This window comes from Vicia villosa, linkage group LG4, assembly GCF_029867415.1.
Source record: "Vicia villosa cultivar HV-30 ecotype Madison, WI linkage group LG4, Vvil1.0, whole genome shotgun sequence".
NCBI lineage: Eukaryota > Viridiplantae > Streptophyta > Magnoliopsida > Fabales > Fabaceae > Vicia > Vicia villosa.
The window spans coordinates 177,737,990-177,805,879 of record NC_081183.1 but is presented as its reverse complement, the minus strand read 5'-3'; the positions used below and the strand labels follow the sequence as shown (position 1 = coordinate 177,805,879).

Genomic DNA, 67,890 nt, shown 5'->3' with positions numbered 1-67,890 from the left:
TCCCATCTCTGAATAAATTCTTCCCTGCCTATTACAAGACTAGACCATTAGTTAGCAAAATTAAGATAGATGAAGATGGCTGTTCTCCCTCGGGAAAATCTGCTAACATGGAAGAAACTCCAACTGTAACTCCTTTAGCTTTAGCGAAAATTAGGGTAAACTATATGACCAACTCTGTAAAAGTGTTTAGGTAAATTCCCTTGGCTAAGGATCCTGATTTGTACTATGCCTGGTTAGAAAAAGTAGAGAAACAGAAAGAATCCTTCTGGAAATCGTTAGGAATATACGATTTGATTCAACTGTCAAAGACAGGCTTAGAATACAACCAACCCATGTTAGTAGCAGCGGTTCACTTTTGGGATGCTTCTCACAACACTTTCCATCTCCCCTGTGGAATGGTTACCCCTACTCTTTTTGATGTGGCTGCGATTACAGGACTTCGACCAACTGGAGAAACCTTCGATCCTAACAAAATGGATAATGATACTATTGGTTTTAATGACTCACAAGTCACTTATACTGCATTCATCCAGAAGCATCATATTACCACCGAAACGGCAGTATCTGATGAAGAACATATTGCTTTTCTAGCGCTATGGCTTTCACGATGTGCCTTCTGCTCAAGATCTATTCAAGTTGCAAAGAGATACCTTTGCATGGCTAATCAGTTGCATGCTGGAAAAAAGCTCAACCTCAGCCAACTGCTTTTAGGGTCTCTTTATGAAAACCTCAGCGAAGCTGCAACCCTCACCAAGAATTTCAAATCTGGTAGTTTACTTTATGCTGGCCCTTTCTGGCTATTACAACTGTGGCTTAATGCTACATTCGAAACTCATCTTCCCTTTCGAGGAAACGTCAATGAGGAGGATAGCAAAATCAAGAATCGAACTATAGAAGGGACCAGGTTAGCTTACCTAACTCCAAAAGAAGAAATTGGAAAGCTTCGTGAACACTTCTTGGCGTATTCAATGATGTTTGCCCAACGTAACCAGTTCGATCCTTCTATGGCCCCCTTTGTACACAGAACAATAGGTCCTGAATGGTTTACTCGAAAATTTCCATCAACATCTCAGGATCAACAAACTGAGTCTATGGAAATTTGGGAAGCCTTTCTGACTCCAAGGTTATTTTCCCATCGTCTTCGACCATCAAAAGGTCAATGCATTCTCATGTGCTACCAACCAAATTTGGTCTCGAGACAGTTTGGGTTGGTTCAAATAAAACCCAAGTGTTTATATGAGAAAAGAAACCATATGTGTTTCCATACCTTGTACTTGACTGAAGAAGAATGTAAAACAAAAATCAACAAATATGTTGGCACCACCAAACTTCCTCCTGTCTCTTTCGAACCTGCTTTTTATTCTACACCAGACTTCCATCAATGGTGGACGGATTATTATAGCTCCCAAATCTTTGATGCTGATAGCCTTGCTCAAGAACTAACTGCAGCTTTTACTGATGTGCAGGAGAATTTTCAAAAAGGTACTTCAACTCATATTAAAGAAATCCAAGCTTTTCAAAAATTCTTTGAAACTATCTACAGGCCTGAATATCTTAGTCGGACCGTTCGTGAGGCTGCAGTCATTTTGCGCGAAAAGTTTTCCGCAAAACTGGATAAGTTGAAGTTGCCCTCGTATGTTCGACCAGAACTACGTTATGAAGTGGCTTTCAAACTTAATCCTCCAAAATTCCCTCCACTACCAAGTGCTGATTTTGGTGTGGCTCTAAGTCCTCCTTTCCCAGACTGGTTCGTGTGTGGGAATGCTCTCAAAATTCTTCAAGAGAGTACCAAAAAACGCGCTGAACGAGTGGTTCCGACTAAGCATACCTTGGATACTTTCAAAGGACATCTTCATATAGATCTTAAACATGTTCGTGTCCTGACCCCAATACCTGAAGGTTTGGATTAAGACAATCTTCTCGACTGACTTTTCTTTTCTTTGCTGATATACTGATTTCAGTTTCAACTACAGCTGTTGCACGAAGGAGGAAGATCAAGGAAGCTTCTGCCCAAAAAGATTCTTCAAATATTTCCCGTTTACTCTTAAGATCCTACGATCTTCTGCTAATTCTTCAATTTCGTAAGCATTGTACGAGAATACTTTCAAGATTCGAAAGGGTCCTTCCCAATGTGGGGACCATTTACCAAGTGCCTAATTCTTTCGATCTATAGGTAAAATAACTTTCCAAACTAAGTCATTATTAACAAAAGTTTTACCTTTCACCTTTTTATTATATGCTCTGGACACTCTTTCCTTTTGCCTTTTTATCATTTCCAGTGCCCGAAGTCTATCTTCGTCCAAATCTACTAACTCATTCATCATTAACTCCCAGTACACGTTGGGAGGAATGTCTGCTTGTCTTTGTATTCTTACCGATTGCAAACATATCTCAATTGGGAGTACTGCATCATGTCCAAACGTCAACTGGAAAGGAGTTGTATTTGTGGCTTCTTTTGGAGATGTCCGACAAGCCCAGAGCGCTTGATCTAAAGTCTTATGCCAATTCTTAGGTTTCTTTCCCACATGTTTTTTAATAAGGCCAATTATTATTTTGTTTGCTGCTTCAACCTGTCCATTTGCTTGGGCGTAATAAGGTGTAGAAGTAAATAACTTGAAACCTATTTCTCTGGCAAAGTCTTGCATTTTTCGTCCAGTAAAGACTGATCCCTGATCAGTTGTTATACTTTCTGGGATTCCAAACCTATATATAATGTGTTTCTGAATAAACTCAATCACGGCCTCTTGGTCCACATTTGCCAGCGGTATTGCTTCGACCCATTTTGTGAAATAGTCTATTCCTACCAAAATGTACCTTTGACCTTTAGATGATTTGGGGTGAATTTCTCCAATCAAATCTAATGCCCATCCCCTGAAAGGCCATGGTTTTACTATCGTACTTAATTCGTTTGCTGGAGCGTGTTGGATACCTGCATGTTCTTGGCACTCTTGGCACCCTTTCGCAAACTCTATGCAATCCTTTAACATCGAAGGCCAATACATCCCATAACGAAACAAGAGCCATTTCATTTTGTGCCCTGCTTGATGTGCACCACATGCCCCACTATGTACGTTCGACAGAGCCAAATATGCTTCTGCTTCACCCAAGCATTTCAACAATACCCCTTCAGGAGTTTTCTTGAACAATTCATTTCCCATCAAAAAATATGACAATGCTCTATACTTGATTCTCCTGTCTGTATCCGTTGAAGGGTTTTTTAGGTAGCTAATAATTGGATTCCTCCAATCTGTGTCTGCCAACGAGTCTATATTTAGTACTTCGAATTGTTCTTTGTTGGCATAACCCAATTGTGAGTTCTCTAGATCACTTGGCAAAAGTTTAGTAAACATTGCTCTTCCTCTTACTTCAATCAATTCCTCCAACTTTTCTTTTGATACTTTATATCCTGAAGCTAATTATGCCAAGTCGTTTGCTTCCTGGTTATTCACCCTTGATACGTGTTTTAATTCCACATATTCGAATTTCTTGAGTAGCCTATTTGCGATGACAAAATACATGATCAAATTCTCTTTGATACACTTGTACTCCTTTGTCAATTGCTTGATGACCAATTCGGAGTCTCCTTTAATTTCGACTCTGGTTGCCCCCAATTCTAACAAAGCCTCAAGTCCAGCAATTAATGCTTCGTATTCAGCTTCATTGTTGGAGCATAATGGACCTTCGATTTTAAACTTGAGCTTTGTTGGAATTCCATCAGGAGAAATTATCAATATTCCAACCCCAGTACCCTCTCTATGCGTTGAACCATCGAAGTATAACTTCCAAGGTTTTAAGTCCACATAATGCTGATGATTCTCAACCACCGCATGGTCGACAATGAAGTCTGACACAATCTGACCTTTCATTGCCTTGAGAGGCTGAAATATTAATGAATATTCAGTAAGGGCCAAAGCCCATTTGCCAATTCGACTATGTAATATTGGCTTAGATAACATATGTTTAATAACATCACAATGAGATGAAACATAAACATCAACTGGCTTTATATAATACTTAAGTTTGATACAGGAGAAATACAAACAAAGGCAGAGTTTTTCTATATCAGTATATCTGGTCTCTGCAACATTGAGTACTCTACTTAAGTAATAAATGGCTCTCTCGATGCCATTCTCATCCTCCTGGGCAAGCATGCTGCCTATTGTTTTATCTGATGCTGAAATGTATAGGCGCATGTGCTTCTTCCCATTTGGGGGAGACAGAATTGGTGGACAAGTCAAGTATTGCTTTATCTGATCGAAAGCTTCTTGATGTTCAGCACGCCATTCGAATTTTCCTTGCTTGAGCCGGAGTAGAGGTGAGAAAACTTGCGTGCGTCCACTCAAGTTAGAGATAAATCTCCTTAAGAAATTTATCTTGCCCAATAATGATTGTAGTTCTTTCTTCGTGGATGGGGACTTGGTTTCCCTAATGGCTTTCGTCTTGTTCTGGTTAATTTCTATCCCTTTTTTGTGGACTACGAACCCCAAGAAATCACCTGCCTGCACAAAGAAAGCACATTTAAGGGGGTTCAGCTTCAAGCCATATTTCCTCATTCTTTCGAATGATTGGCTCAGATGATCGAGATGACTCATACCCGAGGTAGATTTTACCACAATGTCATCTATATACACTTGCATGAATGTTTCTATAAAGTCATGAAATATAGAATTCATTGCTCTTTGATAAGTTGCCCCAGCGTTTTTTAAGCCAAAAGGCATCACAACCCATTCGTAAGTGCCTATTGCCCCTGGGCAACGAAATGCTGTCTTGGATACATCATCTTCTGCTATAAAAATTTGATTGTATCCCGAATATCCATCCAACATGCTCAAATACTCAAAACCTGCGGCTGAGTCTACTAACATTTCTGCTATAGGCATGGGATACTCGTCCTTAGGAGTAGCTGCATTAAGGTCACGAAAGTCTATGCATACTCTTAATGAGCCATTCTTTTTAATTACAGGTACTATATTAGCAATCCACTCAACATACCTTGTAGTTCGGATAAATTTGCACCGTAAGAGTCTTTCGACCTCTGCTTTAATCTTCGAGTGAATCTCTGGCGCGAATCTTCTGGGAGTTTGCTTTATGGGCTTCTTTCCTTCTTTTATTGGTAATTTTAGTTCGACTAAATCCCTTCCTAGACCAGGCATCTCATCATAGTCCCAAGCAAAACAATCTCTGTTTTCTTTCAGCATTTTGATGACCGTTGCTTTCAATTCTGGTTCTAGTTTCGCGCTAATATATGTTATCCTTTTTTGATCATTGTTTCCAAGATTTACTTCTTCAAGTGGATCTTGGGCCAACATCTTTATATTAGACGCCATTGGGTCTTTTTCGAACCCCAAAGGTTCCTCGTCGTATATTGCATCCAACCTTTGGTTTGGTTCTTCTCTTATGAACTCTTCGTCTGGAGTCGTGTGTTCAGGGAGTTCGAAACTCGCACGTATCTCCGATTCTGTTATTCCTTCTTTGGTTAAAACTGCATCTATCTTTGTATCTGATAGTTCGGCTTCGAGAGCCGCCTTCCTTTTGTTCTCGGCCACATAGGCCGAAATCTTTTCGAAGAACGAAGACTCAGACATGATTAATGTCGTCGTCCCAGCCTGTTGGCCGTACTGTCGGATAATTCTCCAATGGTGCTGTATCTGGTGGACCATCCATGATCTCTCTATCCCATTGGAATCCATTTGGGTGTAAAGTTAAATAGTATAATGCATTTTTATTTGGGGTATACATTTCTTCTGCAGCATGACAAGGGCCTATGTTTGCCAGGTTCCTGTCGAAGTTGGTTTTGTTCACCTGGTTGACCTCAACCATGTAGTAACTCTGATCACCTTCGATATTCTCCACTATACCATCTTCTCTCCAAATTGTTACCCTCTGATGCATTGTTGAGGGCACAGCTGCTACCCCATGAATCCATTCCCTACCAAGCAAAAGATTGTAGTTTGCCTTTGCTGGTATAACCATGAACATGGTTGGCCTGGTAACTGAGCCTACTGTCAAATTGACTTGAACAACTCCCAGTGTTTGTCCTATTTTGCCTTCGTAGTTAGATAAAACCATATTATGTGGCCTTATATCCGTATCGAACATACCAATTCTTTTTAGCATGTATTGAGGCATTAGGTTCACTGCTGCTCCCCCATCAACTAGGACTTTATTAATGCCAACGTTCTCAATCTTGGCCCTGATATAGAGTGGCTTCAAATGATTTCGCATACCCTCATAAGGCCTTTCGAAGAAGGCATTCTGTTCTTCTACTGCACCATTATTCAGCACATAGTAACACACAGGTTTGTGTTTTGTCATTTCTTCGATATCAGCCTCTTCACAGTCTTCTACTTCAGTTTCCTGATTAAACTCGTGAGGGAGTACGGAAACAACATTGCAATTCAAGTTTATAGATGACACTCCATCAGAATCAAAATCATTTGTCATTCTATCCTCTTCTTTCCAAGAATTTGAGCGCATCTTGTCTTCTTCATCCAGGAGTTTTTCAGCTTCGAACAATCTGCGTTCTACCGGAGGTTTGTTTGACTTTGCCCCCTGATATGGGACTTGGTTGCTACTAGATTCTCCACCTTCTCTTGGCCTGTATTCCTTCTGAGCCTTTTTTATTCTCTGATGCCTTCTCCACTAGGACCGAGACATAGGATTTTTTCCTTTATAATTCTCCAATCGGTACGCCTCTCGATTTGGTCTTTGAAATTGTTTCCTATATGCCATTGCAGTTCTACCACCTTGGTCCCAACTTCGCCATTTGTTGGTTCTTGCATCAACTTGCACCCACCTATCTCTTGGCGCATCTGCAGGGATTCTGAAAGTTACCCTTCGAGTTCTGGGGTGTGCGCTATCAGGCCTCTTTGTTGGAGTCCATATGTCGAAACCGTACAGGTTAGGACGTAACCCCTGAGTTTCTTGATTCATGTAGCAATACACACGTTCGAACGATCGTGCTAGCATTTCGTCATAGACTGCCCCACATCTTAGGCAGAGAGCAACTTCAGTGTTTTCTTTGTGGCATCTGACCAAAAATCCTACCAAGCTTTCCTCCATCTTTGGGTACAGTTGTAGTAGGGGATTTGGCTCTCTTCCTGGGTGTTCTCACCTTTCGCGTCGAACCCTTTCGAAGTTGGCTTCGACCCTTCGATTCAGCATGATCGAACACCTTGGACACATCCATTGCTTACCACCATTTCTCTCGTGGCAATTCCAGAGATATTCTTTGAGGCTTTTGGTTCTTGGAGGAACCCATGATATTTACAAAAACCTCTTTTCTTCCGTTGTTCCAACGGAGGAATTTTTGAATTTGGAGGTAGTATCATTTGGACATCTTTTACCAATAAATCAAATATTTCATCACACTTGGTAATGTCGAATGTATAAGTTTTCTTAGGGAACCTATCATTCTTATCGTTTTCTACTGGGTTTTTTCCATTGGCAGGATTTAGCAATTTGCAGGCGTAAGGTGGCGCTTCTTTCAATTCAGCTAAGTCTATTTCGACCTCTTCAGGGCTATACGAGTCATTGAAAGACTCATCATCAGCGTCCTCGGCTTCGACGTACGCTACTCTCTCTTTCTTATAACTTTTATTCGCCCTGACTTTTTCTGCCTTCAGTCGTTCGACTTGTCGAACCCTGTCTGCTAATTGGGCCATGTCCCTAAGGTATTGGGTATCTAGTTTCTTTCTTATTGAATAATCTAGACCACCTGCAGCCATTTCCACAAGTTCATGCTCTGGGACTGTTGTAAAACACCTTGATTTCAACAAACGGAACCTATTTAAATAATCATCAATTGTTTCTGTGAATTTTCTTTTAACACTGGCCAATTCTTTCAAACTTATCTTCGTTTGACCCATGTAGAATTGCTCATGGAAAAGCCTTTCCAAGTATGCCCATGCATCTATCGAATTTGGTGGCAAAGTAGTAAACCAAATGAAGGCATTTTTTGTCAGCGAACTAGGGAAATATTTGATCCTTAAATCCTCGTTTCCCGCTAAGTCTCCTGCTTCTGTCAAATATCTAGCAATATGTTCCACCGTTGACTCATTAGTTTCGCCTGAAAATTTTGTAAATTTGGGTACCTTAGTGCCCCTAGGCAATTCTGTCTGCATGATATAATCTGATATAGGGGATGTATAGTTTGGACGTCTAAGTCCAGTACTAAGGCCATTATTAGCCATAACCCTTTCTATCATGGCAGTTAAGTTATTTTCTGTAGCCAGATTTTCTCTTCTGACTCTTTGAACAACCTCATCTGGGTGTTCGTTCCTACCCACAATCCTTAATCTGGGTTGCTCCTCCTCCGTTTCTTGTCGAACGGGGACGGTTCTTTGATTTGAAGCTTCTAAGTTAATTATTGGAGTTCCTTCGAACATCTCTGTTCTTCGTGAGGGGCCTACATCCCTAGTGGCTGTCCTAGATGACGGAACTATGTCTTGTACACGTTCTAAAATGGGCCTCTCTTCTTGATTCGAAGGTTGTTTGTCTTTCCTTTTAGGTGGTGTTATTCCCATGAATTCTGCCATTCGATTCATTTGAGATGATATCTTTTGGAAAGTCTCCATGTTTTCTCTATTTGTAGTAGTAACATTTGCCATTAGTGGGCTTAAAACTGAAGTCAATTCTCTGGCCAAAACCCCTACCATATCATGGTTGCTTGCATCCATTTCTTGTCGAAATGCTGCTTGGTTATTTGTGGTAAAGTGAGGCATCTGGGTAGAAAAACCAGTGTTATGTGCACTTCGACCCACTGAACTAACATTCGGTGAAAATGTTGCATTGTTAGTTGGGGCATATATAGGTCCTGCCCCTCGTACGCCTGTTCCATATGGGTATGGCATTCCATATGAACTATTTGGTCTCCATTCGAAAGCAGAATTCATGCCTTGACCATGCAAATTATTTGCAGCATTTGTCGAGGCAAACAATACGTCCTCTGCGCTTGTGGATGAGGGTGCGGTTGTCGACACTGAAACTGGAATAGTCCCTGAAGGCCCTGTATTATTTTCAGGCAAAGCCTGGGAATTATCTGCAGGTCTCGATCCATTTGGACCCGTTGCATCTTGTATTCCTTGAGTAGAAGTCGAATTTGCCGCTCCTGATCCTGAACCTTGTGGGGGATCTTGATTACCCCCTGCACTGGCCGTAACGACCATTTTCCTGTTGTACCTTCGTTTGGGAATCGGTTGTGCACTGTTCTTTAATTTACCGTTCCTAAGGTTCATACAAGATCTTGATATTGTCTAGACAAAAATAAAGCAATTGATTAAAACAATCTGCTTGACACAGTCCCACTGGGCGTGCCAATTTGTTTACGGTGATTTCCGGTAAACAACCGCTAGTCTTCCAAACTATAATAAATATGATTTGGTTACTCGCAGGATCGACTAGATTGATCCTAGGACACATAGTCAAGAAGATTGTCATCAACGTTCATTCGAACCATATTCATTATTTGTCTTCTTCAATAAGCGTTGTTCGATTAAAGAACAAATAGTCTTGACAATCACTTTGTTATATATAAATGTGACTTCAGCGAAAAGATAAGTAACATAACATAGAAAATTAAAAGGACTATTGAAACGTAAAGAATCTTAAACTGCAGAAATGTAAAAGACTTTGAAAGTAAATAACATGAAAGTAATTCGAAAGTAAATGACATTAAAGTAAAGATACAGAAATGTAAATAGCAAGAAGTAAACGAAATGCAGTAATTATGGAAAATATTTAAAAGCAAAGGGTAATACACATGTATTAAAATGGTGGTGTCATACGTACATTTTCTCAGCGAACTCTCTCTCTTAACGCTTGATACTTGAGTAAATATGTGAGTGATTTGTACAAAATGAACACACAGAATCCTAACACTAAGACTCCTATTTATACTAGTTTCGACCTTAACGGTCCTATACTAATCTGCTGCCACGTTTCTCATAAGGACTTCTAGCGATGCCATCTGTTATTTGGACAGTTACGAAACCGTCTTCGAATTTCAAATCTTCCCGCCTGAGTCTGTCTTCGACGCGTGGCAGTGTATTAAACAAACACTACGAAAAAACACGCTAAGTAGTAATACTTGAATATATTTACAAATTTGTCTAAGTCCCCGAAGACACATACTTTTCACTAGCTTTCAGTATTCATTATCTTCATAGCGAACTTAGAAATCTTTACTCTCGAAGCATGACCATCAGTAGCCATTCTTTTATTTTTAAGGGATGGCCATCAGTAACCATCTTTCCTTCGATTTTCTACTTCTTCGAAGGATAAATAATATAAAACGAAATCTTCAGCTAACAGAAGCGTAAAAAACCGGATAGCGTTTCAAATATCAAGCAAGTTTACAATGAACGACACAATCTCAAAGTTTTGAAAATGGGCCCTCGGTTGGAAATGCAACAAATTTTGAAACTATTAGGCGATAACAAATATGTGTCAAGCTTCCGAACGTCCGAGGACAAAGTTACGGTGCGTGATATTTTTTGGACTCATCCCGAAAGTATCAAATTATTCAACACATTTCCAACCGTTCTTGTCATGGATTCGACATACAAGACAAACAAATATAGGCTTCCTTTTCTATAGATAGTTGGTGTGACCTTGACGGACAAGACTTATTCGGTCGGGTTTGCTTTTTTGGAGTGTGAAAAAGAAGAAAACTTTACATGGGCTTTGAGAATATGCAAGTCTTTGTTAGTTGATCAAAAGGTTATGCCAGACGTCATTGTCACCGACCGGGACAATGCTTTGATGAATGCGGTTGATACCGTCTTCCCGACATCGACCGCGTTACTTTGTCGGTATCACATAACTTGCAACGTGAGAAGTAAGTTAAAACCCGCGGTTGGGACAAAAGATAGGCCGGATGAAAACGGTAAAGTTATCAAAGCCGGTGTTGTGGTAGATAGGATAATGGCGGCATGGAGGGAAATTTTAGATGCATACTCCGAAGAGGTGTATACCGAGAAATTTTAGATGCATACTCCGAAGAGGTGTATCCACCATTCTTGACAAAGTCAGAGAAAAAGTTGTGTGCGCTTGGATAAATCGAGTTAGACATCTTGGTTGCACCACGACTAACCGAGTTGAATCCGCACATGCGGTCTTCAAGAGGTGGTTGGGTGATAGCAAGGGAGATTTGTGTCGGGGATGGGACACCGTGAACCAAATGCTTGAAAATCAACACAATGAAATTCAAACATCATTCGGTCGGAGCAAGACGGTTATGGAACACCGGTATAAGGGCCAAATTTTAATCTCCCAATTGATTTACAACATATTCCGATCGGGTTTGAATTTTTTGTTTCATGAAGCGAAGCGGTCGGAGACCACGGGGCCGGATAGTTCTTTATGTGGGTGTACCATTAGAAAGACATACGGCCTTCCATGTGCTTGTATACTTTCAATAAAAAAGAAGTTGAATTCACCAATACGCATGGATGAGGTAGCCAACCATTGGAAGAAACTTCGTTTTGATGATTTTGACCCGCCGAAAGAAAATGACTCCAAAATAACCATCTCCGACGAGTTGGAAGTGATAATGGAGAAGTTTGCTAAAGCGGATGACACAATGAAAATGCACATAAAAGAACAATTGCGAAAAATTACATTTCCGAAGACCACCGATTTGAAACCGCCATCTCAACCGGTTAAAATGAAAGGTGCACCGAAAAAGTCCAAAATTACACAAGAAAACACGTCAACAAAATGATCTCCTTCCTACTTTGAACATGTTGATGCATCATTCCCGGATTCATCGACACCGAAGTCCAAGTGTAGTGGTAACAAAGGAGCCCGTATTTCGAAGTCACCCCGCACACCGCCGATCAAAAAATCACCCATTGTCTACATTGATGAGATGCCACTTTTTATGCACAAATATATCGATAACATCGTTGATGTTGGAGGCGACAGCAATTGTGGATATCGGGCTGTTGCGGGTTTGCTCGGTAAAGGGGAAAATAATCACACTTTAGTCCGACGGGAACTTATTGCGGAGTTGACTTCGTATCAGGACATCTACGGCCGACTATATGAAAATCAAGAAAAGTTTGCGAAAATTCATGATTCACTTGTTCCATCACTTACCGGTATCGCTCCGGTTTCGAAGTGGATGTCATTCCCCGATATGGTTCATCTAATAGCAAGTGCATATGATATGGTGTGTGTCAATTTGACGAGGTATGGACTAAGTGAGACTTTCTTTCCACTTCATAGTCGACCGCCATTGGACGCGTCAAGCCGCATCATATGCATCGGGTATCTACGATCGCGGCACTTCGTCCAAGTGTTTTTGAAACCGGGGTGTCCTATACCGGCTACTTCTTGTCAATGGACGACACATCGTTCAAATGAGGCGGAGACTTGGCCGGATCCTTTCGTTTTAAGAATGGCGGAGTTTGAAGAAATGATGAGCCAAGAGCGCGAGCAAAATAGAGAGCGGTTGAAGAACATACCTATTTTGGACTTAGGATCCACCGATTGATTCGGTGAATTTTAGTTTATTCCGGATTGTTTTTTGTTTGTAATGACCATTTTTGTATGTATTGTTATTTATCATGTAAAATCGGACCGATTCAATACATATATAATATGAGTATGTTTTATGTCATCATTGTCTAATTTATGTCTATTTTGAATTCCTTTTGTATTTTTTACACTAAACACTAAGCAATCAACAAAATGCAAAATTTACATCTGTTTCTGCATAATTCGGAAATGAACTTCCGAAATATACTAGTCTGCCTCCAATTTTCGGAAGTTCATTTCCGAAATGTCCACTGAGCAGGATAAGGTTTGTTAGGCCATCATTGCTCCAATAAGTATATAAATACAACACACTCTTCTTCATCCTATTCACACCAGAAAACACAAATGACACAAACCTACCCCCACCTAGCATTCGTCTACTTCACCACCGGCTACCCGATGTCGTTCCAATTTTGCTTCTCGCGCGACACGCCGTTTGCGGAGTTGATAACGTCGCTCAACACGCTATTGCAATATCCCGAAAATCGAAAGGTTGTCAAGCTCGAGTACCGCTCGCCATCGCTTAACGACGAGGGAGACATTGAGTTCACACCTTTTGAGATCAAGAACGACGAAGATTTAGCGGTTTTGTGGACAAAGTTTGACCGATTTTCTTCGAAGGGTCCGATCGAGTTGGAAGCGAAACTTCAAAGAACGGGGGCCGACGTTATCAAAATGTTGACTCATCCTCACCTACCCGTGTTTAACAATATGTAACTTTAATCTTATGTAATGTGATCGATGTAATCTTCATCCGATTAAATAAAGCGAATCGTTCTTGTTTGTTATTTTTCTTCTGTCCAGACCTTATTTCGGAAGTACATTTCCGAATTCCTCCAAGGGGGGTGAATTCGGAGATGAACTTCCGAATACATCAATTTTTTGAAAAACAACTTTATTTCGGAGATGCATCTCCGAAATCAATATTTTTCATTAAAATATTCACCTTTTCGGAGATACATTTCCGAAAACACCTTTTTTTCAATAAAAGTACGTTTTCGGAAATGAACTTCCGAAATAAGGGGTATTTAAGTAAATTCACCAGAGGTGACCAAGAAGGTTAGGAGGTGGGTAAAGAAATTTCCAAAAATTAAGGTATTGGAGGAAGACGAGGATTCACGATGAAAACTTTGTAATGTCCAACAATCTTCCCTTTCTGATTGACAACAGGGTATAAGAGTATTCAGTGAGTGAGAAACTTAACCGAATAATTGCTTTGAGGCAGCAGAAGGTGAAGAATATTAATTGGAAACCGCCTTTACATGGATGGACTTGCGTGAATGTGAGTTGTTAGTAAGTCTTCCAAGGCATCTTATGGAGGACTTATAAGAAATCACAACGGGGGAATGATACAGAGGCTTCTTCAAATATGTAGGCTTATGCAATATCAAAATAGCTAAAGCTTGGGAAATCCAGAAAGGTATTAAATTAGCTATAAACAAAGGGTTCACTAGAATAGAAATTCAATCTGATAGCAAGATGGTGATTCACAAAATTAATAGCTAGAAGGTCATTATTGGTGCAACAACAGGGCTAATAAATCAAATTCGACGGCTGACAACAGGTGACACTTGGGTCAAATTCGTTCACGTTTTTCGAGAAGTCAACCGATGTTCTGACGCGTTGGCCAAACGAAGCTTTCAACATGATCCTGACTCTCTAGTTTTAGAATAATGTCCAAAAGATTTAGTTTCTTTGCTTATTAGTGACTTGGCAGGGATTCCTACTCCGCATGTTATTTCTATGTATTTCCTCTGTGTTTTGGCTAAGACCCTCCATTTTATAAAAATAAAAATTAAGGTATATTATTCTTGTGTCTCTTTAACAGATGTTATTTTATATATTTTTTTAAATTGCTTTTTAGTGAACTTTTTTTTATTAATTTATCATTAATTAGCTATTCCTAACATCCTAACAAGTTACTTAAAATTTAATTAGCTTCCATAAAAAAAAACTGCTAAAATAAATAAGATAAAATCGACAAATTTATAGTGCACTGTTAAACAGATTTTTGAATCATGAATAATATTTTAAAAAATAATTCAACTATATGTCAAATTTTATTATATTTGTTTAAAAAAATCGAGGACTAAAAGTCAGAAATAAGTTGATAGCAAATATTTAATTATAAAAATAAATAATTAAAATATATAAATTTAAATGATACGTAATACATAACCATGGCCGGATCTATGTTGAGACTTTTCTTTTTGTAGTTTCTAAAATTGTCGCTTCCCTGTTTTTATCGATTTTGTTTGATTTTGATTGATTTTCACTAATTTAATAGTTTATCCAATCCAACAATCAAATTCAAATCAGACTAATGACTCTTCTGATTTCCAATTCGACTGATTGGTCTAGTTCAATTTTTAAAACATTATCACCGCCTCTCAAGTTTTTCTCTCACTTTTATATTTTTTTTAATCCTTCATATTTGATAGATGATTTTAATTATAAATAATATTACTTTAAATAATATTATTTTTTATTTTCAATATAATTTAATTTAAAATTTATTTCAAGTTTAGCCACACTCAACTATATATTAAAATTAATTTGACGTTTGAACTGAATCAATAAAGTTTGTAAAATATTTTTTATAAGTGATTAACATTGTGGCTTAGTAAGCTAAATGTTTCAAAATAGGTAACTAAAAAAGTTGATATGAAAGTGTGCAAATCCTTTCTTTTCAAAAATTGGTTCTTAAGTAATTTTTTTCATTAATTTATCATTAACTATCTATTCAATTCATATGAGTAACTGTAACATCAGGAACATAGCTAAAAAAAGAAGGTTCATATACCAACAACTCAAACACTTAATTAGTCTTTTAACAAAGAGTGCACTTTTTCATTATTTTTTAAGTAACTTGTTAGTATGTTATTATTGGTAACTTATTTGGAGTGACCTCTCAGTGTTGTTGTTGATGATTGTAATTTGATTTAATTTTAGTTTAACAGTGAATAATGTATCCGCAAACACTCTGACACGATCTTCTGGCTTTTGTTCTTAAAATTTAAGACATTATAACCTTTATTAAAAAACGCTTCTCTTGTAAAATAGTATCGACATATTATAAGATCTTATCATCACACATCCGTTGATAATTGGACGACTTTGGCCCAATATGTTTCTAGGATGAGTGTATCTTCGGAATTATATTCATAAAACTTTCTTAAATGATTCAAAATCATGTGGATCGGACATTGACCGAAACAAAAATAGTAACGATCAACTTGTTAAATAGAGAAATATTTAATGATTTTCAGACCAAATGATCAACCATCTCATACAATATAGAAATTAAAATAATTTTTTAACCATAAAATTGATTTTGATAGATATTTGAGTTACATATAAACAAAAAGCAATTTCAACCCCCAAACTTTATTTTAACGAAAATTTGAATTCAGACAATTTATAAAGAAAAAATTCCAATCTCTTATCTATTAGTATTAAATTAAAATATATAAAAGAAGCTATATTCAAACATTTTACCCGCTTTATTTAGTTTTATATCATGACTTTTATTTTTTTAAATAATTAAAATTAATTCTAATCACTTAGAATGAATAATTCTTTAGTTTCCAAAAGTAGAAACTTTTTTTGTATAGCTGCCATTCCTATGAGTCTGCTGCAACTAAAAGTCCTTTCTATTTTAAACATTTTGAAGCTGACTGTCAAATGTCAACAAACAGTGTCTTCTCAACCACTTTTAATAACACTATATATTCTTCACATATTCCTCTCATTAAGACCAACCTTATAACCAAAAATCTTCACATACCAAGTTTTTTTGTTCAAGTTTATTATTTCCCTTTGTAATGTTTCTTGCTCAAATGAGTATTCCAATCACAATTGCAGATCAATGTGTGATGCTTCTGGCTGAGATACTCATTTGAACAAGCAGTGTTACAAAGTGGGAAGTTGTTTTGTGGTCAAATTGCTTAGTGAAAGCTCTCAATCAAGTAAGGACACATTTTTTCTCTAGTGTTTTGATCTATTTCATCATAACTTTGTATTTTCGAAAACTCTAATTTTAACAAACGCATATACATTTGTCTCGTTGTGTATTTATACACTAGAGATGAATTACTGACACAGACATTAAATACGATACTTACACATTAATGCTAATAATATATAATTTGGTAAAAAAAATTGTTAAATACAATTACATGTATCAGTGTCAACACGGATTGTATAATAGACATATATAGATCTTTAATCAGAAGTAGCTCGTGGTCGGGTGTCATATACATCCTTTTAGCGGAATTCGAATGGGATCTAATGGCTTTAAATGCAATGCATGAGCATGACCCTCCCATTTTAATCAAATGACCCAATATTCTGGCTCATTCAACAATTACTCATGAATTTTGTTGCTTGCCTCAACTTCTTGGCCGATGAAATAATCGTTTGGATCCACGTCTGATTTTATGGAGTCATAGTGAAATTTTCACATAAACACTGAAGCTTCGATTAGTAGCTTCGTGAATTTCTCGGTGATCATGCATCAGGATGCGGAAATTGATTGGAAAAAGTGGATCCAAACAAGCTTCAATAAATCCAAATCATTAAATCAAACATTTGAATCTAAAGAATTTTATATTTGATCAGGGGGCCATTCAAATTGCATGATTATGGCCCATATGAGATTTTCTGGTTGTTGGAAGTTCAATTCCAACCGGTCAGGCTTTTTACAGGCTTGCTAGAAATGGACAACAGGGCAAGAAGATTTAAGCCCAAAAACCTATCAAGAAGTTCAAAGCTATCATTATTGACAATAAAGCTTTAGAATGATTGTTAGCAACATCTACATTGTTTCTCATTATAGGGACATCATAGACAAGACTCATATTAGGCCAAAAAATCCCGAAATTTCTTTCGCATAATGGACCGGGCTTTAGATTTTCATTAAACAAACCAAAAACATAGGTATCAAAAGTCCGGTTCGGCATGAGAGGTGTCCCTTCTCCAGAAGTAACGTGCCTTATAAGATTCCCATTGTAATCAGAAGCACTCTTCGTGTCAACACCAATTTGGTCCGAGTCGCCCATCGAAGGCCATCCCGTTTCGCCAATAACAATTTCCACATCCTCAAAGCCCAAAACTTTCATTGCTGAATAAACAGCATCAAGTTGTGCATCAAACATATTGGTGTATTTTAGGTTAGTGTATTCATCAAAAAACCCCGAATTCGCACGAAAAACCACAAAATCTAGGTTGCTTGAAGTACAAGCAAAAAAGGGGTAAGGGTTAACAATGAAAGGTGAATTTGAATCTTTAAGAAACCTAAGCATTGGTTTCAATACATGTATATCATAGCCTTGTCTAAACCTAGCACTAGATGGTGGACTTGAGTTAGACAAAATACCTAAAGAATGTGGTGTGGACACTTTTATAAAACTGTCTAATGAGGCACTTACAAGGGCAATGTGTAGGGTTTGCATGGCAGGGACAAGGCTAGTAATAAGAAGTTTGTTAGCCGTTGATAAGACTTCATTTCCTACTAGGACTCTTACAATGTTGGTTGAAGGGATAAAAGGTTGGACATTAGTTTTGATCCATTGTTGAGCTAAGGTTAAATTGGTTATATTTGGAATTTGGTCATTAGGTATTGTTATGGTTATCTCGATTCCGGTATCGGCAAAAGCATGTAAGATTTCATGGTTTGCATCAAAGATTCTCACCTTGTTAATTATGGTGGAATGTAAGAGAAACTTTGCAACTTGTGATGGTGGTGGAAGATTGTTTGCTATTGTGCCATAATTAACACCAATTCCATGCACTTCTGTAAAAAAATTGCAAAATGAAAAAAAGACTAATGTAATCAAATGATGAAAATTTAAGAAGGTAGATAAAGGTTACCTTGGAAAATAGTTAAAGCAAGGAGCAATAAAATTGCATTAGGTGTTGAAGTTAAAGATATAAGAGATGTTTTCTCCATGGTTTTAGAGTTGATAAAAAGGAGTGATGTGGATGGTGGTGAAATGAAGGAACCTGTGTGTATGAAGAAGTATCTTTGAGATATGCTTTGCTTTGTATTTGGGGGAGTTCTTGCTGGAATATGTCTCATGACTGAAACAAAAGTAAACAGGGAAAGTGTTACTTTTAGTTTAAGATTAAGATGTTGGAATAATATCTTTCCTTGCTATGATGGAGAAGGTCTGTCACATCTTAGAAAGGCACTTCCATCAAGCAATCTTTGTCTCTAGATCTAACAAATATATATCATCCAAAAATCGATATTGTTAGATTGAATACAGTGAAAGTTCACAGTTGTGTACCTGAATTTTTAATGGTTATTATATTTTGTCTATAGATAAATAAAGTGTCTCGAATTAACTTTGAAATAGCTTTTATTTATATTTATTTGATAAAAAGTAAGCTTATTAAATTTTTTTTAATCAAAAAATGTCATTGTTTGATGAGACGAGATATAATGAGACTTATTTATTAAATAGTTAAAAGCAAACTTATTTATTATTAACAATATTTTAGTTGTGGATCATAGAATTTGCCAACAATGATAGCTCAAGCTTTACCATTTTACTAACAATTCAAATCAAATGCTAGTTAGATCGGAAAAAAAAAATTCAGGTTAAAATTAGGATAGGTTTGACATGACAAAATTAATTTCTTATTAATACTCTCTCCGTCTAATTTTTTTTTTTTATTTGAGCAATATGCGGTTCAGAAGAAAATGATTAAATGTGTTAACTTTAATGATTAAACTAATATCATTTACTAAAATACTCTTATTAATTATAGTTAATAGAGTAGTTGAATAAAGTGAAAGTTAATAAATAGGAGTAAAATAGTAAAAATAATAATAATAAATATTACATTTGTATTGTAAAAGGACAATTATTTGAGACATAAAAAAATATAAATGAAACACTTTTTATGAAATGGTGAAGTAGCTTACAACTTATACATTTGTATAGTTTAAATAGAGTTGCTTGACAGCGTTTTTCTCACGAGTTTATAGTATTTTTTACATGTAAAATAATAGTTTATTGAATTTGAGTAATTGGATCTTTTATATTTATAAGTTAGTAATCTACTCTTTTTATATTTTATTATGTATATTTGTTGTAATTTTTATTTTAATAAATTGTCTTACTCACATTATCATGATGTTTAGAGTTTGTTTTATTTCTTTTAAAATTATTTTGGCTATTGAATTTCTAAAAATTTGAAAATGTGTTTGTTTTATTTTTTATGATTAGTGCTATGGAAGAAAAATTATCCCTTTGAATTGCAAAATTGTTTCTAACATATCGCCTATCACTTTGTATGTTTGAAGATTGAAATTGGATCATAAGCAAGGGGCATTGGCTTTCTTTATTTTGTTTTGGTGAGCTTGATTTGATGGCAAACTATCAAATTTAATTTGTTCACTGCGTTAATCCCTCCGTTTTTTATTATAAGTCGTTTTAGAAAAAAATTATATTTTATTATAAGTTGTTTTACAATTTCAATGAATCATTAATACTATTTTTTTTATTTTACCCTTAAATATTTATTATTCTCTTTCTTTAAATTATTTTAATTTATCTTTCCCATACAATTAATCAATAACAATTTAGTAAAATCTTTTAGAATTTCTCTATTTCTTACAATAATTATTATTTTTCTTAATATGTGTGAAAATGCTAAAACGACTTATAATAAAAAACTAAGGTAGTATTAGATCGGGTAAATTTGTGTCTCCGCGTTCCAAATATAAACATCGTATATGAAAGTATTTTATGTTTAATCATAAAGTCTCCAAGGATCACAAGATCCGAGGACTTGCCTTAGTTAATATTTCGGAAGCACCATATTAAGAGGAGTAATGCTTAGTGGAGCTTCATCATGGGATCTCTTAGTTGAGGGGGTCTATTCATAATATTTGACCGCATTTATGTTCTCACGAGAACGAAAACATCACTAATTAGATCATACATGGAAAGGGGACCATAATCAGCAACTTTCTTTAATTTCAGGTGCTTGAACTCCTTTGGCATGACGAGAGGAGGAATATTTCCGGACTTACCATCGACTTTCTCTCCAATCGTAATGCCTTTCATGCAAACATCATGGCGATAATAGATGCCACTGACTTTCTTAAGTGTAAGCTCTTGTCGGAATGTTTTAGAAGGCGATGTTAAGATGATATATGAACCTACCTAGGTTATCAGTAACCAACTACCAGGATCTCTCAAGGTAGATGATTCACCGGTTCTCTGCAAATAGTACTAGAGGGTCTCAACAACTAGTTTGTTCCATATTCTCCGAGAATAGTCCTAATCCTTGAAAGAATATCTGGACAGGTTCAATGAGGCGACCACCCAGGTGACCCACCCTAACTAACAAATGTTTGTGGGAGATTTTTAGAGTTTCCTAAAAGTAGGGCATTTCAATGAGTTTCTTTCCCAAAATTCTATTGACTCCTTGACAAAGATTATGGTGTATGTTAGGTGCTACATAAAGGGAGTAGAAAGAAACACAGGAAAGAAGGTTGGAGACGTACAAACATGTGGCGTTGGGGGATTTAATTTCTCCCAACAATAGTGCAAGAACCATTACACGTCATCTGTCAGCGACTTGGTGATATTTAAACACAATGAGAAGTCAATTGAGAAATACACACCACTCAATACCAGGAGAGAGAAATTTTGGCATGAAGTACTTCACACAAATTTTATTTGGCCTCCTTCTATGCAAAGTAAAGGGCCACCACACAAATGAACATTGTTAAAATTATATTTCTTATATTATTATGAGGTGAAAATACACACATATATAGGTCTAAGCCTCCTAATCAATCTCACTAATTAAGAAGAAGATATACTTAGGGAAGAAAGATTTGATACAATAATATCCTAATCGATACTACTAATAAAAGTAATATATACTGAATAATAATAAAACAATATATCAACATTCCTCTCAATGTGGTGTATACATCATAAGCATCCATCTTGTCACATATGTAAGTAATCTGAGGTCTTCGAAGAGATTTTGTAAAGAGGTCAGCAAATTGATCCTTGGAATTAACAAATGAGGCTCTTATGGTCCTTGTGGTAATCTTCTTTCTAAGAAAGTGACAGTTGACTTTGTCTTTTCATGAAAACTAGATTGGAGGAGAGATGCAAAGCTGATTGGTTGTCACATACAAGTTTCATAGGGCCGACTTCAAAAAAAATTAAGTTCTTGTCATAAATGATTTAGCCGCAAGAGCTTTCATGTGGTATGGGCCATGGCTCGATACTCAGCTTCTGTACTTAATCGAGCAACGACCATTTGCTTTTTGATTTTGCATGAGATTAAATTTTCACCAATAAAAACTCAATAACCCGATGTAGAACGTCCATCGCTTGCATCTTCTATGCAATCAACATCTGAGTATCCAATAATATCAGTGGTGCCTTTATCACAAAAAACAAGTCCTTTTCCAGGTGATCCTTTGAGATACTTAAGGATTTGAATAACTGCATCCTAATGGTTGTCACACTGAGAATTCAATAATTGGCTTACTACATTGACTGGAAAAGATATATCAAGCCTAGTTAAGGTAAGATAATCCGGCTTTCCTATAAGTCTTCGATATCTTCCCGGATCAGTATATGGCTCCCCCAAATTTACAATTTGTAAAACATGTTTCCTAAATATCAAAAGCATATTTCCTTTGATAGATAACAATACCTAACTTTATTTGAGCTACCTCAATTTCTAGAAAGTAACGAAGAGGACCCATATCCCCTGTCTGAAATTTTTGAAATAAGTGTTGTTTTAAAGCTTTGATACCCTTAAAATCATCACCTGTAATTACAATATCGTCAACATAAACAACTAGATAAATATATTAATTTAAGGAGCAATTGGTGAAAACAGAGTGATCTGATTCACATCTGTTCATTCAAAATTGTTACAACACTTTACTAAATCTTCCAAACCATGCTCGAGGTGATTGTTTCAAGCCATACAAAGACTTGTGTAATTTATATATGCGGTTACACTCCCCTGAGCAACAAACCCATGAGGTTGCTCCATGTAAATCTCCTCTTCCAAGTCACCATGCAAGAATGCATGATATCAAATTGAAATAGAGGCCATTGTTTCATGGCAGCCATGGCTAGAAAGAGTCAAACAGATGCAACCTTCGCAACAAGTGAGAAGGTATCATTGTAATCTTGACAGTGGACTTAAGTGTATCCTTTTGTCACTAAGTGAGCTTCAAATCGATCTACGTGTCCATTAGGATCCACCTTAACATTAGATATCCACCTAGAACCAACAATAGATTTTTCAGGTGGAAAAGGAACAAGTTCCAAGCATGATTAGATTCTAAAGCTGGCATTTCATCAAGTATCGTATGTCTCCATCCTGGATGGAATAAATTTTCCTGAATAGTTTTAGGAATAGAAACAGGTGCAACTGCAGTAACAAAAGCACAATACGTAGGAGATAACTGATGATAAGACACATAATTATAAATAGGATAAGGGTTACGGGTTGAACGCTTACCTTTACAAATGGCAATGGAGAAGTCAAGAGACCGAGCTGGAGCATGCATGGAGACGCTTGGAATATGAGTTGAATCATGTGGTCTTAACCTTCTTTCATAGGTAATGTCATATCGGTTCAACGGTGGTGGAGACTTATCTATCACAACAGATGGACTAGACAATAAAGGTCTTAGCTCACCTGACTCGAAATGAGGAATAGACAAAATTTGATCTAAATTAGTTTTAGGGACACCTGAGTTGGAAAAGTATGATACATCCTCGAAGAATGTTACATCTACATATGTGTAGAAACGATGTGTAGAAGGAGAGTAACATCGATATCTCTTTTAGACGTGGGAGTAGCTAAGAAAAACACATTTGATAGCACGGGGAGACATTTTATCTGAAAACAAATCATGAACAAAACAAATACTTCCAAAGACACGAGGGAGGACAACTATGGTATTGATGGTCAATTTTATGTAGGGGTGGCAAAACGGGCCCGACCCACGGAGAAAGCCCGTTTTGCCCGCACTTTTACGCGGGGCGGGGCAAAGTTTTAGCCCCACTCTCTTTAATGTGTCCGCTATGCCCCATCCCGTTTTTTTGCGGACATTAGTTTTTTTATACAATTTCACTATTTTTAGGCCTAAAATGTTCAATGGCCGCAGGCTTTCTCCGTCCCGGCCTCACTTTTTGCGAGGCAGGGCAAGGTTTTAGACCCGCATAATCAAATATGTCCACCCCACCCTGCACCATTTTTTTGCGGGTTTTTGTGGGGCGGGCCTAAACGGGGCGGACATGCATGTTTTCCGCCCCTAATTTTATGCGAGAATAAGACTTTACTACATATTATTAATTGTTAATAAATTTTTTTATTATACTATAGCAATGATTTTATATTGCATTTTTTAAATTAAGAACTATATGAACTATTTTAAGAATATAATTATTGTTTTTCTTATTTAAATTTGGTAAATTTGATAATTTATTTTAATTAATAAATTTAAGAAAACTATGTAATTAATTCTTTTTATATGCTTCAAATATTTTTGACAAAAATAACATTATTTATTCTATTTAATATAATATTTGATAAAAAAAATTCCCAAAATTGTTTGTTATCTTTTTAAACAACTACTATAAACTCAAACACACATTTTTTTTTTTAATATGTATTTGATATATCTAGAATAATATAATATTTAATGTATTTTATTGTAATATCTCTTATTTTAATAATTTTAGATATTTTCCTTTTGTACCCAAACAATTAGTCCACATGTCAGTTTTGGTATATTATACAAGCTACCTTGAATTGAATCACACTTTCCAATCCAACCAACCTTTATACTAAGAACGCGTTTCACGAAAATACATTTTATAAACGAACGAGTATCACGATGAATTGAATGTTTAAATACTCAACAAGCGTTGAAAGAATTCGCAACAAAAATGGCGAATTCAAGTAAGAGAGTGCTGATCACCTCAAACGGCGACGATATTTCCCACGGCATTGCTTTCCATTTAGCCAAACAAGGATGCAGGTCAATTTCACAACTCCTCAATCTCTCTCTCCTTCGTTTTTTGTTTACTGTTCAATTCAATTATTTGTTGATTGTTTTTTATGTTTAGGTTGGTTTTGATGGGAAACGCGATCAGATTAGAGAGTGTTGCACGGAAAATAACGGATTCTGTTGCTGTGCATGTGGTTGAATTGGATTTGGAAAATGATGATGAATCGGTTTTTCATCATGCTGTTGATAAGGCTTGTAAGATTTTGGGGAAATTGGATGCTTTTGTTAATTGTTACTCTTATGAAGGTAAAATCAGTTCAGTTGTTTCATTTGATTTTGCAAAATTCAGCATAAGTGGAGTAGTTTATAAGTGATTAGGTGTTTTTTTTAATTTTTAATCTATAGAAAGAAAATTTGAGTTTTGTTTATGGAAGTTGACTTTTGTCATTTTTAATTAAGTGTGTTTGGATTGGCCGTGCTGACAAATTGAGTTTGTGCGAAAGTGATCTTACTTGGGAAACTCAACTTTTAATTAAATTGAACTTTAAAGGCAAAAGTTATCTTACTTGGAAAACTCAACTTTTAATTAAATTGAAGTTTAAATGCAAAAGTGATTTTACTTGGGAAACTCAACTTATCAAGTTTGTCACAATATAACTTGTTTGGATTTGTGTAACCCTTCAAAATCATATTCACTCCACTATAACATGATTTTGACACTATTTTAGAGGTTGATATCGTCTTCAAATTTTGACTTTGAAATGATTTAAAAAAATAGTTTTTGAATTAGGTTGATTCTAAGTTTTTGATCAAACTTGCTTTTAACCAGATGGTAAGATCCAATTGATATAGAGTATCTGAGATTGAACCTTGGCTGAAACTGTTTTTGGTTGGTTTTTACTTACTTTTCGGTCCAACCCTGAATTATCAGGATTCATTTCTCCTGGGAACCGGATGGTAAAGACAAAAAAAAATAGAGCAACAACATCCGAACATAATCAGTCGCTTCAAATTCAATTTTAATCAAATCAATTTTGTTGAAAACCTTGTATAGCAAATGCTCCAAGTCCTGTCAACATGTTAGGCATTTTACTAGACCTAAATAAGATTTTATGAGGCTAGTATTACTAGTGTATGCGCATTCAAGACTGTTTAGATGAATCAAATATCAACTAGTGACTTTAGCATAATCCTCATTATAAAGAGGATGATACCAAAATATTAGACCATTTAGGGACTGGCATTTAGGGACTGTATATGTGGACTGTGATTTTTTTCTTTATTTTCTTTCATACTGCTTAGTGTTGACCTATAAGCTGAATGAATTGGGGATTTATTCGTTTGAAACAGGGAAGGTGCAAGATCATCTCGAGTTAGCTGAGAGCGAGTACAAAAAGATTGTTAAGATAAATTTTATGGCTCCGTGGTTTTTGTTAAAGGCTGTTGGCCAAAGGATGCGGAACTTCAACACTGGAGGGTCCATTGTATTTTTAACATCGATAATGGGTTCTGAGAGAGGGCTTTATCCAGGAGCTGCTGCATATGCCTCAGCCTTGGGTGGAGTTCAACAGTTAGTTCGGGTATGAGAACATCTATAAGAAAAAAACTTTTATTTTAACTTTATCCTTTTTTTTTTTGCAAATAAGATTGTTATTACGATATAGTCAAATCATTTATATGAAATCAGCCTGTCAAATTTGACATGTCCTTTTATTTTTATTATGCCATAAACATCTAAATAAGAAGGAAGATTTTCATGACTTGATGACTGTTGTATACGATGGCCTTGTGTAATTAAGTTTTGTGGTTTGCATTACAAATTTGTTTGACTGTCTTCGAAAGATCATCTTTTTGTCTGACTTCTCTGAAAATAGTTTTGTTTAGAATATATTTGAAATATTTGAAATGTTTTTGTCTGAGTGGATATTGCATGCTTTTGCTGCATGCTAGAAAATGAGCAATTAAAATAAGAATTATGCAAAGGATGATGACGGGTGACTGATAGTATTTAGGGTCAATGGGGAATTGGTAGATGGAATCAAGATTAAATCAAAATGAACTCTGAGGAGAACAGATGTAATAACAAACCTTTAGGTTGATAAGTCAGGTAGCTAATTACCTTCACAAGGGCTAACTCCTTTGCAACGCAACCATCTCAGTTACTATACAAAATGAACACCTATCTCCATTATGAACTCTTCTTTCTTTTCATACTCAAAATACTTTTTCTCTAACTCATAACCAACTACTGTTATTCACAACCAATCAATTAACCACCTAACTAAAAAACAATTCTTTTCATTGTTCCCTCCTCCTCCTCCTCCTCCTCCTCCTCCTCCTCCTCCTCCTCCTCCTAGAGTGCAATATTTATCCTCTCTCTGCGTAACCTATCCTGTAAGAGTTGCATCGCTGTCCCCAAGATTTTATGTTGGGAATTGGTTTTGAATTGTTGTCCCCAAGATTTCATGTTGGGAATTGGTTTTGAATAATTGTCCCCGAGATTTGCTGTTGGGAATTGGTTTTGAATAGTGGCGGTATCCTCCCAAGTGGCTTTCCTGCAGTGCAATAGAAGTTTATGCACCGGATAGCTACCCCTGATTTTGAGTAGTAATCCTCTTCTCTAATAATTGGAAATTGAGTTTTATTTATTTATCAGTATGCAGTGAGTTTCTTACCAAGGAGATAGGAATAGAAACCAACTGATTTATAAAAGAAAATATGGAAAATCCCTTGAACTACAAATCAATGTCGCAAAACTTTGAGAGTATGCACCTCCCTAATGCTAAAATTGTCTTTTTCCTGTCAAATTCCACGATAGTAAACTCTCCTATATCTTCCCCTCTTTATTCTAAAGATAACACACATAATTAATAAGATATAACTACCCCTAATAATATAGTAGTTGCCACTAAACTACTCTTTATAGTATAATATTAAAAGTTACAAAACTAAACAGTCAGTTTTCCTTAATTCCTTTATAAGAGTCTAACATTGCCACCTAAAGATTCACCTTGTCCTCAAGGTGAAAACATGTGTATTAGAAAATGTATCCTCTCAGATCCGATAACTTGAAGTAGAGTGAGAGAGAAAAGTGTGAAATATGAGAACTGAAGCCTGGATCATACACTCTGATTTGGGTGGTATTTTTTTACCCAAAAACAGAGTATGGCAATAGTATGGCTTGTCTCCACCAAAACTTACTTAGGTGCCCCTTTACAACTCCAAAATAAGGCAGACCTTAGTTGGTATAGTGGTGAATTGCATATCCTTGGATCCCACTGTTGAAAGCTTTTGAGTTTTCGTTTTGCTTCAAAATTTGCCTTCTTCATGATCGTTCTTTTGCTATACTTACATCCCTCTTTGCACATTGCATTCCTGACTCTGTTCGGCATTTCTTGGTTTCCTTTTTCCTCGTTCTATATTCAGATCTCTGCTTTCTATTTTCGTTGTGTTTACTCATCTGGGTCATTTCATCTTCATCTTCACTTATGATTTTCGTTTTATTTTGAGATGCTACTATTTCTTGCTTCTCTTTTTGAATTTCAGCGCTGCTGCCTCTGTTTTCTCGTTCTTTCTTTTTTTTTTCCTTCTGAATCCAGAAGAAAATAGGGAAAATCCTTTTGAACTACAAATTAATGTTGCAGATCTTTGAAGGTCTACACCTCCCTAATACCAAAATGGTCCCTTTTCTGTCAAATTCCACGATAGAACTCTCATATATCTTCCCCTATTTTTTCTAAGCATAATCCACGTAATTAATAAGACATAGCTACTCCTAATAATATAATAACAGTTACAAAACTGAATAGTAAGATTTCCTTAATTCCTTTACTAGAGTCTAACAACAGAGAATGTTGAAATGCTAGTAGCAAAGCTATTAACTTCTTATCGACTGGTTTGCTGAGTGAGCCTTCTCACAACTTTGCTGAAAATTCAATACGCCTCTTCCCTTTTGTCGTCACCAAACTTATGCCCTCCCAAATGCACCACACTCTATAGGAAGGATTTCTGAAGTCTATCATAGCATGAACTGGATTCTGGCATAAATGTCAGCCAAGCAACCCCCAAAATTGCATCTACTCTTCCAAGTTCAAACCAAGAAATCTCCTTTGAATTCATGGCTTGCCATCTGAAAAGTGAAAACTCAACTCCTTTTGGACCCATTGCCCAACTGTATAGAGGATTTGGGTTGACAACTGTATTCGCAAGGTATAGCTAACTATCTTTTCAAATGATAACTCACATACAACCAACTTGGTTACAATATAAAATGAACTCATACCTCTATTATGAAGTTTCCTGCCAAAGGGGGAGTACATTTTAGTACTCTTAAAGCTTTTAATCCCTTATTGTTTTCTCTGTCTTATTTATAAATATTCTTCTTCCTCCATTTTCAAAGTTATCTTTCTTTCACCACATCTGTTTTATGTGTCAAATGTGTGTATTATTCTTTCAATCGGTTTGTAAATTGGGAGCTGCTTTTATTCTAAAACTTTTATAATTTATGTACATCAGTAATTGGATTAGAAGGCAAGGTTGTGATCAAATTAAATCCTATAACATGTGATTGGGATTGTAAGAATCGGCTTTAATTTTGCTGAGGTAATATGCACAAAAGATGTGTTGCATGTTTAATAGAGGTGTCTAATTAGTCTTCCCTTAGCAAATGGAAAAAGACACTATTAAGTATTTGAGCAGTTGAGACGTTTTAAATCAAACTTAGATTGTTTACAGCTAATAAATAAAATTCTATGGCTGGTATAGATGTGCAATGTTATACAGCATTTTATAACTTATAAATTGGCTATCTATTGCACAACAATTCAAGAAAGATTTTACATGCATTTCATATATGGAAATATTAAAAAGTCTGATGATCTTTAATATTATCTTTTATTCAAACATTATTTATTATCTATATAAGTTGTGTCTCTATCAACTTGTTTTGTTCAGGCATCAGCTATGGAGATAGGGAAGTACCAGATCAGAGTTAACGCTATTGCACGAGGCCTTCACCTGGATGATGAATTCCCATTATCAGTGGGAAGGGAAAGGGCAGAGAAGTTAGTGAAGGAGGCAGCACCACTTGAGAGATGGCTTGATGCTAAGAACGATCTTGCCTCTACAGTCATCTATCTAATCAGTGATGGGTCACGTTACATGACAGGAACAACTATATTTGTTGATGGAGCACAGTCTATAACTAGGCCTAGGATGCGCTCCTTTATGTGATTATTTTCTCACAGCTGCCTCAGTAAGGAACTTTTTAAGGCATGTTTGTTCATGCATCTGATTTACTTATCCTTGTGCATAGGACATGATAAATTTATGGAAGTTATAATTGTTTAATAATGTAATGCTCAAAAAAATGAGCCATAGTGATAGGACCTTGAATGAGTGTGATTTTTTTTATGGATCAAATTGTAAGGTGGGAAATGAATTGTGCAAGGAAAATCATGTTATAAGGTTGTTGAGCACAGAACAGATTCCTTCAGTTTATTAGGGGCATAAAGTATTGGTTCTCCTAAGCTCTATGCCTTTGATTTTCAGATATACTAATACATTATTTGTTTTGCAATATTAGTCTTCTCTCTCTCTCTCCCATTTATTAATTCTGCAATTTGGGTTCGCATCGCATTCTTGTATGGTCAATCTATGTGAGCAGAAATGAGAGGTCCAAATACAGTTGAAATTTTTGGGAATATTTTATCCCACCTTATATCTCTGGAAAAACACCTTATGTAATTTTTAAAATGTCATTCAGTTTTCGATGTATCTCCGGACGTACTTTTATTTATCAAATATTAGATTGTTTCGGAGATGCATCTCCGTATTGCATTAAAAGGTATACTATGATGAATTCAACAATGCAAAAGATATACAGAAAATAACATATATAAAGTTATAAATCAAGATTACATAAATCCAATCTAAAAGTAATAACTAAGTCATAAATAAAATACATCCGAAAATAAATCCAAAGTACAAGTACTATAATCTACGGCGTATGACGGACTCGGACTTGGACCCGGCCTCGTGTCCCATGTTTCTATGTTTCCTTCTGTACAACATTGCCTCCTGAGCCTCTGTCATCATGCATCTACAACGTCCCTTGCCTCAGAGCCATCTAGAAAGAGTCCTTTGTTAATACTTTTCTGCTCAATCTCCATTATACGCTAACATCTAGGCAACACATCAACAACATGATCTGCCTTATCTTGCTCCTCCTTTAGTGTCTCCTGATGAACTGGCCTCGATGGATCTTCTAGAGCATCATGCACCATATAAGGATGTGACACCTAAAAGAATCACTGGATCTAACTGTTTACGTAGCTCCAGTAGCTCTCAGCTATGGTATTTTATGCCTTCTCCGGTACCAGATGATCATCAAACATAACATACATATCTCTGCTTTTCACAAGGGGATTGCAGACATAGAAGGATCTTTGAGAATGTACTCCATGTTATGCAGTCCCGTCGTCTCAATCAGGATTTTCTATCTGCCATAATTTCAGTAAATAGATCATATCACAAGCGTTACACAATGAGTTCTGTACACAAAGGAAAAAAATTGCAGACTGATGGATTACGGAGATGCATATCCAGTTAATGGGTAAACACTGAAATTTTTCGGAGATGCATCTCCGTAATGATATGTAACTCTCACCACCGTCAATGGCGAAATGCGGACCCCCAAATCAACAAAAATAATGCATTGATCGTAAAAATTACCTATCTAACTTGTTATAATTGCTTAACAATGTAAATGTTGAATATTGATGATGTTGTTATAATGGAATGGTTATAACAATGAATTGTTGAGTATGAATAATTGTGGTGATTGTTAAAGATGTTGCATATTTAATTATACATATGCTAAGTTATGTTGATTATGTTGTTGGTGGTATACACGATCAGAAGAGAGGCCAATGTGTATATGTTGTTGTTGCATGCTGAGAGTCCATACATTTATGTTGTCGGAACTTCAATTCTTTTTGGTGAGCCTCAATCCTATGGTGATGGACGGGTGCAAGTAACTAAATCCTATTATGGGGATTGGTGAAGCGTTACCTATGGTGATGGTGGTGATTCGGTGTGCTTCGGTTCCAAGAGGGAATCTGAACCTATGGTAGGGATCAGAGAGTGAGATGAACCTGAGTGTTCATATTTGGCAATGTGTGCATGTCGAGTCGGTGTTGAGTATAATGCAATAGTGTTGCATTTGTATTGATTGTCGTTCAAGTGTTGTTGGTTGAGAATACTTAAATAGTTGGTGTTGATTGAGTAATATGTATGTCGTTGTTATGTGATAATCTACTCCTGTTTGTTTTCAACGTTGATTATCGAAGTGTATTCTCACCCCCTTTACTTTAATATTGTCCATCATAGACAACTTGCTGATACTCGGGAGTAGTATTGCTGAAGTAAATGGAAGATAGAAGTAAATGGAAGATAGCTCTTAGAGTGACTTTTGCTAGTTTATCGTTTATTAGTTGGTGTTGAGAGTTGAATTATACAACTCCTTTTGCTTATATTATTGAGTTAAAGTTATGAGACTAAATGTCATGAGTTGAAATATTATGTTTATTTGTCTTAATAATGATTTGTATTGCGATGATACCCTAAGTGGAGGTGAGCATGCGATGACAGACTATAAATATTTTATTGCAACCTATGTTAGGAAGCAGGATATGTTTAATTGTGAATGACACGTGTTTAATTGTGAATGACACCCTAAACTAGTTAAGGGTAGTATAACTGAGGGATTTCTTGTTACAATAATGATTTTGCACCTTTGTAACAGCCCTCAGATGGTCACTCTGTGGCAGCCCGGATCCCTCGCAAGGAAATCCCGGCGGTGCCACCTCACGATCTTCTTTACTCCCCTATCTAGTAAAGTTTTTGCCTTTTGTGGGAATCGAACCATGTACCCTGGGGTTCAAGTACATGTTCAATTTATTCCCACTACCACTTGAGCTACTACTCGGGCTATTACACACTTTACAAACCATCTTAGTATATATTGAAATCCTGACCAATCTTGTGATAAAAATAGGATGCTTCAGTCATGAAGTGATTTTGTTGAAGAATTGACGTGTCCAAAGATTGGAATCCAAAATATTGAAAAATGTTATGATTTTCATATGACATGTGATCACTATACGGGTGTAGTGAACAACATCCGAAAATTTTGTCACCTCCAAATTAATTCTCGAAAACCAACTCTTTATAGGCAAGAGGTGTGTTGAGTAAGTTATGGACTTCTTTCATTTTTTGTTGAACCGATCCTATATAAGAATTAAAGGGAGTTTCTTGTCCCACTCTATGAGGTGGAAAAAAATCCTATAAAAATTCAAAAATGCTCCTCAGTTTCTGAAAATGCATCTCCGGACACACCATATGTACACACAATTCATTCATTTTTAAACTACACTCTAATTCTATGAAAAAATTAATTTCGAAAATATATTTCTGGAACCTACTAATGGTCATGTTCCTTGCTGTAATTTTGCGTGTCCAAGTAATTTTCAACAAACGAGCAAGTTCAGACAACATAGTAGTAGAAGGAGAAGCATTCCCACCCACGTCAATATCCTCAGCATAAACAGGGAAACTCTCAGTTGCATAAGGAGTATATCAAATCTCCTAAAAATACCCAATTTCAAACACCATTCAAAACCATTTTCATAAATATGCTCATTAAATCAAGAACAAGTTTCGTCCCTTTTGCAGCAGTGTCTTGGATAGCAGTGCGAGCGTGAGCAATGTTTCGGTCCTTATCCTCAGTCATTACAGTATGCCTGAGTAGATTCCAGAAATACATTTCCGAAGACTTTTTGAAAACGCATTTCCAAAATAAATTTAGTCGTAAAACTTAGACATAGCTTAAAAACGAATGAATTATAAGTGAATGAGATGTGTCTGAAAATGTATCTCCAAAATTTGAAAGTATTTTTGAAATTTCAGAAGATGCGCTAATAATTCATAAGGTGCATTAAGAAATCCCCAAATTAAAACTCAAAATTATGGTTGTAACAAACAAGTTTTCACATTCCTCATATTCCTTTCTTATGTTGTTGCTTTGTACACTATTTGGGTAATAAACTAACAATGATTCATTTTGATTATAATTGAATGATCTAACACTGAACTAGTAAGATTAGATAAGATGAGCTTGTTATTGGAATTGAGATAAGATTGAGATTGAGTGATTTGATAACTTCATTTCCCCCCCTTTTTTTTTCAATGTGTCTAATCATTTTTACAAAGGATAACAAAATCTAAGCAAATCAAATAAACAAAAGGATGTCTATCTCAAACCAAGACCATATACATAGAACATTTGTTAGCAATAATATTAATGTCAGTACTGTAGCAGTAGCCATTTGGCTGTTACAATCATCTACACTTGTTTGTATTTTTTTTAGAACAACAGAAAGCCAAAAATGCACAGATTTGACCATCCCAATCAATCATCACTTCCACCCTCAGGCATTTGAGGGACCTACCATGAGATGGATTGAAAGATTAGCAGACAATCAGATTCTAAATTGGTTAGCCCAATCAATAATTGTAATCACCCCACCACCATTTTATCTCAGCCACTGCCTCTTGATTCAATATCTTTTCCTCTTGGATCAATCTATCTTGTTTTAACCAAACAAGAGTTTTGCTAAAGGATATCTGATGGGGCCTTTTCCATGACTTTGCATCTCTTTTAAGGGCCAGCATATACTTAGTGTGAGGTAAAGGCTATTTAAACTGTTAGAGCCACGGTCGTGTCGCCACTTGTCGTGAATCGATAAGTCATCTAATCCCCTGAAATATATATGGAGGAGCTTCAAAAGTTCAATTTTCTGATATTACTTGTGTGTGTGTTTGGATCGACAAAATCACGATGACAGTGTGATTTTGTTGAAACTTCAGTGTAGCTTTTCGCAAAATCACTGGCTTGCTTTTCTCAAAATCACTGCCTCGCTTTTCTCAAAATCACTGCCTCACAGTGATTTTGTTCGTGTCACTGTGAATCCAAACCGACACTAAACTGCAATTCTCTTTGACCTCAACTGCTCCGTTTTTTTTAGGCTGCCAAACTCGAATGTCACTTTCAAGTCTCAAAGCATATTAGCAGCCTGCAACGCGACGAAGCAAATCATGGAATCATGCATGAGTCTATTACCTGATATAGGAAAGATCAATTTGTTTCAAACGAGTACGGGCAGTCCATAGTTGTGGAATGATTTTATTCGCCCGTCCAAACCAGCAGTCACGATGACTAGTCCCCACGCATGACAATTGGAAGTACTCTTGCAAGAGGATTTCAAGAACTTGTATGCAGATTTGTGCAGTGCGGATTTTTTAGACTTGAGGCTTCTTGAAGTAGGAAGTTTCTCTTCGGGCCAAGTTGCAGAACCTTTCGGGATAGAGTCCAAGAAAAAATCTTGGCTTAGAGAAAACGAAGACGGTGGATCGAGGCATAGAGCTTGAGATGACCTTTTATTTAGGACATCCAATGGTTTAGAATTTTCAATGTTGTCGGTTTTCAAACCACGCCAAGGTACTGCAACAACAGATGCGTTTGAATAAAACCGCTCGCAAGACTTAATCTTCTTAGCTTTCATGGTGTGATACTCGTCGTCACTAACATTCCACATATATACATTGGAGTCTTCAGACGCTGATAAAATGTGTTTTCCATCCGAAGTAAGAGATGCCGATATTAGGCTCCCTGCACTAAGGCCTGAAAACAAAAAACAAAGAAATTATTAGAATCAAAACATTTTACATAAAATAGAAAATGACATCCAATTTTTAAAAAATGTGACTTCAAACGGATACAAAATTCTTGAAAAACGTAGGAATGAATCAAAATACCTTTGAATTTGCCAACAACATTAAGCCCTTCAATGATTCTGACTTGTGAATCAGCACAGGTAACCATAACTTTGTTACTATCTTGTGGAAGAAACTGAAAATTATATAATCCCTTAATTAACTACAAAAAAAAATGAAGCTTATATGGAAAAGAAAACAGAATTCAATTGGCACAAAAGGCCGGAGAAGAGAAAAAAATACCTGAAAGCCAGTTATTCCTCTCCCGGGAGATTTCTTTTTACCTAGTAAGCATATTTGTGATTGCATCTGAAAGTGATTATCTGATTTAACCAAAAACAAAAGCAAGCACATTAAGTTATTATGAGTTATGACAAGTTATTATGCATTTTTAACGAAACAAAGTTGAAGCACTTGCACTTGAGCAAGATAATGAATGATCCACCAAATCACTCACGGACACTTGACACAACCCTGACACATTGATACCGATAATAATTTAAGAAAATGGAATAATTGAATTGTTAAGAAGTGTGGTTAGGCCTAACTCAACCCTACAAAACCGGCTTGTAGGGTGAGGATTGCCCCCACTTATAAGGACATGTTCAGGCCATATATTGTCCGATGTGGGACTCTTAACACACCCCCTCACGCCCAGGACTAGACAACTGGAGCGTGGAAATAAATGGTGGGTGGCCCGATAACGGAAACCATGGAAGGTGGCCCACCGGATCTTAAACGAGGCTCTTGATACCATGTTAAGAAGTGTGGTTAGGCCTAACTCAACCCTACAAAACCGGCTTGTAGGGTGAGGATTGCCCCCACTTATAAGGACATGTTCAGGCCATATATTGTCCGATGTGGGACTCTTAACAATCATATATGCCGGTGCCGTGTCTAACTGTCTGGCGGACACCACATACACTTTCAATCTGAAATGTTGGAATTACATATGTAGCTAAAGGAAAATATTGATATAAATGTTAAAAAACAGATACCTGTTACATTGTAAAACCGGCAATTGCCTGTCATGGAGCCAATAATCCCTCCCCGCCCATCAGGTTGATAGCACACTGCGGTGACAATGTCCTTGACATCAGTCCAATCAACAACATGACAATCAGGAATTCCCCATATGCGCACTTTTCCATCTATTGATCCGCTAATGAAATAATTATCATCCACAGGATTGAATTGTATGCATGTCACTGTAAAACATTATCATAAGAAGATACAATTTGTGAGGAAAATCCAAGTGGGACCAAAACAAGATGAAGCTGAAAACTTGAATACATAACAGGAACAGAAAAGGTGTGCCAAGGCATACCGTAATTACTGTGTGAGAAAACTTTCAAGCAGCAGTCATGTCCAACTTGCCATAGACGAACAGTTTTATCAACTGAAGATGACAGTAGATACTGCATAAAAAAGAGAGAACCGGATCAATTTCAAAACAGTTTCAAAAATACCATAATGTGTATTATTAGCTAAACAAATAACTGAAATTATTACATTCACTCACATTATGTTTTGACCAAGAGAGATCCAAAACATCACCTCCATGACCGCGGAACTCGTGCAGTGGTTTCTCCAACAACCGGAAGACCTTAGGAGGGAAAATGATGCAAGCCGAATCTGATGTCTTTTTCAGGCTTTTCGCATTTCTAATTTTATCCTTATCCATAAACAAGGGTGTCAATTCAGAGAGATCATTCACCGTAAAGTAAATGCAGGATGTATCAACTTCTGGAATGTCGACTTCATTATGTCTCTCTTCCTCAACAACTTGCCATAATCGTACAATTCCATCTTCGCCGGCACTAGCAAGATACTGCCCATCAGGACTAAATTTCATGGTAAAAATCGGACCTTCATGCGCTTGAATATCTTGTCCCGTATAAAGAGCTGAAAGTTCCTTTCTTTGCTTCCTGCAATGACGGACCTTAACACGTTGAATCCTACAACCCGAGAATGAAACACCGTTTTCGTCCTTCCTGTTATCAGACTCTCCTTGTTGTCCATCCATCATGCATGTCATTGAACGTAACTTTTTTAACAAACCCTTTTTAGCCCTCTTCTTCCACGACTCAAAAACACCCATCACTTCGATTTCCTTACATTGGTAAGCAGGAGAGAACCCTACGGTGTTCTCCGATTTATCAGAAACCACCAACTGGTCATTATTCTCCGAATGCTGCCCCACCTGATCCTCATTAGACCCTACTCCATTATCCAAATCCCTATCTTGGCATTCTGAATTCTCCACCAAACCGAACTCTGATGAAGAATTCATCGAAGAGAAACAAGAAAGCGTTGACCGGGTCGAAAAGAAATCCTCCGCACAACCATAGCTTTTTGTCATCCTATTAACTCCCTCTTTCATTCTATTCATCTCATCTTCCCCTCTTTCATGACTACTTCCATCTACCAAACTCTCAAGTTTTTTCGGATCCAAACTCGATTCCATCCATGTTTTAAACTTACTCCTCCGCTCCCAAACACTACCCGGACTCCGAGTCCATAATTCATATCCAAAATCTCTCAACAAACCCTCCACCACAGGAGAACCAGAATCAACAACTTCAGGGTTTTCAGTAGTCCCATTTGCATCTGAGACTAACACAATATCATCCTGAGCATCAAAAAACTGAACTTCTCCATTTAAACTACTCATGATTCTTCTCTTATTCAACCCATAAAACCACCCTCAAACAAGCAACATTTTAAGCCAGTGAGAGAATGTAGCAAAATCCTTGTTTACAACCCCAAACTATATATACACACAGAAACCAATGTTAGCCAATATGAACATGAATTTTTTATTCAAAATTATAAAAATAAGAATAAAACAGAAACCAAGAGATCCAACAGAGATCCCAATCCCTAACCATTGAACCAAGTCTTAGAACAAACAATGATTCATCTTTTTTTTTTATAAAAAATACAAAATCACTAGTAAGAAATAATAAAAATATAATTTTTAAAAGAAAATTAAAAATCGAAAATTTAATTTAACCCATGTTCTGAAACACAAAAAAGGGATCAAAAATTCAATACCCAACAGATTTTTTGAAGAAAAAATCAAAAAGGGTTGCGTTAGAAGTAAAAATTTATCAACAAAAAAGGAAAATTGAACAAGGGGAGTGTTTGTAAGAAGAATTAAACAAAAAAAAAATCTTTTTTTTTTTGGTTTATTGAAGGAAGATGAAGAAAAAAAATTGCATGCTTACAAAGATGAGCAATTTGGTATATTTTATGTGAAGAAGATTATGTCTTGAAAGTGAGGAAGACGCAGATCGAAGCAGCATCCATGAAAAATTGGAACATTCTCTCTCTCTCTCTCTATGTTTCTCTCTCTGGTGTGTGTCTCTCTCTATCTCACACACACATTAAGAAGAAAGACAATGGAACTAGGTGGAAGAGGAAAAACCAAAATTTAATTTATTTTTTATTATTAAATTGTTTGTTTCTATGATTATAAATAATAATTAAAATACTTTTTACAATTTATTAAAAAAGTGAAATAAACAAATATGGAAGTACGTATAATTTAATTCTAGTTAAAAAATTAAATATAAAGTAGAAAATGCCAACATGCACATTGAACTTGGTGAGAGAATGGACATGGAGTGCATCTCTATATATGTATATAATTTAATTTTTTGTATGAAAAATAATAATTTAAGAAAGTATAAAGAAAAATATAATAATAACAAAGTTATAATATTTTGAAATAAGTATGTATTAATAAAATTGGGTAAAAGGGAAAAATAATATCTACGATATTATATTATTTTTACTAAAAGTGTTCTTAATATTAAAAATGTTCTTAATATAAAATATAAGATAATATTATATTAAAAATGATGTAGTTAGTGTTTAAAAATTAAAGAAAAATTACCTAAAATATTTCATTAACACGAATGTTTTATAATGCAATATTAAAAAAAATTAACTTTGTTCAACTCAACACATCTCAAAAGTTAAACTAAAAACTTTATATAAAATATAAAAAATAAAAACATTAAGAATATCCATAACAATTTACATAAGTCAAGACAACTCAAAAGATTGTGACAATTCAAATGTTTTCGCTTGAAACCATCACTAAGGTTAAAGTTTAATTTTGTCTAAAATGTGTGTCTCGATAAACTCTTTTGACTCAAAATTTAACTATTTCTTTCTTTTGAAATGTTTCAATTACACACCAACTACAAAACATGCATATCAACTATCATGTTCTCGCTCCTAGAATATTACAAAAATGACAATTATGAGTTAGGACAAAATATATTTCCATCGATCAAGAGATTTCACTCGTACCTTCCCGAAAAATTCACAACTCAAAAATAAAATCATGAAAATTTGTTAGCTTTCCACACCCACCATAACACAACAAAGTATTTGAATTAAGGAGTACATTGGCATGCAAATAATATCAATTAGGCTAAATTAAAATTTTGGTCTTAAATTTAGTTTATTTACAAAATTAGTCTTCAGTTTTATTTTTAGTTGTTGATATGTCATTTTTTAAAGTTTAATACTCTTTTTATCTTATGTCTAGTATTCAGTATTCATTTTAGTTCCCTAACTTTAAAAAAAGACCATTTGAATTCATTAATTACATAAAATTAAAAAATTTCAAAATGCCTTGAATCCATAATCGCAGGGGCGGAGCCAAGGCCCAGCCAGCCCGGGCAAGCGCCCGGGCTCAACCCCTATTTTCTTTGTACTCCCCCAATTTAATAGTCGGTTTTTAGATAAAATCAAGGGTAAAATTATGGGCAAAATTAGTAAAAATAAGGTGTGAAAAATTAAAACAGATGAATAATAAATGGTGTAAAATTTTTGCCCAGGCTGTGTAAAATTTCTGGCTCCGCCACTGCATAATCGCATGTTGTTTTTTCATTGGAGGCTATCATTATAAGTCTTAAATCATCTCTCATAATTGGCCTAAACCAACTTAAAAAAGTTTTGAATATTCCATTGTCAGTAGATTTCGATTTCTCTTAAGTATTCAGGTATCATTTGACTGAATGTTAATTTTGTCTATCAAAATTGATTTAGCATGGACTATAATGTGTGCTTTGGAAATTAGTTGAAGGTTATTTGTATGTTTCAATTTTGTTGTCTTTAACTTGTTTTGAGTTTCTCATTAATCAATGGGGTATGTTAAAATCTCTTGTGTTCAATGATGTGTTATGAGAACTGGTCTTAAATGACTTTAACTTGTTTGTATTTGCACAATCACCATTGACCATGCTAACAACGTTTTCATTATTCCTAATATTATAAGGAACACGATCAACATTAACTACAATTGATATTTCCCGTTGTGCAACACTAGTTTTGCTCTGATCAAATACATCAGCAAAAGTTGGAGAGTTCTAATAACAACAACAACACATTTATTATGTTATTCAATGATCAGTGCATTTTGATGCACATTCCTCTACGTTTGTACTTATACATTTTCATGGTTTGCTTGTCTTATTTTTGTATTTTATAATGTTTTTATTTTTTAATTTATTTTTATTGTTATTTGATTTTCGTATTTAATTTTCAGCTTTAGCAGTCTGCACGGAAACGATCATAACTAGAGTTTCAGGAGTCCGATTGAGGCGTTCTAATAATCGCCGGAAAGCTAAGAGAAATAGCTACAATTCTTATGTTGGAGTCGAAGTCGGAATCGGACTGTAGTAGGGCCAGAAAAATCGTTGAAGTTGCAGCACTAGTTTTATTTAAGTTTCGGGTCATTAGTTTTGGGTCTGGGTCGTATGTTTGACCCTGTTGGATTGTAAAGCGGGTTGTATTCTTTTCCAATAGGGTACAGCCACGGTACTGTAGAGAACATACACTATTCACGAAATTTTCCAAGCTTTTGACGAATTCATGGAGAACTAAACACCTTCTTACGGATTCACTGTACTCAGGTTTCAAACTTTGAGATTGTTACAATATTTACAATTTGATTCGATTCCTTTCAATTATGTTATAAGATTCTTGTTTGCTTAATTCGATTGTCATATAACATTGTTGATTTAATTTGATTGATATGTGTTCCCAATTTTAATCGCTGTTAACTTTGCTTAATTGTTAATTTGCGCTATTCATAACCGTATGCTTAATCCTGCAATAGGAACATGTTTCTCATAGTGTCAATCACGCTTGTTGATTGATATTGTAATCAAATAGGATAGAAAATCCGCTTAGGGAATTGTGATATTAGCAATCGATGATAAGTAAGAACCGAGTCAGTGGAGATATTATAATCACTTATTTCAAAACAGCGTATTTTCAGAATCACTTATTTTAAGCACTTTTTCTAATTCGAACCCAAACCAACCCCCCCCCCCCCCAATTTCGACTTTGCTTTTGGTTAATAAGAATAGGAATCCTTGAGAGACGATACGCGAGTCACTTGTCGCTTTCTACGGTTTTGTTCAAAACAACTCGTTTTTGATCCGCGCGCGACAGCGAATCACTCAACATGTTAGACAAAAATATTATAAAACTAAGAACAATAAATTAAATTAAAACAAATATCATGTTATACCAATAATAAAATCCAAATATAAGATTATACCAACAAAAAAAATCCAAATATAAGATCTTTTCCAACTGGTATGTCATCAATTGTTTGAATTTTTTGAAGTGTGTTCTTCTTTTCTTTCAACAGTTGGAAATAGGGGTGTAGTAATAGTGTTTAGAATATGGAGTGTTGTATCTTGTCGCTAATGGTGATGGACATTAATGCATAAATTCAACTAACATAAAAGATACTTTTTAGTTATTGATTTTTGTGTCTCTAAACTGGTCACTAAAGTTCAATGACACGTCATTGAAAATTGACGATGTTATTGACATTTTAAAGGAAGGACTAGTGTGATACATTTTGAAAAGTTGAGGGACCAAAATGATATTTTTTTAAGACACAGGAACAAAATGAACCACGAGTAGAGATACAAATGTGGTCACTTCCAACCAAGTAATCGCATTTTACATGTCAAATTATATTTTTTTTTACCTAAATTTATTTTTAAAATAACAAATCAAGATAAATACAAAATAACAATGTCAACAAAAAAAATTTAGACAAATACTTCATATTCATACGCTTCTTCATCCTCAATCACTCATCACCTTTACCATCACTTTATCATTTACATCATCCTCCTATTTCTTACTCAATTCAACAAAATTTATCATCATCACTTTCTTATTTTAAATGCTCATATTTGGCTGGATTTGACTTTAATTTCGGGTTCTTTGTGTGTGAAAAAAGGGGTTTGGTTTATTTGATTTGGGGATGGGGATGGGGAGAGAATGAGCATGAAATTTTAAGTTTTTGACAATGAATAAAAATGTTTGGTAGATTTGATTTTGGGTGGAATGGGGTGAGTAGAAACACAAAATTTTGGGTTCTTGAAAAGGTTTGAATGATTTCATTTGGAGATAGGGTGAAGGGGAACACAAACTTTAGTACTTTATATTTACTTTTACAATGGTGGATTCGATTAACTAGTGTATGGAATTTAATTGTGTTGATTTGAGGGTGGTGTGAGGAAGAATAGTGTGTTGGGGCAAAATTTGTTCATACTCCTTGGGTTTTGATGATTACAAAGTACTTAAAGAATAATTGGATATACTACCACTTGTTTAAGTATGCAGGATCATTAAAGCCTAAATTAAATTGGTTTTAACCCACTTAAATATCTTATAAAAAGAAGCAAATAACTCAGATTGTGATGGATCAAAATTTAATGTCTTAGCACTTAGATTCTCAACTTCTGATGACAGCTCAGAATCTGATGACTACCCGGATTATGGAGAAATTTAACTAGGCTTTCTAGTGCAACGCTCAAGATAGTTTGACATGACTTCTCTAGTTTTTTCCAACATCCTTGTGGCTGTGTTGCTTGAGAAAGACACCATGGATAAAGCTTTTACTCAGAAAATGAAGATCTTTAAAGTACCAACTTTTAACGTGTCTTTCTTGGAAATTGTTTATCAGCAAAGACACAAGTGCGAGTTATCTCATCCAATATCTCTTTTATTTCCTCTATATAAGGAGCTGAAGATTCAATGGAAGATAACAACAAGAATTTGAAAAATAACACAACAAAAATTCAAAGCTCTTGTATATATATGTCTATTGTTTTGCACGTAGCCTTAAGATTTCTTATCCTTGTATATCTTAGAAATCATAAGCGTGAAGGTTTTTAATCATTTTATATTATTTGTGTACCTCTGATTGTATATCAAGTACATCTTGTTGTAAATCTTAAATATTTTATTTAGAATGTAAAATCTCATACCGAGTGTTTGAGCTAGGAAGTCTCTAACTATGTTACTTGAGCAAGGAAGTCTTGAAATAGTGTGTTTAGGTAAGGAAATCTCTTTCAGAATTGATTGAGCAAGGAATTCTTGGACCAGTGTGTTTAAGCAAGTTGTAATCAGGATTGATTGAGCAAAGAAGTCTTGGACTCACTAGTGTAGAAACGACTTTTTACACCGGGCGAAAAGTACATTTTACAGCAGGTCCGAGTCTGATGTAAAGTCAAGTGATGTAGTTAATAAAAAACATTTTACATTGGGTAGCAGCCCGATGTAAAAAATACACCTACCACATCGGGTGTCTGTTACGTCTGATGTAAAATAGTGGATTAATTCTATTTTTTAATACCTGCAATATTTAACATCAGTTGGCTTAATGGCCCGATTAAAATGTTAGTTTTAACATCGGTTGGCTTAATGGCCCGATGTAAAATACAGGTTTTTACATCAGTTCAAAGCGTATCCGTTGTAATATGTTTGCTATGAAAATTAGACTATTTGTTAGGTAAATCGAGGTGGATTCCCTGTAATTTTTTTTGGTACCTAATTTTTCATATTTTCCAACATCACACAGACCATATTTAGGTCGCTATTTTTCATATTTTTTCAACATCATACAGACTATATTTAGGTCGCTATTTTCATATTTTTATAACCATTGAATGGTAATTTCATTGAACCAAATAGCTAGGATGCACATATATTCTTCAAAATGAACAATTGATTTACAAAAGTACTAATTTAGGATACACACAAGTGTACAAAATTATAAGGAATTTACACACGGTGGACTACTACAACAACAAAACCAATGAAAATATACAAAAATATCCAATAATTTATAAGTGCTTTCCCACACTTGAACTACCAACATGCAATCCACAAGAAGATGAGTTGTAGCTTCAGTAGACAACACCAAAATCACATTTGTTGACAATAAATATCCACTCCAAGTTATCATATCCAGCTTTTAGAGAATCTCAAAATGCGGCGCTCAGTTTCAACCTGGCTTTTAGAAGATCTCAAATTGCTGCGGCGCTTTGGGATAGAAGCAGAACAATCGAAAGGATGTGAGTAAGTGTATTGCATAAAAAAATATCATACTGAACATTACACTCCCCTCCCCCATAAATACCACAAGTAATTCGTATCAGAATTTTAGTTAAGATACTCTATTAAATTATTTCACCAAGTAGAATAAAATTATTTCTTTAACAAATAAAAAGTGGACCTGCAATACCTGTGTTAACTTGATATCTCTATACGGTACATGACCTCCTTCATTTTGTTTTCTTTCATCCCCGTGCACTTATTACATTTCCAAAAGTCAACAGTCCCTTGTTGATATGAATTCCTTAATATGAAAAATCAAGTTATTGTAACTTTGGAAAACATAATATTAAACATTTATATAATGAAAATGATAGAAAGATTGTGCACAAAATCAATTTTTCATAATTCTATTGAAACGATTATGAAAAATTAATACTATAGAATAAATTACTCTAATAGTTATATGCAAATTATATAACTATGCAAATTACTTTAATGGTTAGTTACTACAAGCAAGTCAAATTATAATGGTTGTTTCCACAATTTTTTTGTTAAGCTCATATTCGTACCTGTAAAAGCTCATATTATATTGTTAACAACTTAAGTACTAGCAAAGATAAGCATTAGTTTATAATTATAAAAAATATTCAAAAAACTAGTTAAAAGTATACTATGTACCCGTATTTGAGGTGTCATCCTTTTTAAGTTTGTGACTTCAAATAAAGCTGATTGCCACATTTTCACCTTCTGTGAGTCCTTTCCATATTTATTTTCATGTTCACTTGTAGCTTTTTCATAACTGTTTTTCTGATGTCTTATGTCCGTTGGTTCAACTTTGTAAAAAAATAGGGTAAACAAGTAGTTGGTTGTTCTTCATGAAGTCAAGGATGGTGACAAGTTCATTGAGACACGAGGAAGAATACGCAAAGTTTTTAGAGAGAATGGTGATCGAGAGCCTCGAATTTTCAAGTGTTGTAACAAGAGAATGTGAGCTTTGGGTCCCCTCCTCCTTACATCCATTATCGTTCATGAAGATTTTAAATTCCTCCTGATTCAAAGCATTGTAGAGATAACCACAAAAAGAATAGCATGTATTTTCTTCCTTGGAAATAAGAAAAACATCGTAGCGGGACGTAGTGTTGGAAACCCATTCCACGACCCTCTTGAATTGTTTCATATTCGCATTTTTCTAGAAACCTGTAAAAATAGTCCATGCGGTGTTTTTTTAAGACACAAATTTTTTTTATTAGCTATCACATATAGTAAAAGGAGTGCAAGATAAAACATATACAGATACAAGATAGTTGAAACAAATGAGAATGATGTAAGACCAACACAACAAAAATACACCAGAACAAGATATTAATTCCACATCAATGAATCCAGTCAATGAACCTATGACACATTGATATGGTTCTGTAAACTGATTATGTAACAACCCTAATTATCCAACTAGGACAATCAGTTACCACATTCACTGGAATATTCTAAAACACCAAATTGTAAAAAAATCTCAACATACAGAACCTCCCATAATCTGATACTAAAGAGATAAATCCAAATCAAAATATAAGGAGACCCCCTTAACACTAGAATAACCTGTTATAATAACAATACCAAAACCCCAGGGGTTGACCTGTTCGTGAAAGTTTGGATTGAGAGTGCTCCACTCAAGGTCTCAGGTTCGAATCTCACTTGGTGCTAACAATCGCTATGTTGGGCCAGTCAATATAAAACTTTGCTATGGTTTTAAATGGGTTCTCCGCAAGTGGACGGTGGAATTGGTCTCTTTAGATTATTTTTCTAGGTCGAATACATGTGTAAACATTAATTGATATATAAGAGCCAATATAAAAAAACTAAACAAGTACTAGGTGGCATTTAAGATACACAATCCAAGTTTTGTTTACAGTACCTTGATTGGATGTTCATGTTTAATTCGTTCCCATCCTGTTTGTCTTACCAGATCCAGTCTGAAAGGGGGAAACATCGTAATTGAAATTCAAAACCAAACATAACAAAACAAAATGTTCACAATCATCATTGACAAAAAAACCCAAAATCAACAAAGACTAAATTATGATATCATAGTTAAAAATCCAACTTGGCCAGAAGCAAGAATAGTCGCATTGTATCCATGAAACAACGCATCAACAAACAGAGCCACACAATCATCATATATGGCTGCTGATGGAGATCCCTAACAATATAAACTTTCGTACACAATTTAAAACTTTTCTCCTAATACCAAATATAGAAGAATGATATTATATGGTACTTGACAGCGGCGGTGCAAGCACAATGACAGAGGGGGTAACATAAGGAGTAACGACGTCGTTTGAGGGAGTGTGACGGAGGGAGAACATAGGGTTTAACGGCGACCGTGCAGGCGTAGCGATGAATGGACTGACGGAGGGAGTAACAGAGGGACGACGGGGGGAGTGTGACGGAGGGAGAAATGAAGAAACAAAGAACGACGCAGGCGTAAATGAACAATATCGAAGAAATGGGTTTGTGTAAGGCAATCTAGGTTTTTTGTGAAAATTGATGGGCTACATTTCACATTGGTTAAGGGATTGGATCGATGTAAAGGCCCACGTGATTGTGCCATTTACATCAGTTGGTATATAGCCCGATGTCACAAAAATTTACAATATTTACAATACTGCCATAGTGTTTTTATTTTTTTCCGTTAATGGACTTTTCACATCGGGAAAAAGTTAAGCCCGATGTGAAATCCTTTATAACAAAATTTCATTTTATTTACCAAACTGTCATCGTGTTATATTTTTCCCTAAATCAAATATTTTTTATATCATTGGAAATAAATGTCTGATGTAAAATCCTTTGACAAATACTTTTCACATCATATATTTTGATACCTGATGTAAAATCCTTTAACCAAATGTCATATTTTTAGTAGTGACTAGTGTGTCTAAGCACGTTGTAATCAGGATTAATTATAGTGGAAATCTCTTGTGAGACAAAGGAACTAGATAACTCCAAGTTTTAGAGGAACCAAGATATATTGTGCGTCACCTTATTTACTTGTGCTTCTTATTATCAGATGTTCATTGAACTCTGTATTTTTTTCAGACTCTAACCGATGTTCAGAATCTGAGCTTCATTATCAGATTCTAAAGTTGGAGTTTTGATCAGTGCATTTTGATGCACATTCTTCTATGATTGTACTTAGACATTTTCCTAATTTTTTAAATTTATTTTACTATTAATTATTGTGTTTTTAGATTTAAGTTTATATTTACTCTTAATTTATTTTTGTATTTTATTTTCAGCATAAGTAATTTTTACTTCGCGGATCATAACTGGAGCTACAGGATGATATTTTACGTGTCCTAATATGCACTTGAAAGCTAAGAGAAAGTGATACAAATTTCCTGTTGAAGTCAAAAGTTGATCTGGAGTGGATGAGTCTGTCATAATTCGTTGAAGTTTCAGACTTTATGAAATAATTAGTTTTAGGCCAATTTTGGGCCGATTTTTATGTTTTTGACCCAATTAGAATTAGATGGAGGAAATCCTAGTTTCTCTTTACCTATTACAGCCGCGTTACAGTATCATTTTGACTATTGATAAAATTTTCATACACTTGGTAATGGAGAACTAATTCCAAGGGATTAATCTGCTGTGACAAAATTTTCATACGCTTGGTAATGGATAACTAATTCCAAGGGATTAATCAGCTGTAATCGGTTTCCGCCGACACTTTGAGGTTCTTTTAATTTTCAATAAAAATCTATTTCCTTTCAATTATTCTCTTTGATATCATGTTTGCTTAGTTCGATTTATCTTAGGGTTGATTGATTTATTTCGATGATTTCATATTCCTATACTTTAATCGTGTTTGCTTAATCTGCGTCTATTTATCGTGTTTGCTTAATTCACAATTGTTATGTCTCGAGTCGTCCGTTTACTTAATTCTAAAAATTAGGAATATCTATCATGTAATATCAATTGTGCTTGTATGATTATTATTATAATTGAAAAGGGAATAGAGTCCACTTAGGAATTGGGAATTATTTGGGTCGATGATAAGTTAGGAAACCAAAAGAGTAGATTAATTGTTTCAGTTTCTTTTGATAATCACTTATTTGCACTGTTTTTCTTAATCGAACAAACCCTCATAATCGTTTTCAGTTGGTTAAAAATTATACAAGAATCCTTGTGATATGATACTCGAGTTGTCGTTACCATAAACTATATTTCAAAAATACTCATTTTTTATCTGTGCGCGACAATTGCTCAAAATGGCGATGTTGCCAATAATTCATGTTGTTTTTAACCATTAATTGAGTCTTAGGTGACAATTGTAGTATTTTGGTCAATTCGCGTCCGGACTTCTGACTTGGTCTGAGAACCCGGTTTTCTAAAAAATTGTGTGCGATTCAAATTCTGTTTTGAGTTCTAGAAGGAGAAAAATTGTGCGATTATTACTCCCTTACTATATATGAGTTAAGGGATTTCGCCCTCAATTTCCCTAATTCATCATCTTTCTATTTTTTATGAACTTTTTGCTGTGTTCATAGTTTCGGAAATTCCAAAAAAAGTCTCAAAAATTCTTATTTCACTTTATTAGATTAAATTTTGTGTTTTTGTATTTTTCTGAATTTATTTTAATCATATTGCTTCTTGAGGTTTGTTTCTGCTTAATAAGGACATTGCTGGCATCTTTGCATATGTTGATGCATTGCTTAATTGATTATGATTCTAAACTTGCTTTTGATAACATAGCTGATCAAAGAACACTAACACAACCTGCTGCTCCTGATGTTAATTACAATGGTTTATGTATTGAATATGTTGATGTTGTTCTTCATTTTAAATTGAAATTTGGTTTAATACACTTGTTGTCAAGGTTTAGTGGTCTTGTAAGTGAGGATTCACATAAGCATTTGAAGGAATTGTAGGTAGTTTATTTTACACCATTGAGACCTGAAGGAATAACCGAAGATCACATTAACCTCAGAGCCTTTCCATTCTCATTACATGGCGCTGTCAAAAATTGATTATACTCTCTTGAACCGAATTCTTTCATGACCTGGAATGATTGGAAAAAGTATTCCTAGAGAGATACTTCTCTGCCTCCAGAGCTGCATTAATAAAAAAACATATGTGATATTAAACATGAAAATGAATCATTGTTTAAGTACAGGGATATGTTTAAACAATTAGTATTCAATTGCCCTCAACATCACCATGTTACCGAGCAGTTGTTTATTTAGTATTTTTGTGAGGGTTGTTACCAATGGATAGAAATATTTTGGATGCTTCTAGTGGTAGAGCACTTGTTGATTAGACTTCAGCTGCTGCTAAATCCTTGATTGAGAACCTGTCACTCAACTCCTAACAATTCACAACTAGAAACAATTCTTTGGTCTTGAAAAAAGAGGTGCATAAGATTCAAGCTTATTCTTCCAACAAGGCTTTAGAGACCAGAATTAATGAGCTTACTTCATTGGCGAGACAGTTGGCAGTAGGAAAGACTCAAACAACAAGGTTATGTGGCATTTTCACTTCCTACGAACACCCAACAGATACATGTCCTACATTGCAAGAAGGTGTAATTACTGATTTGCCTCAAGCATACGTAGAAAACATTTACAATCCTCATAGCAACAACCAATACATATACCATCCAAATATTTGGTATGGGAGCCCTCCCCAAGTAACCCCCTCTGCACCTTCTGGACCTTCACTAGAGGACCTTGTCAAGCAAATGGTGTCAATAATCTCCAATTTCAACAACAAACAGATTATAGTATTCAAAATTTACAAAAACAGATTGGACAACTTGCCACTTCCATGAATGTCATTTAGCAAATTCAAGGATCAAACCAACTACCTGCTCAAACAGTGGAGAATCCTAATGTCCCTAATCTAAATGTGAGTGCAATTTCCTTTAGATCCAGCAAAGTTACAGAACCAGCCCAAGAAAAATAAAAAATAAAATTCTTGAGGTAACACAAATCCTTTCTGTTGGTATTGAGGCTGAAAAAGAGTATGTGCCACCAATCCCTTTCCCACAAAGAGTACTAAAAAATAAAAAGATTGATGGGGAAGACAAAGAGTGAGAGATTTTGGATGTATTCAGAAAGAATGAGGTAAATATTCTGCTCCTTGGTGTGATTAAGTAGGTTCTGAAGTACGCAAAATTTCTGAAAGATTTGTGTACACACAAGAGGAGGTTGAAGGGAAATGAAAGAGTCTATTTGGGACAAAATATTTCGGCCCTTATTCAGCCTAAACCTTCTGACAAGGCTAATGTTTCAACCCTCAATTAGGCCATGCCACAAAAATGCAAGGATTCATGAACCTTTCCTATTCCAGGTACCATTTGGGATAGTAAATTCGAAAATTACATGTTTGATTTAGGAGCTTCAATTAATTTTATGCTTACTTCTATTTTTACCAATCTTGATCTTAGTCCTTTGCACCATACAAGTCTTACTATTTAGTTGTCAAACAGAACCAATGCTTGCCCTGTTGGAGTAGTGGAAGATGTACTTGTTCAAGTTAGTGACTTGATTTTTCTTGTAGAGTTTTACATTTTGGACATGGCAAGAGAAACAAATTCAAGCAAAGCACCCATCATTTTAGGCAGACCGTTTATGAAAACAGCGAAAACAAAAATTGATGTTGATGATGGAACAATGTCCGTGGAGTTTGGTGATATCATTTCTAAATTTAACATTTTTTATGCTATGAAACATCCCATGGAAGAACATCATGTTTTTAACATTGAATTGCTTTATGAGTTGGTTGATGATGCTTATTCTGATTTGTTTTCGACTGATTTTCCATCTTTATCTAGTTTTAATGATGTTTACTCATGTGATGATTATACTAACACTAACCTTTGTGTTGTTTGTGCTGAGATTGATGTTGCCTTGCAAGGTGACAGTGTAAATGAAGGTGTTTATGCAGCTGAAGCTCTTAACAACCCATCTGCCCCCAACATACCATCCATTGGAAAACCACATTCTTTAGAGCCTGAATTGCTTTCTATAGATTTAAATTATTCGCCAAAGACTGAAATTGAGAAGGAAGAGAAATCATTACAGGAACATAAGAAGGGGATTAAATGGACCTTGAGTGATATTCTTGATATTATTCCATCGTGTAATGTTCATAAGATATCAATTTTAGATGAAGCAAAAGTAGTGAGGCAGTCGCTTAAACCATTGATTCTTGATGTTGTGAGAAATGAGATCACTTTCATGTGCTCATTCGAAACTTTTACTTATCAAAGATCATTCTTTGATCTTGGAATAAAAGACGAAGGCACTAATAAAAAAATTCAATGGACACTACCCGAAGATGCTTCATGAGAGCCCTACTTTGGAAGGAGAAACTGTAGAAGAGCCCTTACTAGAAAAGGCTGCGCATGCGATCACCTATCCTCCTTGAGTGCTCGGGTGTGATATTTCCTCTCTCTCATAGTTATTTTACTCTTATGTTCTTTCATTTCATTGAAGACAATGCATGTTTTAAGTGTGGGAGAGAGAATCGTTTCTTTGTTTTGTTTTCTTTCAATTTTCTTTCTAATAAAAAAATGTTTAAAATGCATGCTTATTCTTTGGTTTTTGGGTTGCAAGTGTTTGTGAGTAATTACTCTATTTTATTAATTAAAGACTTGTGGTGTGATATGATATATTTGTTGTACAATCTTAGTGTGATAGATAGAACTAAACTCTAAATGGTGCATCATTAGTAGTAGATCATCAACCCTTGTGAGTTTTGAGCCTTATGTGGATAACATACAAAAATCCGTTTCTTTCTTTCTTGTGTGATTCACTCATGTTTGTTAGTCTCTAGAACTTGAATCGACTATTGTTCATGCTTTTTGTTTACTTGTGCACACTGATATGATAAAGGCAACTTGTTTTTTGTTTTATTTTTAGCCACTCAGCCAAAAACCCAACCCTGGACAATATCGTCCCTTTGTTTGAAAACCCCTTTGAGCCTATTTATCCCATTTTTGTTTAAAAAACGTTACAAGCTTGAAAGCGAAAAAACAATGTATCACCCTAATCAAAGGGTTGAAGGAGTATTGTATGAAATTATGTGGGATTGAACAATGTAAGTTGTGATGTTTCAAGTGTCGGCAGAAAAAATAAAAAAGTTTGAATGAAGGAAAAATAAAAAAGAAAAAATGGAAAAATAAAAAAGAAAAAATGGAAAAATAAAAGAAGGATGTTAATACTTATTCCTTCTTAAAAAAAGAATGAAAAAAGAATAAAAAGAGAAAAGAAAAGAGAAATAGTTACAGTTTTGTTGTTTGAAGGTGAATGAAGTATTTTGTATTTCAACTTCTGCAATTTCTCTCAATTTCTTTTCACCCTTTGATTTTGAGCCTAGCACCCCCTTAGGATTTATCTCACCATTACTTAGGCCAAGTTACAACTGAATAAAAGTATTTTTGATCTTTGTGTGCATGTATTTAAATTGTGGATGTTAGAGTTTTTTCAAGCTTATGGTAGTACTAACTTTCATGTTGTACTTTGAGTGTAAACAGTCAACCTAAACACCTGAGAGTTGAGTGAATTTTATCCTGTAAAGAACATGTTGCTTTTGATGTACTTTTTGATAAATTGTTTTCTATTTGCTTTGACTATCACAATAAGTTATTCACTAAAACCATATTTCTTTTGTATATTTTCTCACCTTCATAGAGTTTGTGTTGATTTTGAGGTCGGGAGAAGGAAACATATTTCTCTTCAAGAATTCAAGCGGTGGTGTTTTGATTGTTTGATTTTGTATTGTGCTTCTTTCTCCTTATTTCATAACATATTATCAATCCGAAAAATCCTTTTTTCATAACATGTTGTAAGCACGAAAGATAATTATATTTTTTAGATTGTTAATAACGAATAATTCATAACACAAATAACATTGTACACGTCATTTTCTACCTGCCAGCTATTAAATTAAGAACTTTGATATTTTGACAAAAAGAAGTTCTAGCACAGTCTATAACAACACAAATTTTAGTACTACAAAGCAACCATAGTCCGTCATAATTTTTAAAGTAAAAAATTATTTAAAAAATCATAAATTGTATTCTCAAAAATATAATATACAACATATGTGTAAAATTATGTAAAAGAATTTTTTAGAACAAAAATGGAAAGGGGCCAAAAAATTTTCAAGATAAAATGAGAAGACTTATTTCTTGAATGGACTAAATTAGCATATTAATTAACAATAGCATATTAACTAGATAATAAAAATGAAGAAAAAAAAGAGTAATTAATATAACATTGAAATCTTAACGAGGTTTTGTATTTTGGGATAAATTATTTTTAAAAAAATTAGTTATTTTTAAATTTTACATATTATAGTTTTAACTTTTATAATATTTTTTACACTAGTTTTAGTTAAACTTAATTGTAGTTTCCATATTCATTTAAATAACTTATAGATTTGAAGATGGTCTTTCATGGGGATATTATTTACCCCAATTGTAACTTCTACGATTTTTGTAAGGAACTGTTGTTCTATCGTAGGATCAATTGGTTGGTAATGTCTTTTTGTCGAGTTTATCTCGTTATCTTGTGTAACAAGTTTTGAGAACCCTTAGTTCTCCATCTAATATATCTTTTACAAAAAAAATTGTAATTTTCATCCTTATTTTTTTTTTTTTTTAATTTTGACATTGGACCCAACACTTAAAATAATGCAGGTGTGGTAAGCAAATAAATGACTATAGATGTGAAAGCTACATCAGATTAAAAATTAAATTATTATGATTTTAAGGATTAAATATGTTTTTTATTCCTATAAATATCTAAACTTTTATTTTTAAGTTCTAATTAAAAAATAATATATTCTAATCTCTAAAAAAATTTCATACAAAAATAATATAGTTTTAGTCCTTGCTATTTTTTAAAATTTTGAAAACGGTTTCATTATCTTTAAACTTTTAAATTTTTGAATAATTTTTTTCATACATGTTTAGAATACAATAAAACATTTCTTTATCAAATTTTAGAATTTTTTAAAATAAGAAGAATAAAATATAAATTTTTTAAATTTCAAAAAATAATGATAAAAATAATGAAAACCTCGACTTAGAAATCAAATCTTGAGTTTCTTTTTTTCAGAGGAACTTTTTATAATGTCCTAAACATGTCTTCAAAATAATCATTAAAAAATACACATTAATTTAACAGGAGGGACTAAAATTACATGCATAACAATTTTGTAGGGACTAAAAAATATTATTTTTTTAATAAGGACTCAAAATGAAAGTTGAGATATTCATAGGGACAAAAAACATATTTAACCCTAATTTTAAATTTGGTAAACTTCAATTAACATTAATTAAATTTTAATTAAGTAATTTACAAATTAAAAAATATTTTTAAATAATTAAGAAATGAATTCAGAGATTTTTTTTTCTTTTGTATTAAAAGAGTGTTGAGAAAGTAATTTATTGTGTCGAAGTATGTTGCTCGACAAAAGTAGGGAGTTTTTGAAATGTCGAAGGAGTGGGCCTCGACATAGATTTTGACTTAGTCTCATTTTATAATTTTAGCTAAATTAGATTAGTTGGAGTTTGCTTAGTGAGCAAGTAAATTCAACCTATAAATTGGGAGTAAATTTGATAAACTTTAATTAACATTCAGGGATATTTGTTAAGTTTTTCAAACTCTGTATCTTTGTAGCAAGCAGTTGCATAGTTTAATAAAATTTTCAATTGACAGGCAGAGAGAAACTCTGCAGAAATAATTCTTCTTCTTCTTCTTCTTCTTCTTCTTCTTCGTTGTAACCATAATTCTTTTCTTCCTTAATTCATCTTTTTTTCTTCTTTCATTATCATTGTGCGGCGGAATAATCTTGCAACCAAGGTGTGGTTCATTCACTTGAGTGAAGAGTGAAGAACAACAAGAGGCGAAATAGATTTGTGTGATTGATTCTTGTTCATCAAGATTGATTATGAATTTTCCATAATTTTGGGTGTAATTCAAACATATGGTATCTAGAGCAATGACTATGTGATTCTTGGGAAGAATAGCACCATGAACCATCTGATAAACCATATGAATGGGCATTTCCGGGCGAGTCTCGCAAATCTAAAGAGTTAGAATTATGAGAATTATTATAAGCAAGTGAATGTTGTTCTATGTTATCAAGATCTTTAAGATCTTGTGAAGGAAGAAGTAACACCACTTGTAGAAAATGCGACGAAGGAACAAAAGGTTGCACATAAAGAATTGAAGAAGAAATATTATAAAACCTCTTTATAATTCATCAATTTGTTGATCCAGATAACTTTGAGAAGCTGAGTGATGTTGCATCAACGAAAGAAGCATGGGAAATTTTGGAAAAATCACTTGGAGACGTTGAGAAAGTGAAATAGGCGGGGTTATACACTCACAAAAGAACGTATGAATTGCTTCAGGTGGAAGAAAATGAAAGCATAAGTGATTTCTTTACTAGGGTTACGAAACTGGTGAATCAAATCAAGATATATGGAGAAATGTTGACATCAAGATTAGTTGTTGTAAAGATCTTGAGATCATTGGTTCCAAAGTTTGACTATGTGGTATTTGCCATAGAAGAGTCAAAATATTTGTCAACATTGGCAAAGGAAGAGCTTCAAGGGACACTTGAACCTCATGAACAAAGAATGGTTGAAAGAGCTGCAGGCAAGTCAAAGAGTGATGTAGCTCTACAAGCTCAATCAGAAAGAAAAAAGAAAGGCAAAGAAAAATGGCTCGACAAAAAAGATAGAGGAGGCTACAACCATTTGACTGGTAGGGGAAACAAGCAAGAAGTAAATTCTTCGAATCAAAGAAGACCCTTGTATCAAAGCAGCCACAAAGGGGGTGTTGCAGGTTGAGGAAGAAGTGGTGGATGAAAACATGACAAAAGTCACATTCAGTGTTTCAATTGTCAGAAGTATGGTCACTACTCTAGTGATTGTCCTGAAAAACAAAAGAATAAAAAAAATGATGCAAAGCTTGCAATGCATGAAGAAGAAGAGATGTTGCTGATGGTCACAACAAGAGATGGAAAAAATTCTAGGACCAATGGTACTTGAATTCAGGATGCTCATCACACATGATTGGTAGGAAAGACTGTTTTGTCAACATAAAACCCTTGATGAAGAACATGATGAAATATGCAAATGACAATACTATAGCACATAAAGATATTGGTGATGTTCTGATTATGAGGAAAGATGGAAAAAGGTATGTAATTTCCAATTTATTGTATATACCAGGCATGAAAAGTAATTTTCTTTGCATATGGCAGTTGGTCAAATAGAATTACAAAGTGTCAATTCAAGATAAGATGATGAGAGTTCTCGACTCGTGGGGAAGGTTAATCTTGAAGGCTCGTATATCTCCGAATAGAACCGTCAAGATTGAACTTAATGTGATGGAGCATAAGTGCCTTGCAACTACAACTAGCTGGGATGAATGGATATGGCACTATATACTTGAACATCTCAAATTTAAATACATCAGAGGTTTGAAAAGAAAAAATATGGTTTCGGGATTACCAGATATCAACATTCCAAACAAGGTGTGTGAGGAATATGAGTAGGAAAAATAACACAATAATAGCTTCAACAAGGATGCAGGAAGCATGTCAAAGGAAAATCTTGAAATCATATACTATGATGTGTGTGTTTCTATCCAGGTGGATTCGATTGGAGATAATAGATACTTTGTCATATTCATAGATGATTTTAGTTGAAAACTATGGACTTACCTGATCAAGAAGAAAAATGAAGTGGTCGGGGTGGATCGTTTAATCACTGTAACTGTTCTTTTGCAGGAGACTACTAGAGTTGATTTTTATTCTTCTTATTCTTCAAACAAGTCCTTTGATGATATTGCTAGAGATTCTTTTACGTTTGAGCTCATCCATTCATATTTTAACAGTTGAATCAACTCATTTAGTTTCTCAATTATTTCTTTCTTCTTTGAGTTTTTATGAGAATCGTAAGCATTCTCATCACTTGATTTAAGGATTGGATTAGGTTTTTGATTCCAACCCTTAATTCTTAGATATTTGTTAGCGAAAAGAGTTCCCATATGAATTCCAATATTTATAAAGTTTGAACACCATTGGTGAAAGAAACCTTCACATTCATGTGATATTTCAATTTCTTCGCCCCGTGTCTACATTTCCTCTTGTTCGATACTCCACAGATCATTTCAAGAGTGTCCCATATTTTCTTGAATAAATTACAATAAGTAAGAAAAAGAATTGATTTTCATTTAAAGACACAACTAAAAATTTATTAGTTTTAAAATCAATTTCAAGCTTTTTCTTTTCCACTCCAGTCCAAAGAAAATCGGGTTAATCTACTACTACACCATTAATACAATGAATAGGGATAAATGACCATTGATTATTGTTTCCACTATTCAATATCAAAACTTTGAATGAATATTTTAAAGCTATCTTTTCATTATTCAAACATATCACCATTAAACGATTGAGGTGTGTTTCAGAAAGTCCTCTTGTTAAAAGAAGTGTTGGAAGTCATCTTCCTCCTGAGAGAATTATTGTTTAAACAAGAGTTGGGCTCTAATGCCACTTGTTGGACATATGAATTCATTCACAAAATCATTTTATAAAACAATTGAAAATATGCAGCAAAAATTCAAAGTAAAAAGAAACTAGAAAATAAATTAGACAAGCGAAGAGAAATAACATCGGAGAATTATACAAGTTTAGCCAAGAAGATCTGATCCTCTCCAAAAGAATTATTCTTGAGAGTATCCACTAGACTCAAGAGCTTTTAGAAGGTTATGCCTATGAACCCTCTTATACAAAGATATGAAGTTTTAGGCTAACTTCTAACTAAATAATAAATAAAAGTTAGAGTGGTCAGTCTCTTAACCAAACAAAGATTTTACACATGCTAATCTCGAACAAAGATAGAGTTTTGAGTTGGCTATCCTTCAAACCAAACTGGGTTTGTACACAGGTTGACCACAAACCAAGATATACTTTTGAGAGGAAAATCCTACAAAAAGAGTCGAGATTTTTATCGGGTTGAACTCAGAAATCAAGTGATATTTTAATCGAGATAATCTTGAACCGTTAGAGATTTTAACCGGACTGAGCTTAAAAACCGTTGGGGAGATTTCCACTGGTTTATCTTTACTAACCAAAAGAGATCTTTTTAGTTTGTGGGTGATTTAATTTTACGTTTTCTGGAAATGCCCTTGGGTTGTTACAAGACACTAATCACTCAGACGAAAATCATCAAGAGATCTTTTACACTTTCTCTCTTTCACACTCTGAAGCTTCAAGTTTTGACATCATTATTTTTTAGTTTAGTGTTAGCATATACTTTTGAATCTTCTTGACGAGGCTTGAGATATCTCCATGTTGATTACCATCATCTGGGAGTTTGAAAAGTTAAACCACTAGTGATCCTTGAAGCCTAAGTCTTCACTTGTAATTCATCGAACTATAGTATTGACTTAAAAAATGTATAACTTGAATATGTAGGATAGTTTGACTTGTGCATCTTTGACTGCTTGTGCTATCTTCAGCAATTGTTTGACTTCAAGTGTTGTCATCATCAAAATTAAGAAGCTACTACTTGACTTGCATCTTTGATACCCATAAGCTTCACCATCTTGAATCACTTCTTAACTATACTTGCAAGTGTGATTGATTAAGTATTGCATCGCCTATGAATGAGTAAAATGTTGGTTTAATAAGAGACATGACCCATTTACCTAATGCTTTAATATTTTTGGTGGAGATATGGTCTCTCTCTCTCTCTCTCCATCCCTCTTGTGGTTCTAGAACATTGGGTGGCCACTGTTGCTCTCGCTTTTCTCGAACTCTCCAACAAGTGGTATTAGAGTCATGGTTCGACTTGTGGAAGAGCAAAAGCTAAATTCAGTGTTGGATTCTGTTATAGGATATGGGGACTCACAATTGTGGGGAGATTGTTTGGTACAACTGTGAGTGGTTAAGTCCCACATCGCGTATGAATGGGTAAAATGTTAGATTTATAAGAGAGATGACCGATTTACCTAATACCTTAAGGTTTTGGATGGAGATGTGGTGTCTTTCTCTCTTGGGATCCAGAAGCATTGGACGCCTGTTGTTGCCTCCCCTTCCTCAGATTTCCTAACACAAACAAGTGGACCCTCATTAAAATATCACACATAAGATCTTTCATGCTTGCCCATCATCAGCTATCAGATCCAAATAAACAGTCTCCTGCACCTCATGTCAGGCCACACAGAAGCGATTTTAACTGTCCATCGTATATAAGTCCAGCAACACGCCACAACAAGTACTTTTTCTTCCACTCTCGCGAATTTACATTGTTTTGACCTTACTGACTTAAGCGTTAGAATGCTATCTATGCAAATATACCCTCATTCCACTGCATAAGGAGGCTCATACCACCGTACCAGAAAAACTTTGTCCACATATCATCGATCTTCTATTTTGCACCGAAATACTATCAAAATAAAATAATGAGAATTGTATCCAATTTTCTCAATCAACAATACTTTTTCACAAACATAATTACAGCTAAAAATAACATAAAATAATCTAAATTGTTAATCAAACCCAATACAAAATCAAATTAGGTCTAGCTGAATTTTGAAGTTATCAAATAAAAGTTTGTCAAAATAAAAAAGGGTTGAATGCAATACAGGCGAGTCTTTTTTTAATCTATAAAAGTTCATGAAGGATATGGAAGTATATGAGTCAATCAAAAGAACTTGGCATATCTTTGATGAAGTTGATGTATATTCATTTCTAAAACAAAATGCAATCATTAGGATAGACAAATATAATTCTTTTATTGAAGAAAAATATTTTTTTCATAGCTCAAGTCAGTAGAGCATGACATTTGTTTGGCTTCATATGTTTGAATAGAAAACAAATTATCTTCAGAAACATTTATGAGTTGCTCCATTCAATTTTTTGTCATGTTACAAAGTATGTCTTTTACTTTTCAACCTCAAACATTTTTGGACAATTATGAACATCTGCACCAATTGTAATTTCAACTATGGTCATCCCCACTCATAGATATCTCTATATCAATTGGCATAGTTCTCACAGTATCTCCAAATAGTATATTCAGCATTTGTCAAACTTTATGTCTCACCATGTTTTGTCAAACATGTATAACTCTCATCATTCACATTGCATGGTAAATGTTCTTCTAATTTTTACTAGCCTTGCATTTAAGTATGAAGAATAATTTATTTTTTATTTTATTTTTCTGAATGGTTGCCCATTTCATTTTTATGTTTGTTCTTGATTATAAAATGGGAAATTATTTACATGCATGTTCTAACATTGAACAAAAAAACAATTGAGTTGAGAAAGTATCATTTAGCAATCACTTCCACTTGTATGACAGATATGATATGCTTTAAATAGAATCAAATAAAAGACATAAATTGGTTGGAAATGAATTTATTTATTTGTATAGTTGCAGGCCATGCCTACTTCTAAAGCAACAAATCATTTTATGAAAACCCCCACGACCGTCCAAAGATGCTAATTGTATAATTTCGTGTAAAAATAATTTCTAAAACTAGATGCTTGGTATATGTTGATTTTGTTTGAATTATTAAAATAATATTGCAAATCATAATGTAAGTATGTGACAGTTGTGGAGGGATTCTCTCTCTCTCTTATATATATATATATATATATATATATATATATATATATATATATATATATATATATATATATATATGTATATATATATATATATATATTTCTTTTCTGAAACTAAGAATTATAAGTATGTAGATATTGATGATGATGAATTCTGAATTGGCGGTGTTAATCTTCGATACAGCGACGCGGGGGTAGATCTGCAAGGTTAACACTCTAATGTTCAAGTCAGTTTATAATTCAATATAGGTGTAGTAAAAATTAGAGATTGGAAAGTGTATCTTGCATTTCGCATAAGATGACTTTATACCTTGAGTTATTTGAAGTGAATTGGTATTAATGAAAATGCTTGGCCCATGATGTTGTTTTAGGGTTTAGGTCCTTTAGACCCCTTAAATACGACAAAATGACTTCGAACAAAAATAGGAAAGTGTTAGGATCTATGACATAATATAAACATGATATGCATATCATGTTAGGGAATATGTAGATTTATTAACCTAGTGTAAGAATAACACAACAATCAAAGATTAATGGTAAAAGTTTAGTTGTTAGACATTAGTAATCCTCAGAGAAAAATTGATAAGAGGCTTAGTGGTGGTTACATTCGTTAGCTACCATCAAACTCTCATTTATCCTAAGTTATATACACACACATGGTTGTTATACCAATTGAAAGATTTAACATAATACTACACATACAAAATAATAGCATATATATTTATAATTTCTTGCTTCCACCTTGTTTTGAGCTCCCAATTTTAAATAGTTTACCCATATAAAATTGTTGTCCGGGGTTTGTATCACCTGCGTTATGAGCTCCTTTAGACTCCTTTAGTCTATATGTATGGTAAAAGTATTCTCAAGCATTACAATTAATTTGGTCCACTTTGGTAATTCACTTAGCTAAACTACTATAGGAGAAACTCTTGATCGTGAACCTTTCCCACCAAATTCATTCCAACCACCACCATTATCGATTTTAGGTCAACCTTTAAACCTACATTATCAATTATACCACCCAAACCATAATCTCCGGTCAAACGTCTCTCCTAATACGAGATCTCAGCACGACGAGAAAATGGGTCGTGCTACAATTGCGATGAAAATTTTCAACCAAGGCACTATTATAAATGCTAATTCCATTTGTTGATTGCGAACCAGAGGAAGCGGCAAAGTAAAACCCTACAATGAAATTGCAAGAAAGTGGGGGCACAAAAAGGTCAAGCTCTAGGTGACACCCAAGAATCCCACCCAACCCAAATTAACTTACATGTCCTAATGAGGAATTCCATACCATAGACATTACGAGTTGTGGGGCCTAATACTCCAAAGCTCGATTATTTCAAAGTTGGACCTATGCATTGAGTCAGCCCATTCTTTCAAAGTTCTGGTAGGTAATTGACCAGAATTGCATTACCTTATGTCTCTTTATTTATAGGCCAACACAAATTTGAGTGGGATTTGTTTGTCGCTACCCTTAAGCGGTGAATAATTAGTATTGGGTGAAATAGTTAAAAACCCTACACCCAATAATCACATACTATGACAAATTAACTATGAGTTTTTCCAAATATGGGGAACTAGTCCATTTCTCTAGGATTCCTAAACCCGATCCAGAAGAATAAAACTCGATCCATCTCTCTAAGGAGCCCATCCATCTTTGAGGTATTCGAGCTTAGTTGAATTTCTCTTAACCCTCAAAAGAGGAACTGCCTCTTCCTTTACATCCTCGCCCTCATAGTATTTATCATGGTGTATCTGCTCCATAATATTATGGATCAAAATTTTAAGAGGAAATGAGAAGAAGTAGAATAAAAAAGGAGAGAAAAAAATGAGATGGAAAGATAAAAATGATTATGTGAAAGGGAGGAAGAAGCGTTTTATAATTTTCACTCGATTGTTAAGGGTTATCCCTCACAAAAATATGTGTCTATAAACATATTTGTAGAATTACGTTGACGACCGTTTATTGGCACCATTCAGAATGATAAATTTAAAACATTGCAAGAGAAATCCCTCGTATAAAACTACAATGATCAACAATAATTTGATGTCATTAGCAATCTCTCACATAAATTCTGATATAACGATTTTGACGATAATATGAAGAAAAATCCCTCACATCATTCTTCTATATACAATTTTTTGAAATTCAAAATAAAATGCTTTTATTTATTTTTGAAATAACTCTTCGAAATATCAAATTTTCTTTTTTACTTATTAAGAATAGGAAACCTCACAAAATCAATTTTGTGTGACAGAGGTTAATGCTTAATCACAAATCTCTCAAAAAGAGAGAAGAATATTATTCTTGAAGTGATAATATCTTAATTTATATCCCTGCATTCTAAAATAAATTCTAACAAATATTCATTAATTTAATTATGTTTAATTAATAAATAAGCTAACAATATGCCATCCAAATTATTAAATATAAATGAAAAGTACAATAAATACTACCTAAAAGTTGAAAGTAAAACCCTTTTGACATTTTTTTGTTGTTGATAATATAAGTGTAGAAGGGAGGTAACATGTTGAATTATAATATGGAGTAACAAAACAGTTTAGAGAGGAAAATATCCTATAAAAAAGCTTTTATGAAATTTCAAAAATAAAATATCAGAGGTTTTTTAAAAAATGTGCGTGAAAGATTTAGAGTGAAAATAAGAGAATTATACTTTTAATGAAACTTGGTCACTTTAATACTTAAATACTTCACAAATATCAAAGATGGTTTAATGATGATACACAAAAATAATCAATTAATTCAATTGTGTACTTCAGGAGGTGTGTTCATACAACAATTCAATAAATGATAAACTACGTTAAGAATTGAAAAACCTAAGCATGTAATATCCTACGAAAATGATAAACCATTAAAGCTCGATTATGCACCAATAATTTTAAGAAAAATAAATCTCATATATCAATCTTGACTTGTACATAGCGTATTTCCAAACTATTATGTGTAATATTTATTCGATTTACGCTTCTTAAATCTTTCAATATCATCAATCTGCTTCAAGCCTTCGTATGTAGCAATCACCCCTTGATCCTATCAATTCCTTGAGCGATGAAGTGTCTAAAGATTGGAGAAGAACTATACATTGTCCATAGCCTTCCACATAGTCATTGTCAAGGTAATATGGAGAGAAGAAACTCCTTCTTTTCATTAGAATTTGTCACCACCAATGAATATGCAACTTCAATCTACTCTATCTTGAATTTAAAATTGTTTATATTAATCAAATTAATACTAAGCTTTTATATTAACCTATTTCATTTTTTCAAAAATTAATTTATAAGATGATGATTACTTTTTATTTATATTTTTTATTAATTTTTAATCTATATACATTTGGTTTTTTTTCAATACAATTTTACAAAATTTAAATTATATGATGATTATTTTTTATTTTTAATTTTTTATTAATTATTTAATCTATGTAAAATTTGATTTTTTTTTCAATACATTTTCACACTTGTCATTCCTAGACTTGATTGATACATATTATAAATATAAAGTGTGTAATTTTTTTTCAATAGTGGATAATCTAAATAGATACGCCCTCCGTTCCTTTTTAAGTGTCGTTTTAGAATAATTTTTTTTCCTATTTAAGTGTCATTTTATAATTTGATGTTTATAATTTGTCAATTATACCCTTATTTTCTCAATAATTCCACCTCACATTTTTTAATTAGTTATTAGAAAAAGAGAGTGTATGAATGAATTTATTTGGAAAGAGAAAAATAAATAAGGGTATGATAGAAAAAGTAACTCTAATAATCCATTATCTTAGTTGAAGAGCTTTTTGTTAAAATAACACTTAAAAAGAAATTGAGGGAGTATATTGTAATATGTTATATTACAAAACCAATTATTAAGTGACAAATATTTTATACTTATAAACTTTAATTAGATTTGATCTTTAATTTATGTATGACTTATAGACGTCCATGTCGTAACATTTTAATAAAAAATAGGAAAGATATTTTTCAATATAAATTTGGAAAATATTTACTTTATTTTAGTGATTATATGTAATGATCTCAACACGGATGAGAGCATATAAAGTATTCAAAAATCTGGGTGCCGACATAATATTATTAATTATAAATACAGTGAAGTGAACAATCTGGTGGAAGTTACCTGTACGTATTAAAACCCTATGATAGTAATGTTTGTTGATGTCTTTCTAGCCGACAAATCAAGGACTGCTCTTGAACTTGTAGACATGCTGTATAATTTATTACGTGTAGTATTTAAAATATTAGTAGTATAATATGGAAAGAAATTAATTAATAATATTTAAGTTGTTTTCTCTATTTTGTTCTAAGATGGTTGATTCGATGCATTGCACGGCATCGAAATAATCGAAACTATACTAAAAATAAATCCTACGTACGATGGTATTTTTCTTTTCTTTTCAGAATGAAATACTATATTATTTAGGGCGCCGTAATCAAGCTATTTTCAATTATTTTTTTATGACAGGAAGGTCTCATATATATGTTGGTATATGTTGGTTTGTTTAGTTTTAAAAAAATATGGAACTTTGATTAAAAAAAAGCAATTGGTAAACATTTTTAGGTAGTGTAATTTTAATAGGTTTGCGTATATTCCACAACTCATGATAGCATAGATACACCTATTTGTGTGGAAGAAGCTACCAATAAATTCATATTTAATTGCTCCTTTGGCCTTCACACAGATTGTTTGTGCTAATGCTCTATATTCAACTTTAAATGAGGATCTTGACACAACTATTTTTTCTTGCTCTTCTAACTAATTAATGAACTTTTAAGAAAAAACACAAACCTATTGTGGATCTCCTGATATTTGGACGTGCTCCCCAATCAAAATTTGACAGTTAACGTGGATGATGAGCTAAAAAAACAAATTATTACCATAATTGTTTTTGAGATATTTCAAGACATGTAATTAACCCTGCTAACATATATATGGTCATCAGTTGTTGCAGCCAAGAATTGACTAAGTTTACTTACATCCTATGAAATTTTAGGTCTAGAGTGAGTTAAGCATAAAAGTCTTTCAATTAATCTTCTGTAAATTGTAGATTCGTAAAGTAATTATCTGAAGTTTCTATGAAGTTGCATGTGTGGCTGCATAAGAGTGTTGCATGGTTTTATCCTAGTTAAACAAGTATCTTGTAAGAGATCCATAAGATTGTTGATAAAAGTTGTATGTTGTTGTTGATAAAAGTCGTATGTTGTTGTTAAGGTATGTTGTTGTTGATAAAAGTTGTATGTTGTTGTTGGTAAAAGTTGTATGTTGTTATTAAGGTATGTTGTTGTTAATAAAAGTTATATGTTGTTAATGATTTTGGTTTTGTTGATAAAAGTTGTTTTATTGTTGATGTTTTTGTTATTTTTAATGATATACCTTGTATATTGCAGCTTTCATTTTGTTAAGTCAACATGTCATAGAAGATAAGTTTATTACATAACATTTTGAATTGAATTAGAAAATAATAATATAAAAAAATTAAGCTATGTTAAAAAAAACTTACATTAATCAATGTTTTACGTGATTTCTTCAACCCGTTATTCGTATCTCGCTCTTTTTTTACTTATCATCACCGGTATAGTCCGGTTTGAGGGACAGTTCTGACATCAAGTAAGTCCAACCCCCTCCCGACCACAGTTACAGGGGATCGAACCGTGATCCTCCCTACCAAGTTCTGCACCAATCACCACTGGACCAACTAACGATTGTTTCGTATCTCGCTCTATGACGGATAGGATTTGGTATAATGCTTCTAGCTCTTCAATCAACACATTATAGTTATAATAAATTCAAGTGAACATGTCACAACGGTTTCTAGTTACAATCGTGGTGCAATATTGTACGCTAAGTCTTTTATTACGGTTGTAACTTTCAGCTGTTGTGAAATGTTGAAAAATCTCTCCAAATTCTGGCGCTAGGTATCGAACCTCTGACCTCCACATTTTACTACGATTGTTTTTTACAACCGAAATGATATGTAACACGCTACTGGGTTTTTACACGGGTACCACCTTGTGGTGGTAAAGCTGACACATACTACCAAACTCTACATTATCATAATTGATCAACCGTGATGATATTCCTTTTCTAATCGTAATGAAAAAGCCTTTTCATAGTAATGTATCACTGATCGAATTTGAAAATTATAACAATTTGGCCCGATACTCGCAAATTGTCGACCACTACATAACCATCGTCGGACCACCGAACTTTCCCGCTACTTGTCAAAAATCTTAGAGCATTGAATCTTATTTTTTCCTCTCTTGATCGCTTGAAGTTTTAAAACATCCAAAGTAGTATATTTGTAGCCACACTCCTCTCAATTTAAGAATGAACTTAAAAAAGGAAAATTTCTTTGCCAACCTCCCAACCTTCTAGTTCACCTCTGGTGAATTTACCACAATACCCCTTGTTTCGGAAG

General features: G+C 34.3%; 3 protein-coding genes across 4 annotated transcripts; 1 reads left to right on the top strand and 2 right to left on the bottom strand.

Moving 5' to 3' along the window:
• Positions 1-16,723: 16,723 nt before the first annotated feature.
• Positions 16,724-18,604, bottom strand: LOC131600406 (glucan endo-1,3-beta-glucosidase). The gene is made up of 2 exons (XM_058872572.1): positions 18,412-18,604; positions 16,724-18,334 (listed from the first exon to the last, which is right to left on the bottom strand). Exons 1-2 carry the CDS (start codon positions 18,488-18,490, stop codon positions 17,280-17,282), a joined length of 1,134 nt encoding a protein of 377 aa, XP_058728555.1. The 5' UTR covers positions 18,491-18,604; the 3' UTR covers positions 16,724-17,279.
• A 5,747-nt stretch (positions 18,605-24,351) lies between these two features.
• LOC131596134 (uncharacterized) lies at positions 24,352-30,134 on the top strand. The gene is made up of 4 exons (XM_058868708.1): positions 24,352-24,586; positions 24,675-24,862; positions 25,907-26,136; positions 29,510-30,134. The coding sequence occupies exons 1-4, from the start codon at positions 24,495-24,497 to the stop codon at positions 29,786-29,788; spliced, it is 789 nt and encodes a 262-aa protein (XP_058724691.1). The 5' UTR covers positions 24,352-24,494; the 3' UTR covers positions 29,789-30,134.
• Positions 30,135-33,887: 3,753 nt separating this feature from the next.
• Positions 33,888-38,803, bottom strand: LOC131596133 (uncharacterized WD repeat-containing protein C18H10.05-like). Of its 2 annotated transcripts, XM_058868707.1 has the most exons (8): positions 38,620-38,803; positions 36,912-38,159; positions 36,717-36,807; positions 36,388-36,597; positions 35,633-35,712; positions 35,432-35,525; positions 34,737-35,297; positions 33,888-34,375 (listed from the first exon to the last, which is right to left on the bottom strand). In XM_058868707.1, exons 2-7 carry the CDS (start codon positions 38,061-38,063, stop codon positions 34,762-34,764), a joined length of 2,163 nt encoding a protein of 720 aa, XP_058724690.1. In that variant the 5' UTR covers positions 38,064-38,159; positions 38,620-38,803; the 3' UTR covers positions 33,888-34,375; positions 34,737-34,761. The 2 variants fall into 2 exon arrangements, with proteins under 2 accessions (XP_058724690.1, XP_058724689.1); XM_058868706.1 differs by having other exon boundaries at positions 33,888-35,297.
• Positions 38,804-67,890: the final 29,087 nt, after the last annotated feature.

Bases quoted from the DNA above. Each gene is read 5' to 3' on its own strand.
- LOC131600406 (XM_058872572.1), bottom strand. From the start codon at position 18,490: ATGGAGAAAACATCTCTTATATCTTTAACTTCAACACCTAATGCAATT. The intron at 18,335-18,411 runs GTAACCTTTATC...ATTTTTTTACAG, and splicing joins TGCTTTAACTATTTTCCAAG to AAGTGCATGGAATTGGTGTT.
- LOC131596133 (XM_058868706.1), bottom strand. From the start codon at position 38,063: ATGAGTAGTTTAAATGGAGAAGTTCAGTTTTTTGATGCTCAGGATGAT. The intron at 36,598-36,716 runs GTATGCCTTGGC...AATGTTTTACAG, and splicing joins TTTCTCACACAGTAATTACG to TGACATGCATACAATTCAAT. The intron at 35,713-36,387 runs GTATCTGTTTTT...TGGTTAAATCAG, and splicing joins CCGGTTTTACAATGTAACAG to ATAATCACTTTCAGATGCAA.
- LOC131596134 (XM_058868708.1), top strand. From the start codon at position 24,495: ATGGCGAATTCAAGTAAGAGAGTGCTGATCACCTCAAACGGCGACGAT. The intron at 24,863-25,906 runs GTAAAATCAGTT...CGTTTGAAACAG, and splicing joins TAATTGTTACTCTTATGAAG to GGAAGGTGCAAGATCATCTC. The intron at 26,137-29,509 runs GTATGAGAACAT...TGTTTTGTTCAG, and splicing joins GAGTTCAACAGTTAGTTCGG to GCATCAGCTATGGAGATAGG.